Source organism: Lactuca serriola, chromosome 1 (genome assembly GCF_051521515.1).
Source record: "Lactuca serriola cultivar US96UC23 chromosome 1, Lser_US96UC23_V15, whole genome shotgun sequence".
Classification (NCBI taxonomy): domain Eukaryota; kingdom Viridiplantae; phylum Streptophyta; class Magnoliopsida; order Asterales; family Asteraceae; genus Lactuca; species Lactuca serriola.
The window spans coordinates 14,953,802-15,025,890 of record NC_136408.1 but is presented as its reverse complement, the minus strand read 5'-3'; the positions used below and the strand labels follow the sequence as shown (position 1 = coordinate 15,025,890).

Here is a 72,089-nt window from a genome sequence, read left to right as displayed (position 1 = left end):
TTTTAGATCGATTGATTATTATAATCTAAACGAGAATTAAATACCTCGTTAATAGGAGCTCAACGATATAAAGACAGTCAAAAACGGACGTCGGACAACAAAGTTATGAATTTTTAACGGACTTTAACTGTCTAAGCCTTTTAAAATATAACTTTAAAAATAAAGTCAAAATTAGAGTAACACCCCAACTCTCAGGTATAAATTTTACAAATTTATTTTTCATATTGAAAGGTCTACTCGACGAGTTGGATGCCCTGACTCGTTGAGTAGGAACCTTTTAGGCCACGTGTTTAAGTGACCAACTCGCCGAGTCGAAGGCGTGACTTGACGAGTTGGAGTTGGAGTTGGAGAATGAAACCCTAAATTTCGGGGTTTTGCACCCTATTTAAAGGGTCATTAGCCTCACTTAGCCTCCCTTACAGCCCCTTGTGAGTCCAGAAACCCTAAATCGTTGTTTTTCTCTCTTGTTGTGTGATATTAAGCCTTGTGGTGGATTATGGAAGGAAGATCTTGAAGTACTCAAGCTTGGAACAAGAGGAAGGTTGTAGATCTGAGTCCTACTTCATCTTAGCATCGTTTTTGAGGTAACAAGTTGTTACCTTGACCTTCTTCTATCTAGATTTATGCATGTATGAGATTAGGGCCACTTTATCCATGTTGATATATTATTTTGGGTATGAGGCGTGAACTGAAGTTGCAACTTCAAATCTAGGCTTATCTTGGTCTGCAAGATCATAAAGTATCAGCCTTTAGTGAGTTAATACCTTCTTCATCCCTTAGAACCTTTCTTTAGCTTGATTTGGGCCATTATCACCTTGCATCTACGTAAAGTTTGCAACTTTACGTAAGAAGTATGCCTTAGGAGCTTGGATCTGCATTATGGAACTTTAAAGTGGCTTAAAAATCATCTGGATGGAGAAAGGACTGAAGGGACTCGACGAGTTTCATGGCCAACTCGGCGAGTCCGATGAAGATTGTCGTGCAAGGATTTCTGCATGGACTCGAGGAGTCAGTAGGATGACTCGGCGAGTCAACTAGGGTTTTCCCGACATTTGGACATGCATGAACTCGACGAGTTGCAGGGAAACTCGACGAGTCAACGGGGGATTTCACGACTTCTCGAGTTCAGGAAGGACTCAACGAGTCGGTGAACTGCACTCAACGATTCGGGTCAACATGGACTGTTGACCTTGACCATTGACTGGGACTTTGACCAAGGGTTGACTAGTTGACTTCTGGGGTATTTTGGTAAATTGGAAATTTATGGAAATGGTCCTATGGTAAATATAGGTGATGGAGTTCGTGGTCGTGCTTCGAGAGTTTGAGATTATCACTTTGATTCTACAGTTAAGAGGTGAGTTTCCTCACTATACTCAAGGGTTTAAGGCACCAAGGTCGGCCCTTTTGCATTGTTCTCGAGTATTGTATGATCCGTTAGATCAGTATCCTAGTAGATAGGATGTTATATGTTGTTATGGTCTGTTAGATCAGTATCCTGGTAGATATGATGTTATATGCTGTTATGATCTATTAGATCAGTATACTGGTAAACAGGATGTTATATGTTGTTATGATCTGTTAGATCGGTTTGTCTGTCTATAGATTGTTATGTGATTAGTTGATATATATATATATATATATATATATATATATATATGCACATGTTTGATTGGTGGTTGAGGCTTATATGCTTTTTGCGAAAGCCAATAGACGTGGGCATTCAAACCTGATGGTTGTGGGTCATGAGTATTTCATCCCAAGGATGATTGGACTTGTAGTATGTGGGCATTTCAACCTATTCGTTGTGGGCCTTGGGTATTCCATCCCGAGGATGATTGGACCCATAGTATGTTGGCATTCTAACCGGATGGTTGAGGGCCTGGGGTATTTCAACCCGATGGTTGACTGGACCCATAGCGTGTTGTTCGTGATTATATGTATATTGTTGTGTGTATGGGTATTTTGGGGGAACTCACTAAGCTTTGGGCTTACAACTTCAGTTTTGGTTTCAGGTACCTCATATGCTCGCGGGAAGGCAAAGGTGTGATCGTACAGCTCTTCATGTTTATGACCTTGTTTCTGCGATACTCTGATATTATACTATTTTGAAAACAAATTTGTAATGCTTAATGGTTTTGAAATGTTTTAAAAAGTTTTAAATTGGTTTGAATGTTATGGTTGTTACAAGTAGCCTACGGAGTATAAACGAAAGTTGTAGATCCCGTCAATAGCTACATGTGGATATAAATAACGTCAAAAACGAATCTCATATGCAAAAGTTATGAATTTTACAAGATAATTAAATTTTGGATTAACCAGAAGGCGACGTGTGACTCAATCTAGCACCACACCTTATTCCCCATGGCTTGCCTCCAGATTGTGACACGTGGCATGAGTACGCCCTGCATACCCTTTGAGTACGCCCCGCGTACTCGGTTGGTGGTAGCTATAAATAGAGCTCGAAAATCACTCTTTTCTTCACACCTTTCTACCCAACTCTCTCCCAACACCCCAAGGTCTCAATTCCTTTCTCTAGCAATTTGTAGGTGTTAGTAGTGAAGCCCCGAAGTGCCAGAAAGCCCTGAGAAGTAGAGCATTTGGCTTAGAAGTTCTGCCCGCGTAGGGTCCGGTTTCTCGCTAAACCACCTGTAAGTTGAGTTATGCTTACCTTACTTTAAGTATAACTTATGTTAAGTTCATTATCGTTATTATGAAGCTATAAACAAGATTTATCAGTGATTCCAAGTCGTTATATTGATTGATCTACTTACGGGGATTATGTCTAGGTTGGATTTAGTGAGGTGTTTAAGTGGGATTTCCAAACAATATACTTTGTATATCAAACAGGCCCTACCTCCGATATGATCCTACCTGGTTGTTCCTTACTTTATAGATCTTGAAGTAGACTTTGAATTAATGATGAATCTAGGCTAATAATTAGTCGCAATAAATATTAGACTAAAAATTAGTGATAATGATATTGGGTTGCGCCAAAGGAAAAGACAGTTTCTAGAAGCGAAACGTTGTCCAAATTTTGAGTCGTCACTTTAACAAGTTAGTGCCACTACTAGAAAAACAGCCTTTTACGACGTGCAATTTATGATACGCTTCGATTTACGATACGCAAAAGTATGTGACCTAAAAATATTGTCATCTCTCTATAAATTTTAAGAATTTAGGGCGCGCATTTTTGCGAGCCATTAAATTAGTGTCTAAAAAAACACGAAGGGAGCCTATAATAAAATGTGTGTCGTCTGAAGATGTCGCTTTATGAATTTTAATGGAAACGCGCGTTCCATCATTTAATAGCTGGGGGGAATGAAATATTAAAAAATTAAAAAGCCCGCCTCCCTTTTTCTTCCTTTCCCTCTTGCCCTAATTACCAACACTCCTTCCTTCCCTCCTCCTTTTCTCTGTAAACCCTAATCCGCCTCCACCACTACCGAATCTACCTCAACTCACCTCTGACATCGGCTCATCTCTTTCCGATCGCTGCTAATGAACGTATTTTGTGTTTAATTAGGGAGCAAATCGCGATTTTTGTACACCGAAAGCCTAGATGATAGGTCTGACGTGGCGGCGTCGCTTGTCTCGCTTGCGAGAGACAACGATCGATCGCTTCTAATCTCTTTGATCCAAGGTTTATTTAGGCTCCATCTGGAGGAAGTATCTCTTTCATCTTTTTTTACATCTCAACGTGTTTCTCGGAAGCATCATAACTGGAACCGCGCTTTAGCAACAAAAAGAGTTCTTGGATCAGTCGCCATCCCGGAGAAAAACTTTCAGCAGATATGCCCAATCAAAATTCTTCTTCATTTTGATTGAATCAGATAACGTATTCGTCGCTTGACTTCAATTTGAGTTTATCAGAAAGGGTGTTCGCCGCCGCTGGAGCCGGTTTTCTATCTGTAGTTATAGTAAATCCTCTTGATGTCGCAAAGGTACTCTTCTTCCTCGATTATTTTCCTTACACATGTTAGTTCCAATTTCATTCTCGACCTCTATAATACTCTGGTCGTGGATCTCGATGCCAACTGTATTGGTTTCCCTGATTTGATTGGGAGAATCGATTGGCTTCATGTATTGCCTGATTATGCGGACTAGATTGCAAGCTCAGGCTGCTGGTGTTCCATATCAGAATCTCCACTCCAAATGTCGCTTTGAACCAAACACAGGTTCAATTTTCGAAGTCGCCGTCTTTCCAAATCGAATCCAAGGGTTCAATTTCCTGAACTCATCGTCACTCTTGTTCTATTGCTACACGAAATTACAGATTTTGTTCTAAAATGTTGTGATGTTGGGGAGGACATTAAAAAATTTAAGTGGTTGTTCTAATGCTACCTTCCTTTCTATCATTAGACAAAACTCTAGATTTTACTTTTACCACAACATTTTCACTGACATATGTGATGATGGTTGGCAGTAAACCAAGGAAATCTGGAAGTGGATCCTCATTAGATGCAATTAAATTTGGAGAGGTTTGGCTTTATTGTATTTCTGAATTAACCTAGAATTTATGCTATAAAATCATGGAGAATACCCTTGTGTGTGCAAAACACGTGATATGGCTTAATGTGTGATTTTGGAAAAAGATAACAATGGTCAAAAAACAACAAAAAATTGTTTTTGGATAATATTGAAAACAAAAAGTACAACACAAGGAAAAACTTTGTAATTTACTCAAGATGTTATGCAATTACTTATATACCCTTGTGATGGATGCAGTAAAAGGAAGAGCAGTTACTATCAGCGGCAATGACAGGCGGCTGTACAACTCACTGCAAGGAAGCTTGGAGGGAAAACAAACCCAAAGTACTCTGTGAATCAAGCAAACAGAAATTGAAACTTGTAGATGAAATTTTAGTATAATACCCTTTTAGTCTTGTAATATCAGTAGTAGCTTTTCACTAAATTTTACAAATCTTGTGCTTTTTTTTATAGACATTTGAGTTTGCCCAGAGAACATATGCAGACTTTTTTAGAAGATTGGTGGAAGAACTTATTAGGATTTCAGAATTTGTTTTTATACGGATATGGTGCTGTTTTCAACTTCCTAGGCATGCTTGGAACTGTCATTATTAAAGGTACTTACTCCCTTGGATTTTACTCTGACCATTTTACCCTTTTACTTTTTTTTAATTATGTTAATCAGTCACAGAAAACCCTTATTTCCATGTGATTATTTTTTCCAGGTCCTGAAAGCTTTGATATTTTACAAGGACATTCAAAAGCTACCATTCTTTTAATTGTGAACAATGCAGCTCAAGGAATTGTATCCTCTTTTTTCTTCAAATATGCTGGTAACATTATTATAAGCATTTGTTTTTTTTACACAATAAAAAGATTATAAATAGTGGAAGACTAACTTTAATATCTATTATTTATAACATGCAAACACAATTTTGAAAAAGTATTCATCAACAGTTGCTACGATCTTCACTGGCTTTACATCTGCAGCTTTATTTGGTTACACTCACACTATAAATGTTATGTTTTCATCTCAATGCATCAGGTATATGGATTCAACAGTTTTTGTCCACTAATAATTACATTACATATAACTTGTAATTGTCCTATTATTATACATCCAAAATACATGTAAATAAGAAGCAAGACAATGATTTAATTTTTTTTTCAGCTTTCAAAACTTCATCAGTTAATGGTACATGCAGCAGAAGCACTGGAAATTGAAGCTCCTGATTTATATAGCCATATACACTAGCCCTTAATGGTGTACGGATAGCAGTTGCAAATATTTTTTTACCCTTGGAGCCTACACGGTACCTGGTATGTTACCTATTATTATTCTTTATAACCTTTTAATGTAAATCTCACAAAATCCTGAGTTTCATTTAATTAAGTGTTATCTTAAATGGGGAATCTAAAAAGTAATGACCAGTATTATATGCATCTTTGCAATGGCTGGTGTGAAAGAGCTGAGAAAAATTGCCCCTTTGAGAAGGTAATTGGCGTTTTTGACTTTTTTTTATTACCCTCTGACTTTGACTTTATTGTAGTTCTTTCATAATACAAACAGATTTTGAATGCAGATGGAATCTAGTAGAAATAGATGCAGAATTGTCGAAATTGACCATGGAGACAAAAAGTGTCTTGTCACTTATTTATCCTTCAAATACATACATGGTACATTGATCTGTTAATTGCACATTTTCTTTTTAAATTTTAATGTTATTATAAGGTTTCATGAAAGTCTTTTAACTTATTTTTGGTGTTACAGGACCTTAATATTGGGATTGCCTTTTGGTTGGCAGCTGGTGGTGATGGGTGTGTGAGTGAAGAAATAAATGGAAATAATAATTTAAAGGTTAAATACAAGTCTGATTCCAGGATCCTATTGGTTGGTTCTGGTGCAGATGAGCAGTGTGGTGGGTATGGGCGCCATAGAACTAAGTTCAGAGAAAGCAGGTTACTTCTTATTAATCAGTATTATCTCATACTGTAAAAGAAGCAAGATAAAATACTGAAGTAAGTTTTGATGATTATTTGTTGATATGTTTAGTTGGGGTGGTCTAAATAAGGAAATGAAGTTAGATATGCAGAGAATATGGAAGAGAAACCTAGGTAGAGATGATAGATGCATCGCTGATAATGGCAAAGAGGTACCACTTGCTTGTTTGTTAAGTCGTTCAGTTCTTTATGTGTTAAGTCCAGAAAGAAACACATTACATTACACATTTAGTTGGATTGAATTTGAATGGACATGTGTGGTTTGGTCACTTCAGGCTAGGTTTCCTTTTCTGGATGAAAATGTAATAAGGATACTGCTTGATATTCCACTATGGGAGATTGCAGACCTTGGCCAACCAAGTGGAGTTGGTGATAAGATCTTGAGAAAGGTAAGTTTGTCTATTCCAGTTTTATCCTTACTAAACTTCCATGTGTACATGTGCACATTTTGATTACTTCATTTTCTCTGATATTGGTTCAGATCTTGGTCAATTTTCTGCAATATATGAATCCTGTTTTCCAGTTGTTAAAAAAGAGTGGGAAAAGTTAGAGATAATTGGGGTTGGAGTTACTACATATGAGGTATCTTTGAAGAGATTTAGATTTTTTATGAGCATTTCATGATTTACAGCTTTTGTATTAACTTTTACACTTAATTCTTACATTGTTACAAAAGAGTGGCATGTTGTTGTTCGTGTTGACTATATTCCTTCTCGTGTTGACTTACCTTCTTTAGGCCATGGGAAATATGTTGAACTTGTTAATCCATTTCAATGGAAGGTAACTTTCTTCATTTATTTACTTGTTTGCTACCAATTTGTATGCATAGTCATAGTTTGACTTAATTAGTTGCTTATTTTGTTTATTGGTTGCTTGTTTTCTAGCTTATTATAGACACTGATTGGTTTCTTGTTATGATTAAATCTTAACATCTATCAACAGTAGTTTTGGACCGGCACCTTCTTGCAGAAGATATCGTGTATGTGTTCTTGTGCTGCTATTGTGGATTCGGGAACATCCTTGCTTACTGGTCCAACTGTATGTATCTCACGTGAAGCTTCTGTTAGAACTATTAATCTTAGGGATTTCAAGTTTTTCATATTTCTTGTATCTAATTCGTTTGTAAATTTCGTTACAACTTTTATTGATTTGTTTTATATTTCCATGAAATGATTATTTGTATGATATATATTAAATTTTATGTAATGGATTGTATTTTCGTATATGATATTTTATTTATTATGAGACATTAAATGCAAATTTAATTTGAAAATTAGTAAATCTATAAATAATATTTTTTTTAAACATATAAAATTACGATACGCAAAAATGTGTGTCATCTTCATTTATGACATGGCCTTTCTTGACAGTGACTTCCTTGATACGCATTGCGTGTCATTAACACGCGCGTCGTAAGGTTACGACACGCGAATGCGTGTCGTCTTCCTTTATGACATGGCCTTCCTTGATACGCATTGCGTGTCGTAAACGCGCGTCGTAATTGCGCGTCGTAAATGCGCGTCGTCTCTCTTTATGACAGGGCCTTCCTTGACGCGCATTTGCGCGTCGTCTGAGCCTTTTACGACGCGCAATGAGCGTCGTAAAAGGCTGTTTTTCTAGTAGTGTGCATAGTTACTTTCATCTTACACATAGGTATGAAGTATTTAATATTAATACATGCTATATGTTCTTATTATCCGTGTTCCTGATATGTATGCTAGACGAACGATTTATACATATTTTACTTGATTTAAACTGTATATGTATTTTTATACATATAAATATAGTGGGTAAATATGGGTAGATGAAAGATTATATGGATGATGAGATATGAAAGATGATATAGATGTTGAGGGGTGAAGGATGATGAGAAGCCTTGACTTTAAAGTTGATCCAGTCATCTAGCAGAGTATAGATGACAACCACGGACGATTCTAGACAATCCAGTGGAACGCTAGCAGGCTTGCAACATGTATGTGTTTTTGAACTACGTGTTCACCAGATGTACTCTAAAAACCTAGAATCTATGGACTTAGTGCCATATAAATGAACATTGACATCTATGGACTTAGTGCCTAATAAATAACATCGGCAGTTATGGACTTAGTTCATATTAGATAAATCTTGGCAGCGATGGACTTTGTGTCTATTCCTTAGGAATAAATAAATGAAGTATAGATGATTCTTAAGGTAGATCCTTAAGAATAAAGAAGATAATGAGGATGGAAATTTGGTTAATTATTTGATGATTAAACATAATAATTATATTATTGTGGGTTGAAAACCCTATGTACTCATCAGGTTTCCCAACCTAACCCACTCAGTTTATTGTATCACAGGTAGCGATATTAAAGATACATTCAGCTGAAAGATTCTAAAAGTATTAAAGCCACTAGTTTAATTACTGTAAGGCTTGTAATATTTCGTTATGTTTATGTTTCTATATTGACGATGACATCCAATATTCTAATATAAATAAAATACATTTCTTCGGAAATGCTTTGATAATATCATTATCATGTTTTCTGGGAACAAGTTCCGCAATATTATTCTTCAAAAAGGATACTCCGATTTTTAAATAAGCATAAACAAATCAGTCTTTTCTGGCCGTTAAAATGGGGATGTCACAGTTGCTATCAGAGCATTAGTTTAAGTGAACTAGGAATCTATAGGATTTCTAGACTTAAACTTAGAAATTCTAAGTGGTGATTGTGAGATGAGTGTCTGCTATATTTAGGAAATATAGCTGAATAGACACGAGCACTGGTTTATTTTAGGAAAGATTTATAAATTGATTTTATGTGCTAAATGACTTATGATACCTTATATGCATTATGATGCTTTTATTTGGTTGGATCTATGGTCTATTGCCGACCGGATCTGGAAACCTTATGTGTTCAGATTTCTAAACGTTTAATTATGTTATACAAACATATAATTATTAGTGGTGACGACCATGGTGGTATTGAGTCTTTGAATCATGATCTAGCTCATCGATTTGCTATGAAGGATTTGGGCTTGCTATGTTATTTCTTGGGTATTGAGGTAGCTCAGTCTAAGAAAGGGTATATTCTTTCTCAGACTATATATATATATATATATATATATATATATATATATATATATATATATATATATATATAACTTGTTTACACGGGGTGGCCTCTCAGACAATCAGACTGTTGGAACTCCTCTTCAAACCAATGTACGATAATCTCTTACTGATGGTGTTCCTTTGTCCGATCTGAATCTTTATCGCACTGTTGTGGGAAGTTTGGTTTATCTCACAATTACTCGTCCGGATATTGCTCATGTTGTTAGTCAATTTTGTACTGCTCCTACTCTGTTCATTGGGGAAATGTACTCCGTATTCTGAGATATCTTCGTGACACTTAGTTTTAGACCCTCTTGTTTCCCTCGACATCTTCTCTTGAGTTGCATGCCTATAGTGATGCTGATTGGGATGGTTATCGTCATGATCGTAAATCCACCACCGGATTTTCCGTATTTCTTGGAGAGTCTCTCATTTCATGGAAGAGCAAGAAACATGACGTTGTATCTAGATATTCAACGTAGGCTGAGTGTCATGTTATGGTTGTGACTACATGTGAGGTTATCTGGTTACGTTAGCTTCTTGCGGATATGGGGGTTCACATTTCTTCACTTACTCCCCTGCATTGTGATAACAAAAGTGTGATACAAATTACGAAGAATTTTGTTTTCCATGACCGGACGAAGCACATTGAGATTGATTGTCACTTCACCCATCATCACTTATAGCTCGGAACCATATCACTTTCGTTTGTTTCATCAACCTTGCAGCTTGTGAATATTTTTACGAAGGCTCTATCGGAATCTCGGTTTTGTTTCTTGTGTAACAAAATCTAAATGTTTATTTCTAAGGCATTATGAGTTTGAGGGGGGATGTTAGCATATATGTTGTTATCCCACATGTTTATGGGCCCTTTATGGTTTATCCCATTAGGGTTTTGTCTTAACTAGTATTTATTCTCCCCTTTCTTCTTTGTAGCCTTTATGATTTTCATTGAGAACCTTGAAATTTCTCTCTATCAATAATCATGTGACAATATTATCAGTCGGCACAAAGATCTTGAAAGTTACAGCCTCTGTGACAGGTTTCTTGTCAGCTGAAATAACTCTTTGGTGTTCGTCCTCTACGACAACTCGACAATGTAATAGGCGTTCCTGAGACATGCTATGGGGTTCATGGAGAGAATTTGGGTTATGATAATGGAGAAGGAGTTATCGAGACCCGTGAAAAACTCATAAATTTTCTCTTTATCTTTTACCATAATCAACTTTTCCCCCAGATCACATGTGCAACCATCACAAGAACATCGAGGCATTGGAAGCACATATGTAATTTCATCCCAGAGGCTGCACAACTTTATGTAATAGACCAGTGGACATAATGGCTCCATTCAGATGTGTGATTTAGAGTGTTTGTTTTAATTCGTATGCCCTAGGCACACTTTCTTTCCCAAAACGCTCATTCGGATCGTTCTAGATTTCAGAAGCTGTGAGAGCATACTTCACATTGATTTTCCTCCTTCTCCATAGTTATTGTCAACCACCCTTTTACCATAACATCACAGTGCATCCATGACATTCATTCAGCCGACTCTTTTTCAAGTTTCGCGATGGACCCATCAACGAAGCCAACCTATTTTTTGACAAAGAGAAAGTTCATCATCTCTTGAGACCAATATGTGTAGTTGTTGTCATTAAGAGTTTCGTTAACATGCATCTTTTTGGGGTAATCAAATGCATGGATGTAGAATGGAGAGTTCGTATCTGGAACGCCATCATTCTTCTTCTGGTTCGAGCTCTCTACATGTCCTGTCATTTCCATCGATTGATAAGGGTTTGATGAGTTTGGTTAAAACCCGCTCTGATACCATCTAGAAATTGACAGCAAAAAGATTCATTCTTTTAATTAACGATCGATGGTTTTAAATAGAAAGGAAAAGATATAAACATAATGCCCTAAACTTAAGGCACAAGACAATATCTAATAAAAAAATAAATTAAATTTCAATAGATTCCACATATATTTACATGTATGATAAATGAATCTCCCATACAACGGCTGATGAGTTGCATCAAATATATAGGAATAAAAGTTACACATACATCTCTTGAATAAATAAAGAATTACAAAGTTATACAATAATATTATACTAGTCTAATAATATTAATTAAGCTACTGTTCGAAATTAAAAATAAATAATAATAATAAAATGTCCATACTATATACAAGCTTTTTAAAAAGTTTTTTAAAGAAAAAAAAACTCTCATGATTTTAAAAAGTTATTAGAGAGTTTTTTTTATCAAATGTTTTTCAAGTAATTTTTTTATTAACAAGCTTTATGGTTAGAGTTTTTTCATAAAATAAAGTTATTTTGTTTACTTTTATTATGTATCGACCGATATTGTTGGACCATAAAAAAACTATATTAAAAATTAATGGACTTTTATTAGAGCCGGTATTAAGGATTCAAATGTTGGGACGAGCCGAAAAAAAAAGGCTCTTAAGCTCTAATATTTAACGAATTAAATTATATAAATTGAAGTTTTTTTTAAAACGATGATAAACTTTATAACAATAAACATAACAAAATCACAATATTTTACTAAAAAATTATAGAAAAAGCCTCCACTTTTATGTTAAGAATATTCAATTAATGAGCATCAATCAAGAAAAGTTGAATGGCTTATCTGATTCCGTCATATCCATATTAAGTCATTAAGTCAAAAAAAAAAAAAAAAAAAAAAACCCACACATTTAACACAAAGATATGAAGTGAACTGTGTATGGATTATTTAAAACTAAAAACTTATAAAACAAGTCTAGTATTGGACTTCTTAAAGATTATATTTCTAGAGATTTAACAATATTTATTTGTGTACAAGTTAACATTCACCATTTGACAAGGTAACTTTTTTTTTTCTTTTTTAAATTTGATATATCTTTCATGGTGAACTTAATTAGATATAACATCAAAAAGTTTGTGTAGAGTTGGCTTTCTATCATACAGATTTCTAGTTTTATATTACATGAAATAAAATATTATATATTATGGTGTTTCAATCACTTTGAGATACAAAATCGATCATAACTGTGAAGGCATTTATGCTTTATCCTAATTATCAAATGGTGCCTTAATAATTTAAGATTGAAATCATCAATGGATAAATCCTTCTTGGATGGATAAAATCCAATTAATCAAAAGGAAGAAGAAACTTACAATGTTGCCACATATCTTCAGCATATTCTTATCCCTTTTTTGTTGTGTCAGCAGCCTTCTTTGCCCATCTCTTAAACATAACCCTCACCGATTCCATTGTATCTACCGTTCCGCCAACACAAATGCAAGTTTATGAACATCAAAAGACAATAAGAGATCATCACAAAGATATTATCAGAAAAAATTGTGAGCAAACGCCATGGATTTGTACGCAATTTTTGGAGTTTCTGTATCGCAATGAAGATTTGAAATTAATGAAGATTACAAGGGTTTTGATTGTGGCCGGATGTTCTCGTTTACATGATATTTGGGCATGATTCAACTTTCCCCAATACAAAATACAGTATATAAAATTAAAAAAAAAAAAAAAAAAGGCCATATGCACATGCCCAGTTTGCCCTCCCTCACCACCGACATGACTTTTGTAAAGTTTTTTGGGGTGGTGATTTGGATATAACATAACACCAAAAATACTTTGTAAAAAAAAATTATCATGTTATAAATGCTCTTAGTCTCCCGTCGACAAAAAATGCCAAGCGTGATTATGGAACAAACAAATGTAAATTTTACTATATAATCGAACAAAAGTGAAAGTTAAATAATTAAAACAATGGAAGAAAATGATGGTGTATATATTTCATATGCGGTTTGAAATAATTTATAGATATTTTGATTATTCATCATATAAATTTCCCACCTTGTATAACTAAGTAATCTCAATCTATGTAAGTGTTAATATCATAAAATGACAACTAATAGATTTTTTTGTTTTGCATTGCAGTATTCCACCGCCGCAATGGATTTCAGGATAATCTTGTCATATCGGATGTTGGATTGGACATCATGTCAGTTTCAGTAAATGTAAGTTGGTAGATTTTTGTTACTTTAGATATCAAAGTGGACGTCATGTGAAGTGCCAGTAAATGTAAGTTTGTAGACTTTGTCATATTGGATGTCACAGTAGATATGATGAAGGATTGAATACTAGTTTACCATGATAAAATTCATCTCAATGGTGTAATGTGACCCAAAATAATGTTTATTGTTCTATTGAGTGTAATTAAAAAAATAATGATCCAACACTACTAGAAAAACAGCTTTTTACGACGCTCATTGCGCGTCGTAAAACGCTCAGACGAACGACGCGCAAATGCGCGTCAAGGAACGCCCTGTCATAAAGAGAGACGACGCGCATTTACGACGCGCAATGTGTATCAAGGAAGGCCCTGTCATTAAGGAAGACGACACACATTTGCATGTCGTAACCTTACGACGCGTGATTAGGACACGCATTGCGTATCATTAAAGCCCCTGTCATAAATGAAAATGACACGTATTTGCGTGTCATAATTTTAAATGTTTTAAAAATATATATATATATTTTTGATAGAATTACCAATTTTCAAATTAAACAACAAATTGAAATTATCATAATACAAAATAAAATACCATACATAAGAACGATAATTCATTCAAAAAAGATATCACATGTCAAACAAGTTACCTAACATTACATAACAAACAACACTACATGTCAACACTAATAACACTAAAAACATGCTTTTTCTTGCATTTGGAGCACCCACTATTCTTATATCAGCAACCAACTTTAGGTCCAATTCCAGCCACCTGTAATATTGACCTTAATCAGTTCAATTGTACATGACTAAATGACAATACTTATATATAACTATTGTAGTGCAAAGAAAAAAACATACGAGAGACTCTCCAATATGCAATGTGGGCATTGTACGACCAAGCTCTAGCAAAAGATCACCTAAATGTTGAATTGCAAGCCCAGAGTGCATGGCTTCTGATTGGATTTGGATTCTCACTGTGACATCATCAGTACAACCTTCCTCAGTGCAAAATCGGAACACTTGAATTTCTTTCTTCTGCCCAATTCTATGATCACGATCCTGAGCTTACAAATCCACTTGTGGATTCCTGCAAAATTAAATTTATATTCGAAACATCAAGTAATCTTCTAGAATGTCCAGCAGCCTTGTCATCTATTATAGTACACCACAAATTCTTTTAATGTAATAAGAAATAGACTTGATTAAACCAATACTTTCATGCTGCATAACAAATATAATTATAAATGTTAAAAGTATGAACATGTGAGAATATCAGCACCCTTGAATCACGTTCGTTCAATTTTGGAAGCAACTTATCTAGAAGCACCATTTTTCCTGTGATTATAGAAGAATGGGCATCATGTATAATAAGACACTTCAATTTTACCAAAAGGGTTATATGCAAGGGCATTTTAAGGTTTTCCCTTTTATTTTTTCTCTTATTTTGTACATTTGGTGTGTTTCCAAGTGCCTTTTTTGTCTTACTTCTAGAAGCAGTCACATTCTCTATTTGTTGCTCGGGACCTAAAATTCCAAGATAAAAGTGTGAACATGTATCTCAAGTTATATATGCCTTATAAACTAATACCTGGATTTTGAGGTTATGTTTGAGTGATAAGTATGTTGACTCCAGAAGAAACTTCCATGCTCTTGTAAATGTTCACTAGAGTATCCATGTGAGGTGCACGACAAATCTCTGGAACAGTTAAGATTAGGTTCGTTACTAATTAGGAAACTTCAAAGGCTTTTTGTAATGCTTTCTGTAGCTAATATCATTCCAGCTTTTGTCCTTATTGTAAAATATACTACTTTTAGTGTATCTCAAGTAATTAAAGTGTCACATAAACAACCAAAAACAATAAATATGTGTTTTTTTTTGTTAATGAACTATTAATGGTGTACCTGAATGTAGCAAGTTTAGCAGTTGTGTATGTAGCTTGTCTAAGTAATCCATCAGAAAGACCTTGTTCAAAACAATTTTCTTCACAGATCAGTAGAAGAAGAATGATGAATGTAGTACTAAGGTATGATAAAAGAAATGAGAATTAGGGAAGGGGTTATGAAGAATCAGAGTAAGATCAACCTTACAAATCTATAGAGATGCAAACGGGGGCAGATTTTGGCGGGGATTGGAATCTCTGTCCCCGCCCGACGGATACCCATTTAGTAAAACATGTAATCAAACCAAGCCAATCACGATCTAACCAAGCTCAGCTAATTTATACTTAAAATGCTTGAGAATTAAAGCGTTGTTTTCTAATAGTGGTTATATGTAATTTTGTTTCCCAAATTACTTTAGACCCACTTTGCAATGTACATTAATGAGAATTATGTAAATGTTTGCGGATCAGTTGCACACAACAACAAACAGAGCATATTCATGTGATGTATGTGTGATTAGCCTAAAGCAAGAGCAAATTCGGCTTTTCCCATTCCATTGTGTTAGACAAAAACAAATTACTTTTTTTTAATTCCAATGTGATATTATAAAGCATTCTTTCCCAGATTCCAACATACCAAACACTGCCTTAATCCTTACTTCAAAAGAATAGGTTAACTTGGACTTACTTACGGGGTCAGGGAAACTAACTTTTAACTTTAAATTAATATTATCTATTAGTTTGAAAACATACAATGAATTCTATTAGTTTCATACGATAAAACACGAAAATTGGTGCAATTATGGTTTTAATGAAAGCCATATTAATATTTACAAACTTTAGACCTAGAATGTAACATCCCAAATTTCGAGGCCAAAAATTTCATTTTTAGAATTTAGCATGTAATAAAGCGTGTTACTAAAACATTGTCAAAGTTACATTAATTATAAAACATAAGGTCATGTCTCATAATGATATCATCGGAAAAAAGAAAACCAAGAGTACGATCCCAGAAAATCCAGTGTGGAAATCATGTGTGTGATGCGCAGCAACGCTGCCGGCTCTTTCCCCTTTGACGAAGAGGTACTTGAAACCACAATTAAAATTGTAAGCACGAAGCTTAGTGAGTTCCCCCATCATACCACATACCATACAATGCCATCAGTATCTTTCAACCGGTAATCATCATCGGTATCTTACAAATGGTATTCATCATCGGTATATTTCAACCGGTAACCATCATCAGTATCTTTCAACCGGTAACTGAGGTCTATTCCACCCCTTACTACTACTAGCATACAACAACAAGGTATAAGCATACAATCAGGCATATCCGAGTACGGACCTACTCTTCGGTCCTAAAGACCACTGTCAGGGGAAAACTATCCCTATCATACACATAACATATCATACCGATACATCTCATAACCAAACACGCATCCATACCAAGATAACTATCACAAAGACAATCATCTTATAAATACTCCTACTTGGTGGGTCGGCATTGTGGCCTTAGACCCACCCTTACTGGAAGGTAACTCACCTCAAAAGGCTGACTGCTGAAAAGCTGATCCGCAAATGTCCGACAGGTGCTCCGGTGATCCCCCAGCTATATTCCCATAAAACACTTGATCAGACATTGATACTAACCCCAGGGTAAAATGACTATTTTACCCCTGACCAATTCCAAACCATAGTCAAGTCAAAGTCAACTTCCAGTTGATCCGACTCGCTGAGTTGGCTTGCCAACTCGTCGAGTCCATATCCAGTCAATTGACCTTACTCCCGTCTCTACTCGTCGAGTTAGGCATTAACTCGAAGAGTTCCCTTCCTAACTGAATACTCAATGGTCCTTCATCCAACTCGCCGAGTTTTATGAACAACTCGTCGAGTTAATCTTATCCGATGAACACGTTCTGTCCTCGACTCGCCGAGTTGATGAAAAACTCGCTGATTTCTATGAAGATTTCCTTGGACCCGCCGAGTCAGGGCACTGACTCGCCGAGTCCCTCCATTGATGAGTCTCGCTTCTGACTCACTAAGTCCACATATGGCTCACTGCTCTACTCGCCTACTCGAAAGGGGAAAAATCGAGGACTCGTGATTCAACTCGTCGAGTTCGAAGAACAACTCGCGCGAGTCGCATTCATGCAATCTCTCTACACTCGATTATGCTTGAATCCAGTGCATACCTTTCATAGATCTAGGTTCCTAGGACTCGGTTAACACGTAAAGTTTCCAAGTTTACGTGTATGTAATCATCCATGGGGATTCTAAGGCTCAAAACACACTAAAAGGGGTAGATCTAGGGCTTTCATGCAATATGGCCCCATAAAGGTATTAGATGTAGGCTTCTGGAACTCAAACATAGCCAGATCTAGCATCTATTCAGCCCATTATGATCCCTATACTACTAACAAGCTTGGAAATGGATCAAAGATAGCTTAATGGTGTTCTAATGGGTATTTGAGCATAAAACAGAATAGATCCGAATTGTACCTCAATGAACTCTGGATTAAGTCCTAGATTCTTGCTCTTCACCTTCTCTTTTGGTCTTTCCTTCCTTCTCTTCATCAAACTTCAAGGAACAAGCACAAGAACACTTCAAATCACAAGGAGAGGGTTAGGGTTCGGTATATGATGCTCTGAGGGTGAAGGAGGCTAACTTGGGGCGCATAAAAGGGGTTTAAATAGGGTGCAATCCCCTTAAATTAGGGTTTCTTTCAGACTGATGGACTTGTCGAGTCCAGAATATGGACTCGCCGAGTCGCCAACTTAAACGTGCTCAAAATCTCGTCCGTACTTGGCGAGTCTAGCCTACGACTCGCCGAGTCCAAGGCTAAAAAAATGTAAAATACTCAGATAAATCATCTCCCCCACTTATTTTAGACTTCGTCCTCGAAGTCTGTTGCTCGATCCTGAAACAGCTCGGGGTAATGCTCCATCATTTCCTTCACCGGCTCCCAAGTCCACTCTGAACCCTTCCGGTGCTGCCATTACACCTTCACAAGTTCCACCCTCTTGTTCCTCAGATCCCTCGACTTCTGGTCGAGGATTGCCACTGGTCGCACAATGTAATTCAGGCTGCCATCGACCTGAATATCCTCCAGGGTTACCACCGCTGAGTCGTCCACCAGGCACTTTCGCAACTGAGAAACATGGAAAGTGTTGTGTATCTGACTGAGTTCGGCTGGCAAATCCAGCCTATACGCCACCTTGCCCACCCGGGCCAGAACCCTGAAAGGTCCAATGTATCTGGGGCCCAACTTGCCCTGTTTCCTGAATCGGATGACGCCCTTCCATGGCGACACCTTCAGGAGAACCATATCCCCGACCTGGAATTCCAGGTCTGACCGACGCTTGTCGGCGTAACTCTTCTGCTGACTCTGAGCAGTCTGAAGCCTGCTCCAAACCTATTGAATCCTCTCAGTCGTCTTGAGCACCACTTCGGTGCTCCCCATGACCCTCTGGTCTACCTCACCCCAACATATTGGGGTCCTGCACTTCCTTCCGTATAACATCTCAAAAGGAGGACGGTCAATACTCGCGTGGTAGCTGTTGTTTTATGAGAACTCAGCCAAGGGAAGATAGGTATCCCAGCTACCACCGAAGTCTAACACACATGCCCGCAACATATCCTCCAGAGTCTGGATGGTCCTCTCACTCTGACCATATGTCTGCGGGTGAAAAGCAGTGCTAAAATGCAGACGAGTACCCAGCTCGTCATGGAACTTCTTCCAGAACCTAGAAGTAAACTGTACGTCTCTGTCCGAAATCACCGAAACTGGCACTCCGTGCCGCGCCACCACCTCCATGATATAGATATCGGACAATTTCTCGGCCGAGATGCTCTCCTGAATCGGTATAAAGTGGGCGCTCTTGGTCAATCGATCAACGATGACCCAGATCGAATCCACTCCCCTCATGGTCCTAGGAAGCTTGGTGATAAAATCCATCGTGATGTCTTCCCATTTCCACAACGGAATCTCCAACGGCTGCATCTTTCCGTGGGGCCTCTGGTGCTCGGCCATGACCTTCCTGCAGGTCAAGCATCGATCCACGTATCAAGCTATATCCCGCTTCATGCAGGGCCACCAATATTCCAGACGAAGATCCCTATACATCTTCGTCGCCCTGGGATGAATGGGGAACCGGGATTTGTGCGCCTCCTCCATCAAAACCTGGAGCACGCCTCCATGATAAGGGACCCACACCCTACGGTGAAGAGTCAACAACCCTCGGCTATCATAGTTGAAGGAGGAAACCTGCCCCACAATCCGCTCACTCTTCCGATGTTCCTCCTTCATAGCCTCCTACTGGGCCTCCCGAATCTGCTCCAAAAGCGGAGTCACCACTGTCATCCTCAGGCAGATATCTCGGATCGGAGCTGCCTTGCGGCTAAGCACATCAGCCACCACATTGGCTTTCCCCGGATGGTAAAGGATCTCACAATCATAATCCTTTACCACGTCAAGCCACCGACGCTGCCTCATGTTCAGATTCGGCTGGTCCATGAGATACCTCAGGCTCTTGTGGTCCATGTAAATGGTACAACGAACCCCATAGAGGTAATGATACCAAATCTTGAGGGTGAACACAACAGCCCGCAGCTCCATATCATGCGCTGGGTAGTTCGCCTCGTGAGGCTTCAGCTGCCTCGAAGCGTAAGCAATAACATGCCCTCTCTGCATCAACACTGTGCCCAAACCCGAGATGGATGCATCATAGTACACAACGAAATCGTCCATGCCCTCTGGCAGGGCTAAGATTGGTGCCTCGCACAATCTCTGTCTCAACGTCTCGAATGCGGCCTGCTGCTCGGGCCCCCAACGAAAAACCACGGCTTTCCTCGTCAGCCTGGTCAGAGGTACGGCTATCTTGGAGAAGTCCTGAATAAATCTCCGATAGTAGCCCGCCAATCCTAGGAAGCTCCGAATCTCGGATGGAGACCTCGGGACCTCCCATCTCATCATGGCCTCCACCTTGGCCGGATCCACTAATATCCCATCCTGGTTGACAAGGTACCCCAGAAACTGCACCTCGCGCAACCAGAACTCACACTTGGAGAACTTAGCATATAAGCTCTCCCTCCTCAAGGTACTCAGAACCTCACACAAGTGCTCCTCATGCTACTCTCGCGTCTTGGAATAAACCAAGATATCGTCAATGAAAACAATCACGGACCGATCCAACATCAGCCGACACACGCGATTCATGAGATCCATGAACGCGGCAGGAGCATTGGTGAGCCCGAAAGACATCACCACAAACTCATAATGACCATAGCGTGTACGAAAAGCAGTCTTCTGCACATCCTCCTCTCTGACCCATATTTGATGATACCCTGATTGCAAATCAATCTTGGAGAACCAAGATGCTCCCTGAAGCTGGTCGAAGAGGTCATCGATCCTCGGGAGTGGGTAACGGTTCTTCAATGTTACCTTGTTCAGCTCCCGGTAGTCTATACACATCCGATGCGACCCGTCTTTCTTCTTTACAAACAGAATCGGGGCTCCCCTGGGTGAACTGCTCGGTCTAATGAATCCCTTGTCTAACAGCTCCTGCAGCTGTGTAGACAACTTCTGCATCTCAGGAGGAGCCAACCGATATGGCGCCTTGGCTATCAGAGCCGCGCCAGGGACCAGGTCGATCCTAAACCCCACCTGCCTCTCCGGAGGTATCCCAGGCAACTCCTCGAGGAATACATCCATAAACTCCCACACCACAGGTACATCACCCACTGTCGCCTTACCCGCCTCCTGGGTGTCCATAACATAAGCCATATACCCTGCGCAACCCTGCTGAAGGTAGCGCCTGACTCTTGCTGCTGAACATACAGCTGGTCCTCGCTGTGGCCTCTTGCCCTGAACTACCAACTCTCCCCCACTTAGGGTCTTGATCTGTACCAACTGATGTGCACAGTCTATCACTGCCCCATTGGGGCTCAACCAATCCATGCCTATAATAACCTTGTTCCCCCGCAACAGTATGGGAACCAGGTCTACCAGGTAACGTTCCTCGAACAGCCTCAAAACACAATCTCGGTAGACCTCCAATGCTTGCACTGATCAGTCGTCTACAATCTCGACCTCTAGAGGGCAGTCCAACATGCCCGAAGACTCATGAAACTTCTTACTCAGCGCAAAAGAGAAAAATGATCGGGTAGCACCCGAATCAAACAATACCTGAACTGGGATACCGTTCACATGGAACGATCCTAAACACATATACACAGGGCACATATCAATATCATAACATCATACAAATAAATCAGAGGGGAAGAATCATACCCGTCACCACATCGGGTGCAGCGCGTGCCTCCTCGGTTGTCAGCTGAAATGCTCGACTCCGAACCACTGGAGCCTCCGACTTGACCTTCCGGCCATCCATAACCCGAGCTGTCGCTGACGCTGGCGCCACTGTCGGCGCTGCTGCTGCTGATGGTGCTGTCAACCTTGGACAATTGGCCTTTTTATGGCCCCTCTGATTGCAATGGAAGCAAATCAGGTCTGATGTCTAAATCGCAAAAACAGGGGCAGTACAATCTCTGCCAAAAGGCCCAACCTTGCCGCACTTATAGCACCCTGAACCCGTCCCAGTGCGACAAACTCCCTCATGTGCCCGACCGCATTTCCCACAACGGTCCCTCCCCGTCTGGCCTTTCGGCCTACCATCGGGTCCCTTTGGCTTCTTCCTCAAAGCCCCCATCGTCTGCCCCTCAGCGGCCTTCCTCTTTCTTATGTGCTTGAAATCAATCTCTCTCTCCCTAGCCCTGGCAATCATGGACTCCAGGGCAGGGCAAGCAGAGAAACTAACATGCTACCGAATATCAGCCCGTAGCATGTCATGGTATCGGGTGCTCCTCATATCCTCATCCCCCGCATACTTGGGTACCAACAAGGCCCTCTCCCGGAACTTGGCGGTGATCTCCGCCACAGTCTCCGTAGTCTGTCTCATATCCAAAAACTCTCTAGCCAGCTGCTGAAGCTCCACAGTTGGTGCAAACTCAGCCCTAAATCGGGTCACCTGACCATGTCATAGCCTCAATGGCTGGGGCTCCCAACGTATCGCCAATCAACTCCCACCAATTCCTGGCTCTATCCCTCAAACAACCTGCAGCAAAACGGACCTTCGACCCTTCCGGGCAGAAACTCGTCAGTTGCGCAGACTCGATGTCTGCGATCCATCTCCTAGCAGCAATGGGGTCCTTCACCCCATGAAAATCCGGTGCACCACTCTCGCGGAAGTCCTTAAAGGATAGCGTACGGGTACCCACCTGGCTAGACGCCATATCACTCTGAATGCCTGAAGGCGATCCTCCATCAGCTCGATAATCCCTTCCTTGATCGACCCGAAAATGACCGGGGTCGCCTCAAGGATACCTCTCGTAATCTCAGACACGATGAACTCACGTAACTCATCATCAACATGCTCGGGTCCCGGTCCCGAATCAGGTCCTGATCCCCCTGCTCCATCACGTATGACCACCATTCTGAAAAATAATAATACAATTTTCAGGATCACATATAACCCCGAAGGGTCTCACACACTCTCCAAGTTTCCAGGTTCCATCTCAGCCCTCCTTGAATAGAGTACGGATCCTCTGCTTTCAGTAGTACGGGCCCATACTACCTTCCACATCTATCCGTACTTTCCCAAAGGATTGCCTCGACTTCACCAGGTCCCTTTCACCGATGCTCTTCCCACTAATCACATCCTAGGCTTCCCAAGGGCGCTCTCAGACCTACTCCGTTCACTAGTTAGTCGAAGTTGGCCAGAACTCCCTATAGCGCAAAGCAAGCAGCATTCGTGCGTTGAGTAACCAAACCAGGCATAACCTACACAAGCCATTCTACTGACTAAACATTCCTAGCATACAGCTCATACAACAGGCATATAAGGCATCTTTCCTAGATCCTTAGCCCTAGCTAGCATGCAATTCTCAAAATCATATATCAGGCACACAAGGCATCCTCCTAGATCCTTTGTCCTATTCTAGCATGCAATTTTCTGAATCAAAACCATACAACATAACATAACAAGTATGGGTATCTTGGGGAAAACTTACTTGAGCCCCGCCAGTCGCACGCATCACACACTTCGTCTTTCTTAAAACTTCCCATTTTAGATTTTAGAAAACCATTTTCCTTAAAAAAAATCTTTTTGTCCCTCGGTTTGAGTTCAGACACCCCCGAGGGCGTGTCCGAATCCCTCAAACCAGGGCTCTGATACCAACTTGTAAAATCCCAAATTTCGAGGCCAAAAATTTCATTTTTAGAATTTAGCATGTAATAAAGCGTGTTACTAAAACATTGTCAAAGTTACATTAATTATAAAACATAAGGTCATATCTCAAAACGATATCATCGGAAACAAGAAAATCAGAGTACGATCCTAGAAAATCCAGTGCGGAAATCATGGGTGTGATGCGCTGCTACGCCGCCGGCTCTTTCCCCTTTGACGAAGAGGTACCTGAAACCACAATTAAAACTGTAAGCATGAAGCTTAGTGAGTTCCCCCATCATACCACATACCATACAATGCCATCAGTATCTTTCAACCGGTAATCATCATCGGTATCTTTCATCCGGTAATCATCATCGGTATCTTACAACCGGTATTCATCATCGGTATCTTTCAACCGGTAACCATCATCGGTATGTTTCAACCGGTAACTGGGGTCTACTCCACCCCCTACTACTACTAGCATACAACAACAAGGTATAAGCATACAATCAGGCATATCTGAGAACGGACCTACTCTTTGGTCCTAATGACCACTGTCAGGGGAAAACTATCCCTATTGTAACATCCCAAAATTTAAGACCGAAAATTTCTTTTTAATAAAACATTACTTTAAGCAAAGACATCATTCCAAAACATAATCTGAGTATAAGTTTTCAAAACACATGTTTATTATCAGAGTAAACATTCCCAGGCTGACAAATCTATGGTGTGTGCCATGCGATCACCCCGAGCTCCTCCCTCCGCTACCGGAAGTACCTGAAAACAAAACTGAAAACCGTAAGCACGAAGCTTAGTAAGTTCCCCACCTTAACACATACCATGCAAAACCACATACTGCACGTACTGGGCCACACCCGCTATCCTGGGCCTCGCCCCTACCTCGGGCCTCGCCCGATACAACGGCCCCGGCGCTCCAGGCCCCGCCTAGCTTCGAGCCCCGCTCGGATACAGATCTGTTTCACTTAGGCCTCGCCTGTCACAAGGCCTCGCCCACTAACATATAATAGCACATAAACATATCACATAACATCACATAAGCTAAACATATACTAACAGCTCTTGCTCTAAGGCCTCACCTATCTTTGGGCCCCGCCCGTGTCCTGCTACTGATGAGTCATGGAACCTCGTCCATACTCCTGCTGATAGTGAGATACGGGCCCAACCCATCCTCACTCCTTTTCTAACTTGGGCCTCGCCCCTGGACTGCTGCTACTGAGATGTGGAACACCATCCACACTCTACTATTGGTGAGATACGGGACCTCGCCCACCCTCACCTCCCTACCAGGCACATACAAGTATCACACAGACAACAAGTATAAACTATCGCATAAACCATTCCTTGGGCACCCGCCCTCTATCATTGGACCTCGTCCGAATATCATACTAGCATACTGTGCCTAGGACTAACCCCCGGGTCTTCTACTCATAACTACATGGGCCGACATTGTGGCCATAGACCCATTCATACAAAGGGAAACTCACTTGCACTGGCTGAACTTGCTAATGATTCCACTAGCTGCTGCCCGACTACTCACTGAACTCCTGCTCTACTGGCTCCCCAAGCTATCAATAACAATGCAATACTTAGTCTAACTGACCACCGACAGCTAACCAAGTCAAAGTCCTGGTCAAAGTCAACCTTCCAGGTCAACCCTACTTGTCGAGTCCACCTACCGACTCGCCGAGTTCTTATGCTCAAAGTCCTTCTAATCGCGACTTGACTCGCCGAGTCAGCCCCTGACTCGCCGAGTCTATTGATTCCCGAATCCTGACCTGATCAACTCACTGAGTCCTGGCTCGACTCGCTGACTCGAGACTTAACTCGAAGAGTTTGGGACCACGCGACCTGACTCGTCGAGTCCAATAACAGACTCGCCGAGCACAAGGCAATCTCCAACCAACTCACTGAGTTGTTCATCCAACTTGCCGAGTTCATGCCCATCTTCATCCGACTCGACGAGCGGTTCATCCCACTCGTCGAGTTCTTCCTCATCTTCAAGCTACTCGCCGAGTCCACTCGAAGGACTCGCCGAGTCCATTCGGTACCACAACATGCAGAGGACTTCCGAGTCATGCAGGGACTCCAAATCGTAGAACTACTCTTCCCAAGCCTACTCCTCACGTAAAGTTGCAAACTTTACGTGTAGAGAGGGAGATCAAGACAAAATGCACCAAAAACTAGGGTTTAAGACCAAGAGGCTCCATAATCCACTCAATGATTGATACTTTACGGGATTCTCAACCAAAACAAGCATGGATCTGAGGTAGCAACCTCAGATCTAGACCTCAAGCTCGAGATTGATCTTAAACATGGCCTAAAAGCCCCAAAACTCATAACCAAGGAAAATCTGGAGGATAGAAACGACTTAATACCTTCAAATGCTCTGAAATGATCCCCAAACTTTGGATCCAATGCCACTCCTTGATGCTTCAAAGATTCCCCCTTCTTCTTCTTCCTTAAAACCACCCAAAAATGGCTAAAAGCTTGAATGAACATAATGGAGGCTTAGGGTGCAGCGTTCTGGGTGTGAGAGACAACAAAGGAGCCCTAGGAAGAAGAATGAGGCGATTAAATAGGCTCCAAGCCCCGGATTTAGGGTTTTCCTCGCACAGACCAGACTCGCCGAGTCGGTCACTTACTCCTCGACTCGGATCCCGCTCGGACTCGCCGAGTTCCTCCTTAGATTCGCCGAGTCTCCCTTAAATCTAGGGTTTCCTTTACTTTCTGGACTTTCAATACTTTGGGTGTTACAACTCTCCCCCCACTTAAACTAAACTTCGTCCTCGAAGTTTGCTATGGCCCACCGCCTGCGATCTGCTTTCAATATCCCACCAATTATTCCAATACCCGCTGCCCACCTTCGATGGGCTTTAGCTAGGTCATTCCGACTAACATTAATCCTTGCAGATAATAATCATGGGTCTACCCTGACCCCGAACCTTCTGGAAGCACAACTTACTCAACCGACAATCCTTATGGTACTTTCCGAGTACCGCAACTGAACCTATAGGGGTTCACCCTTTCTTTCCTCACATAATTCCTTTGCCTTCCCAAGGCGATGCTCCAAAAACAACTATCTCCTCAGTCACTATGAAGATCCTATCTTCACCAATCCCTTATTCCCGCTAAATCCAGTACGGGTCATTACCGCCAGTAGCCACTGACGCTCCTATCTTGTCATAACTTGGTGTCGAGCACCCCTCGACTCAACTAACTGAATTCCACCATAGCCCGCCTTCCCGCACTACTACTGACTGGATATTCCTGCCATTCCTCATCTGCCTTCCGGATGAACTGAGACCACTCTGGTCCCTACCAACCTATTAATATCTGGATTACCGGCTCCCACCGGTAGCTAGTCCCAACACCATCACTGGTCGCTCTTAGCGACTTCCAAAGAAACCTCGACCACCTATAACTGCTCAATTTATTCTGCCAATCAGGCACTACAACCTGGGATCCCCGATCCCCTAACTTGACACTAAGGTCCCCACCAGGTCCCACCCGTGCTGCTAAACTCACGGGCCTCACCCACGGGTCTCACCCAACCATACTACTGAGCAACCCTGCTCCCAGGTCTCACCTACACTGCTAATCTCATACGGGCCTCGCCCACGGGTCTCACCCGACTGAATCCTAGAGCGGCCTCTCCCAAGGTCTCACCTTTCTAGGGCTATACAGGCAAGCTCCCTATCAATCTCATCCACTACCCATTCCTGATGCCTACCAGATGACTAGGGGATAAGGGTCTCGCCCCAACTCCGCTGACGAATCTACTAAGGAATGCTACGGCTTACCCATAGCCTTACGTCACCATCCATTGCTGACCGCTAGTGAATGCTACGGTTGCCCCGTAGTCTTACGACACTTCCACCACTGACTGCTAATACGAAGGCACCCATGTGCCTTTAGCTCTCAAGATCCTCATTCTGACTCCCTCGAGTCCTACGGGCGATCCACAACCTGAATTCACAAGCACGCATTAACCTTTACCAACGCACGCCTTAGCTGGTGGGGAGTCCCCAAACTCCCAACCCTGAATCCTCGAACCCTCAAACGCTGAACTACTTCTTCTCCATCACGGAGGTCACGCACTCAATCTGGGTCTGCGTGCTCCTCCCCTGGCTTGCTCGAAGGATTCTCCCCCACTTCGATCCTGCTTACCCCTTGCTGCTCAGAACTCAAAAGGGACCTCGATCTTTGCTACCATTCCATAACCCATCTACTGAGGAATCCAAGCCAGCCATAGCTAGGTATTTCACCAATCCATCTCTATCACTGAACCACTCCGAACTAACAAGACGCACCAAAACCCTTCCATGCATGCTACATCTACTGCTTCCTTTGAAACCTTCTTCAACAGAGCACATCCCCTACTACCATACAAATATCCAAGGTTTGCAGATGGCATATAACTCGATCACAATCAACCACTCAAAACAAAATACTCATACCAAAATGATGCGGAACCATAACAATATAATCATGCACAAATAAAAGAACTGAAAATGGAAATTGCATACCTGCAACGTCCGACGATGCTCGCGTCTCCAAGGTCGTCATCTGAAAAGCCCTGCTCCCTGCTGCATGTGCCTCTACCCGGCCCTGACGGCCATCCGCGATCCTCAAGGTTGCAGGGGCGGGTGCCATCACCCGTCCTGCCGAAGACAAACTGGGGCACTGGGCCTTCTTGTGGCCCCGCTGGTTGCAATGAAAACATATCAAGTCTGCTCCCTGCGCGGCGGTAACAGTACAATCACTGCTGAAATGACCAGTCCGACCGCACTTGAAACAGCCAGACTCACCACCGCTACCACTCCTGCACGCGCCCCCATGCGCCCTGCCACACTTTCCGCACCGACTGCGGCCCTAATGATCCCTCGATCTCGAATCTGATCCCTTGGGCCTTTTTCCAGAACCCGCAGCTACCTGAACCTCATCTGGCTTCCTCTTCCGGATTTGCTCCAAATCAATTTCCCTTTCTCTAGCCCGAGCAATCATATCTTCCAGCGTCTTACAGCTGGATCTGCTCACGAACTCCCTGATGTCATCCCTCAACATCTCATGGTACCGAGCCTTCTTCATTTCCTCATCCGCGACATACTGCGGTACAAGAAGAGCCCTCTCCTTGAACTTGGCGGTGATCTCCGCCACAGTCTCAGTAGTCTGCGTCAAATCCTGAAACTCTTGTGCCAGCTGCTGCACCTCAATCATTGGCGAAAACTCCGCCCTGAACCTGGCCGAGAAATCGCTCCAAGTCATCGCGTCCAACGCGACATCATCCCCCAAAGAATGACTAATCTCCTCCCACCAATCCCTCGCTCTGTCCTTCAGAAGACAGGAAGCGAGTCTGACCTTGTCCCCCCTCGGGACACTTGCTTGAACGAAAAGCGTTGGCTACATTAGCCAACCATCTGCTGCTAGCAATGGGGTCCCTAGCCCCATGATAATCTGGTGCCCCGTAGGCTCTGAACTCTCGAAATGTCAAAGTACGCGCTCCCATCAATGCCATCATCTCAGCACGGAAGGCTCCCAGCCTCTCATCCAAAATCTCCAGTATACCCTCCTTGACTGTGACAAATATCACAGGAGTCTGAGCTAGAATATTGCGTGTAACCTCAGCTGATATCAACTCTCTCATCCGCTCCTCGAGCTGCTCGGTCCCTGAACCCGAGCCTGATCCCTCTCCGGCACCTGATCCGCCCGCTGGTCTCTCTCGCAATGTCACCATGCTGAAAATATACCACAACCACTATCAGAATACTCATCACTGATGCGAGACCAAACATGCCCTACCAGGTTCCCGGTCTTGTCTCGGCCTTTCCCGAATCGAGTACGGATCCTCTGCTTTCAGTAGTACGGGCCCATACTGCCTTCCACATCTATCCGTACTTTCCTCAAGAATTGCTTTGACTCCACCAGGTCCCTTATCCACTAATACTGCTCCCAACACTATCTCATCCTAGGCTTACCCTAGGGAAACCTCTGACTCAACTCAAACCAGTCCTCAGCTGCTGAAGGTCTCCTTGTGATGCCAATTAGCCATCACATGGATACCATCACATGTGACGAGGCTCAGATAATCCTTCAAGTAAAAGACTCGTCCCTACAACGGTTGGACTTAAACAAGAGTTGCGCAATAGGACCAAATCCAGCACTCTGAGATTATTCAACCCTGATCGCATGTGACACGTCGTATCCACCTAATGGCTAACTCCCATCACGTAGAATCCCACAATGCACAAAGCAAGCAGCATTCGAACAAGGGAAAAATCTAACCATAACATACTCAAGCAATCATATTCACATAGCAAGAATCTGAACTAGCATGCAACACAAACTCACAACTCAGGCATAACCTAAACAGGCTATCCTACTACTGTCTACTCAGCACTACTATACAGCTCAAAAGCACAAATAACAGGCACATAAGGCATCATCCCTAGATCCTTAGTCCTATTCTAGCATGCTGTTCTATCAACTGATAATCATAACATAAACTTGTATGGGTATTTTGGGGTACTTACTTGAGCTCGGTTGATTGCATGCACCACACCTCTTTTCTCTTTTCAAAGTTCTTTTCTTTCTGAATTCTTTTTGCTTTTCTAAAACTGTTTTCTTTCTCAAAACTCTCTTTTTACAAAACTATCTTTCCATTTTGAAAACTTTTATACCAATTCCTCAGTTTGAGTTCAGACACACCCGAGAGCATGTCTGAATCCCTCAAACCAAGGCTCTGATACCAACTTGTAACATCCCAAAATTTAAGACCGAAAATTTCTTTTTAATAAAACATTACTTTAAGCAAAGACATCATTCCAAAACATAATCTGAGTATAAGTTTTCAAAACACATGTTTATTATCGGAGTAAACATTCCCAGGCTGACAAATCTATGGTGTGTGTCATGCGATCACCCCGAGCTCCTCCCTCCGCTACCGGAAGTACCTGAAAACAAAACTGAAAACCGTAAGCACGAAGCTTAGTGAGTTCCCCACCTTACCACATACCATGCAAAACCAAATACTGCACATACTGGGCCACGCCCGCTATCTTGGGCCTCGCCCCCTACCTCGGGCCTCGCCCGATACAACGGCCCCGGCACTCCAGGCCCCGCCTGGCTTTGAGCCCCGCTCGGATACAGATCTGTTTCACTTAGGCCTCGCCTGTCACAGGGCCTCGCCCACTAACATATAATAGCACATAAACATATCACATAACATCACATAAGCTAAACATATACTAACAACTCTTGCTCTAAGGCCTCGCCTATCTCTGGGCCCCGCCCGTGTCCTGCTACTGATGAGTCATGGAACCTCGTCCATACTCCTGCTGATAGTGAGATACGAGCCCAACACATCCTCACTCTTTTCCTAACTTGGGCCTCGCCCCTGGACTGCTGCTACTGAGATGTGGAACACCATCCACACTCTGCTATTGGTGAGATACGGGACCTCGCCCACCCTCACCTCCCTACCAGGCACATATAAGTATCACACAGACAACAAGTATAAACTATCGCATAAACCATTCCTTGGGCACTCGCCCTATATCATTGGACCTCGTCCGAATATCATACTAGCATATTGTGCCTAGGGCTAACCCCCGGGTCTTCTACTCATAACTACATGGGCCGGCATTGTGGCCGTAGACCCATTCATACAAATGGAAACTCACCTGCACTGGCTGAACTTGCTAATGATTCCACTAGCTGCTGCCTGACTACTCACTGAACTCCTGCTCTACTGGCTCCCCAAGCTATCAATAACAATGCAATACTTAGTCTAACTGACCACCGACAGCTAACCAAGTCAAAGTCCTAGTCAAAGTCAACCTTCCAGGTCAACCCTACTCGCCGAGTTCTTATGCTCAAAGTCCTTCTAATCGCGACTTGACTCGCCGAGTCAACCCCTGACTCGCCGAGTCTACTGATTCCCGAATCCTGACCTGATCAACTCACTGAGTCCTGGCTCGACTCGCTGACTCGAGACTTAACTCGAAGGTTTTGGGACCACACGACCTGACTCATCGAGTCCAATAACAGACTCTCCGAGCACAAGGCAATCTCCAACCAACTCGCCGAGTTGTTCATCCAACTTGCCGAGTTCATGCCCATCTTCATCCGACTCGACGAGCTGTTCATCCCACTCGTCGAGTTCTTCCTCATCTTCAAGCTACTCGCCGAGTCCACTCGAAGGACTCGCCGAGTCCATTCGGATCCACAACATGCAGAGGACTTCCGAGTCATGCAGGGACTCCAAATCGTAGATCTACTCTTCCCAAGCCTACTCCTCACGTAAAGTTGCAAACTTTACGTGTAGAGAGGGAGATCAAGGCAAAATGCACCAAAAACTAGGGTTTAAGACCAAGAGGCTCCATAATCCACTCAATGACTGATACTTTACGGGATTCTCAACCAAAACAAGCATGGATCTGAGGTAGCAACCTCAGATCTAGACCTCAAGCTCGAGATTGATCTTAAACATGGCCTAAAAGCCCCAAAACTCATAACCAAGGAAAATCTGGAGGAGAGAAACGACTTAATACCTTCAAATGCTCTGAAATGATCCCCAAACTTCGGATCCAAGGCCACTCCTTAATGCTTCAAAGATTCCCCTTTCTTCTTCTTCCTTAAAACCACCCAAAAATGGCTAAAAGCTTGAATGAACACAATGGAGGCTTAGGGTGCGGCGTTCTGGGTGTGAGAGATAGCAAAGGAGCCCTAGGAAGAAGAATGAGGCGATTAAATAGGCTCCAAGCCCCGGATTTAGGGTTTTCCTCGCACAGACCAGACTCGCCGAGTCACCTTGGCCGACTTGCCGAGTCGGTCACTTACTCCTCGACTCGGATCCCGCTCGGACTCGCCGAGTTCCTCCTTAGACTCGCCGAGTCCCCCTTAAATCTAGGGTTTCCTTTACTTTCTGGACTTTCAAGACTTTGGGTTTCCCTTAAATCTAATCTTCATCCGATGAACATGTTCTGTCCTCGACTCGCCGAGTTCTATAAAGATTGCCTTGGACCCGCCGAGTCAGGGCATTGAATCGCCGAGTCCCTCCATTGATGATTCTGGCTTCCGACTCACTGAGTCCACCTATGGCTCACTGCTCTACTCGCCTACTCGAAAGGGGGAAAATCGAGGACTCACGACTCGACTCGCCGAGTTCGAAGAACAACTCGCGCGAGTCGCATTCATGCAATCTCTCTACACTCGATCCTGCTTGAATCCAGTGCATATCATTCATAGATCTGGGTTCCTAGGACTCGGTTAACACGTAAAGTTTCCAACTTTACGTGTATGTAATCATCCATGGGGATTCTAAGGCTCAAAACACACTAAAAGGGGTAGATCTAGGGCTTTCATGCAATATGGCCCCATAAAGGTATTAGATGTAGGCTTCTGGAACTCGAACATAGCCAGATCTAGCAGCTATTCAGCCCATTATGATCCCTATACTACTAACAAGCTTGGAAATGGATCAAAGATAGCTTAATGGTGTTCTAATGGGTATTTGAGCATAAAACAGAATAGATCCGAATTGTACCTCAATGAACTCTGGATTAAGTCCTAGATTCTTGCTCTTCACCTTCTCTTTTGGTCTTTCCTTCCTTCTCTTTTTTAAAGTTCAAGGAACAAGCACAAGAACACTTCAAATCACAAGGAGACGGTTAGGGTTCGGTATATGATGCTCTGAGGGTGAAGGAGGCTAACTTGGGGCGCATAAAGGGGGTTTAAATAGGGTGCAATCCCCGAAAATTAGGGTTTCTTTCAGACTGATGGACTCATCGAGTCCAGAATATGGACTCGCCGAGTCGCCAACTTAAACGTGCTCAAAATCCCATCTCTACTCCGCGAATCTAGCCTACGACTCACCGAGTCCAAGGCTAAAAAATGTAAAATACTCATATAAATCATACATACCAGGAACCAGGTGCTACATAAAAAGTCAAAAGGCAGAATGCAATTTCCCAAGGAGTTTCAGATATGCTAGTAAGACCGGAAAAGATAGAACATTAGTGCATTTAGCATGAGTGTATTCAACAGGGCTAACTATCTCATCCAAAAAGGGACAAAGATGTTGATGCCCTTATCCTTATCTTTAAAAAAAAAGTGGGTCTGACCTTGCATTCTCTTTGCTATGATCCAACATCTTCTGGTGGAGCTATCCCAACGTAGGCACCATTTGATGTGATACCTGCAGCTGAAGGTGGACCCGCCATCGGTGGTGGCACAAGACTGACATGAGTTGCCACCACATGTGCCACCTGGACTGCTTGCGTGCCCATTGGCGATTCTAAAATCCCAGATTTTAGCCCCTGTGAAGTAAAAATGATTGTGAATGATATTTTATTAGTGTGTTTGGTTAGATGTTTAGTTTTAACTTTTAACTCTAATTTATAGATTATTTGATTATAATTAATAATTTTTTTCTTTGCAAAATGAATAAAAGCTCATTAAAACACGAATAAATTATAATAATAAAGAAATTTGTGACTTTTAGAAGGTAACATTATAATTTATTTACATTACACAAATAAAAATAGGTCATATTATAATTTATAATTCCATTCCATGAGAACAAAAAACACCCTTTGGCTAAGGAATGAAATTTTAAGCATTTTTATGTAGTCATGTCTCAATTTGTCACCATGACCTTATATGATTTGGTAAAAACATGTAAGTTGGTTGCATAAATTTTATTACTAAAGTTGTTAAAATATCATATAGATAACTCATTATCAAATACAAAATTTTACCGCTTCCAGCAGAGGAGAAAGCAAATTCGTTGGTATTGTATTGTTTTGGAGGATGAGAGACAGAGTCTCCATTTCCCTGTAAAAATGTCACAAAAAAGTTTAAAATTTCAGCTTCTTTTATGAACACTTTACCATTGATCTGCTGACTGCCATCATGCGTTTTAGCTATCCAAAGGGTATACAGATCAATATGTGTAATATAGAACACAACGCTTAAACATGTTTTTCTTCAATCATGTCTTTTGACATATTGATAATAAAAAACAATATTTAAATTATGATTTATAATCACAGAATTCTGTGTAATATGAAGAGAGCTTCATCTGCTGACTTCCATCATGCTTTTAAGCTATCCAAAGGGTTATATAGATCAATTTGCTACTTGTTGATAGTTAAGGTTTATAAGACATAGCAACACGTTAACCACATCAAAATTAAATTACCGATAACTTATCAACACGATTTTGATCTTGAGTTTCATGATGATCCAACATTTTCTGTTGGAGCTAACCCAATGTACGTCATCATTGTGAATGTATCTTAAATGGAAATACATATGTTATATATCTAAAATCAAAATAGAAACAGAAAGAATTAAAAGAAATAGGTCATGTACCTGTCTCAAACAAGTAATCCACCTCTAATATTTCAGCGGTCATGTGATTTTAGGAAATCCCATGATGTTGGAAATCTATACAACCAAATAATCATACAAATCTAATTATTGTAGCTTTAAATAATCAGAATCGTAATTAGGTAATCATTTTATTAAAGCTAAGAATATAAATCAATATAAGAGATAATACATAAAATACAGTTAATTTTCTTTTACCTTTACACGCAGAGTAATGGCCACCACCACAGATGGTGGTGGTTTTTTATTGACTCCAAGAAAGGAATAACAGAAAAGCACCTAAAAGAAGGAAAACCGACAACAAGAAAAAAAGATGAATGAAACCAGGAAAAAATGGAAGAAAAATAAACCTGTAGCTAATAAATTGAAGGTCTCCAGTGTAGCTGTGGGGTGCGACGGTCTCCGGCCGCTAGTGGTTTCACAAGGAGGCGATGAGTAACGGCGGTGAGCAAAGATGAGTCGTTGCTTGAGGAGCTAATGATAGAGATAAGAAGATGAAGGGTCTGTGAAAGGTGTCATTGTACAATATGGGGTGTGATATGTTGGATTAGGGTTTTAAGAGAGAAAGAATGCAAGTAATTCAAGGTGACTGTGATTATCGTGTGTAGAAAGGGTTTGTAGAGAGAAGGAGGGAGAGAATTAAGGTCGATCCGGTGGGAGGAGAGAGTGTAGAGGTAGAGGAAGGCAAATTGTGATTTTAAGGTTCAATAGCGGTGGAGATGGCTTAGAGTTTGCAGAGAGAATAGAGAGAAGGAATGCAAGTAACAATTGGAGAAGGAGTTGTGGTTAGAGGTGGGCAGTGTGAGGGTCTACCAAGTGGTGGATGGCCTTGCTCGGTCCACCAACAGTGTCTCAATCTCCAGTCGTCGAACAAGAACCGGATGTACAGAGAAAGTTTAGTAGAAGTTGGAGAGCAGATGTGGAGAAATTATGGGAACAAACGACGAAGATGCGAAGCGGTGGAGGTTTGAGAATCGAGAGAGAAGAAAGAAAGAAAGGAGGTTTTCGGTGGGGATGAGCTAGGGTTTCAACTGGTGGAAACAAAGCGGGGCTTTTTAATTTTTGGGATTTCATTTCCCCCTTGGATGAAACGCGCGTTTCATTAAAATTTATAAAACGACATAGTTAGACGACATACATTTTATTTAAGGTACCCTCCGTGTTTTTTTTATTAGACACTAATTTTAGGGCACGCAAAAATGCGTGTCCTCTATTCTTCATATTTTGGAAAACTGACATAAATTTTTAGGGCACACACAAATGCGTGTCCTCTATCAGCGCGTGTCATTGATTGCGCGTCGTAAAAGGCTGTTTTTCTAGTAGTGCAAATAGCAAATTAAGTAATGTTTCTTGTCATTTTATGACATTAACCCCACAAATAAATGAGAACAAAGAGTTAATTTTTTCATTCAAATAGACGTGGAAGAGGGATCAAAGCATAGTATTTGTCACTTTATATTATCCTTGGTGGACTAGTACTTAAACCACAAGTTTAAACGTTAATCTAATTTCCAACAGAAATAAAAAAAAACAAAAAAAAAAATCGGTGCTGGTACTATTGACCATACCAAACCTTGGAGTTCGGAATGCTAGAAGCAATATGTGTTCATTTGCTTGGTGTTGGTAGAGAAGCCGCCAACAAGCTCGTGGATTATACAAGGAATGCCCTTTATATATTTTTCCTTTTGTGATTCCTCCAACAATTTCATCCCATATTTCGACTTCGGTTATGGAGTGGATAGTAGTATCATCTCTGTAATCCCCGCTATAGGTTGGTGATGGGCAACATATTATATCATATTCACATCAATATATCTTCAAAACAAAACTAACATCTAAGGGCTAAACAAAGTGAACATAACATCCACAAGGGGCAGTTTTAAGGTGTTTCCGGTGTGGCAACAACAACACCTGCTTTTTTTTTGTCCGCAGTGGAAAAAAATTCGATTTTTTTACCTATTTTTCATGTATCGGCAACACCTACTATATATATTTCTGCATCCGCCCCTAAACATTCAAATCAAAATAGTCGTATGTTAAATTAAGGTGTAGAGTTTTCGGATGGAAAACATTATTTAAAACAAAGTATATTATCAAATTTAGCAACAGAATGAAGATAATAACCGAAATAAGTAAACGTAGAAAATTAATGAAAAAAAAATTGTTTCGATGAAACGAGAGTAATTAGAGAGAACTTGAATGAAAACTTAACCAACTACACCCTCTTATTTATATATAAACATCATGTGTGCCTATACTCGCACGTAGAGCCGTTCCAAATATATTTTGAGACAGTGACAAAAGGAAGAAAAAACCTTTTAAAGATATAAATATAGCAAAAAAAAATAGAATAGTAGAAGTTTACAAAGTTAATATAAAGATACAACCAACAAGAAACTAGCAAAAGTGCGATTGATACAAAGAGGAAAATAAAACAATAACACTATACAACTTGATAAATGATGATGTTATGATCAACAAGCACTCAACAAGAAAAACGAATAACCAAGGAAAAATGTAATTGAAGAACATATTTTAGTAATCGACTTTGCAATTTGACTAAACGAGTAAAAAGAGCACCAACCAAAATTTATAAACCAAGCAAGGGGAGCTTTTGAGTTTTAAAGAAAATCTTTGTGAGTTTATGAATTCACATTGGCCCTCCACAAATATATTCAAATCATTCACAAAAATACAATAAATATATATATATATATATATATATATGTTCAAGTTCATTTGAGATCATTTTAATTTTGTGAGACCGTGAAACTAAATCTAAAAACAATTTTAAAATGCAAAATAAATGGAAAAATCCAAAAATTCATTTTTTAAATATTATTTTTGGAACTTGAATTAACTAAAAAAATAAAAAAAAATTCCGTTTTTTTTAAATATGTGAAATATTCTAATAGAATATTACACTGACATATTCTAAAAAATAATTTTAAAATGTAGAATAAATGGAAAAATCTAAAAATTCTTTTTTTAAATATTATTTTTGGAACTCGAACTAACTAAAAAAATAAAAAATAAATTCCATTTTTTTTGAAAAATACGTGAAATATTCTAATAGAATATTACACTGTACATATTCTAAAAAATAATTTTAAAATGCAAAATAAATGGAAAAATCTAAAAATTCTTTTTTTAAATATTATTTTCAGAAATTGAATTAACTAAAAAAAATAAAATAAATAAAAAAATGCGTCTCACGGTCTCACAAAATTAGGTCGTCTCACATAAACCTAACCATATATATATATATATATAGAGAGAGAGAGAGAGAGAGAAATTAAGTATCCTCCTACCATTATAAAACTTTACATATTTTGAAACCAATATTTGTTTGCCGACTAATTGTAATTTATAGTTGCACATATTTAATACTATGAGTCTATGACTTTATTCGCCTCAATTCATTGGGTTTTGGGGTGAAAACACTAAAATAGTGTTGGTGGATAACGTTCTCCTTTTTCCTTTTTATAAGGATTTTTACTTTATTCTTTTCAAACACTCATCCAAAATCGGATGTGTGAAAAATTCAAGTTTAAAAAACAATTCATACCATATCACCTAATGGAAAAAAGTCAAAAACAAACCAAATAGCTCTTCTTTATGCATTGAAGGGGAACCTCGTATACATACAAAAGTATAATATCTTGGTTTTCTTCCTAATATTAAATTAAAAATTAGTTCATAATTTTAAACTACCTAACAACAATTGCTACCAAAAAAATAACTAACATTCATAAAATCATGATAAATTTAAACTTTTAAAAATTCATCAATTTCACAAATTGTTTACAAACATAGTTTTCAAAAGCATGTCAACATCAAGGTTCTCAAAAATCAAAGGTCAAAAATATAAGGATGTGTATGGTCACGCCTTCGTCTTCCCGCGATCATCTGAAGTACCTAAAACATAACCCAAAACTATAAGTCAACACTTAGTGAGTTCCTCCAAAATACCAACACATAACCAAATAGCATAAATATATAATAACAACATGCAATGGGTCCACAACTAAAAGTCTGGATTACCCATCAGCCCACAACTTATGTCTGGCTTGCTCCCCAACCAGATCAGTCCTTGAACTGAATACCATCAAGCCCTCAGTGCGAGTCTGGCATGCCCTACCCAGCCCTCAGCTCGTATCTTGAATGCTCGTGAGCACTCAGTATGAGTCTGGCATGCCCTACCCGTCCCTCATCTCATATACGAAATGCTTTAGGGTTTGTTGGCTATCGCACGGAGCAGTACAACCTCAACCCAACATAATATGTCAACATATACCAGCTAATATACATATACAAATAATCATGCAACAGAATCACAGGTAGTCCTACAGATCTACCAGACTAGTATATCGATAACTAGCATAAACATGCATATTTATCCCATACTCAACATATTAGTGAATATCAACCAATGGGCCGAACATGGTGCCTTCGACCCGTAAGTACAGTGAGGAAAACTCACCTCACAAACTGAATAGAAGCTGATGAGATCTCGACTTCGAATCTCTGTTGTCTAACCGACACCTATTCCCACCAAATGACCAACTTCCATCAAAATCCCAAAATACCCTTAAGGTCAAACTTGGTCAAACTCAAAGTCAACTATCCTCACGTCATGGCTAGGCATTGTTCACGTCGTGACAACGAACCCGATCCGTTCCCCCACTCGACTCGACCCAAATTGGTCAACTCAGCCAAAGAAACCACCCGAGCTGGCATCACGACGTAAGCACCCATTCTCACGTCGTGAGCCTCAAGGGTTCCAACAGAAACGAGACCGTTCCGATTACAATGTTGTGGGATCTTACTCCTCACGTCGTAAGCATTGTCTGTGGCTAAGGGTCACTATTTTAAGTCCTTATTCCATTAAGTCTTCGATTCCACTTCATCCAGAAGCTAAAGGGGACCCCTATGATCCATAAAAATGCTTCCTTTATGGCCATGCATGCATCAAACACGATCATCCATTTTCTATGTCAAAAAAGGAAGAAATGAGCTTCAAACTTGTATACATGCCTCAAATCTATACCAACTCCTATATTTGAACACTATAATGCTCTTGGGACTCTTAGAATCCATAAAGTTGCCAAGTTTATGGATCTACACCACTCAATCATGCAATAATATCAACAAAATGGACAAAACTCAAGATCTAACCATGATAAGCAATAAAGTTGGAGCCTTTGATACTTACAAGGGTCCAAAAGCAGGAAAAAATGATGATGATGTTGATTCTTTGTCCACACCAACACTAGAGCATTTCCTTATTCTTTTCTTCTTCCCACAAGCTAGAAATGCACCCAAATGACAAAGGATCTTAAGGAGAGGTAAGATTAAGGTTTCTGGAGGCTTAGAGAGTGATAGAGGCTGGGGGTGAGAAACTCTAGCCCTTTCATTCCCTTAAATACTGAAAACTTAGGGTTTTTGGTCGCCAGCCGCCTTCACGTCGTGAGCACTATACTGCTCACGTCGTGGACCTTTAAATGGTGCATACGTCTGGATCAATCCTCACGATGTGAAAAGGCAATCTTTACGTCATGAGCAGGGCAATTACTGAAACTTTTAACTTTCCACTATTAAAGATAATACATACCTGATCCAGGTGTTACATAATAATTAGTACAAAGAACTTTTGTGATTAAGCCTATGTGCCAAACATCAAATCAACAAATTATATAACCCTTTTTCAAGTTTGTAAAAGTCGTTAGGTGGTACTAAGTCGGTCAACTAATAATTAGGGATTAGTCATCGATTAATCGAAGACCCTAGATACAATAGTTGTCGTTTAAATTTAAAAAAATTAAATACGACTAATATCATGAAAAAATTGGTAAATATCACTGATATCATAACAAAATAGGTTGATATGAATAATACAACATTAATTATTTTTCAAATAGTTTTTATTGAGATATATATTCTTCAAAAAGTTAAAAAAATTACCGGCTTCTACAACTTCTCTCATTGTCTAGACGGGGATTAATCGTTAGGCGTCATCTAAAAGTGCGGATAGTGCCTAGGAACAAATCGGAGATTAATAATTTTTTTTACAAGAAAGCTTTTTTTATTGGAATGGCTAGTGGCTACTGTTAGGGACCAAAATAATAGAACATCAGTAATTTAGATCAAATGTGCAAAAATATGTGATAAATTAGATCTGCAGGTTAGCCAATAGTTGAGGGACGATTTTTGAGTAAAAAGGTTATTCTGTTGACAAAGTCCCGATCCATGGTTTGGTTTTGGAGACTGGAGTAGTTTTAGATTCCATTGTTTTGTTTCTGGGAATTCTTCAAAGATGTCATCCGTCTTCTTCATACTATCACTTTCCATCGTCTCGCTTCTTCTCCCTTCGATCTCTTCCCACGAATTTAAGCTAGATGGGAAGGTGTTGGTTCTTGATGAGTCCAACTTCGATGCCGCAATTTCATCCTTCGACTTCATCTTCGTTGATTTTTATGCCCCATGGTGTGGCCACTGCAAACGTCTTAGTCCAGAGGTAGGTCTTATTTTCTTATTGCGTTTCTATATATTATGTGTGTTCAGATTTCAGCATCTTTTCTTATTTACTTAAAAGGGATTTGTAATTCGATAGTAAATTACTGATCATAGGTTATCGTGTTTATGTGCTAATCCCCAGGCGACCTTACTCCTCACTTAGCAAGAGGTCCCTGGGATGAAAGGTCTTATCGATACTATGCTTATTGTTAAAACTAATGAATCATTTGAAGGTTGATGATGATCATGATGAACACTGATACATGAAGCCAAAAACTTGGGAGAATCGTATGCACAATAAGTTTCATTAATAAACTCAATGGAAACTATATAGTGTACACATAAAGCGTTATTTACTCTTAAGCGTTTTTGAGATGCTTGAAATTGATTTGAACATAGACACAGTTAGTAACTTCAACTTTATAAAACAGACAAACGTGAGACAAGAAGTCAAGAACCATCTTTAATGGAACTTAAAGACTTCTAAACCAAAATCTTTTCAAGGCTGTAGGCTACAATGAACAAAATGCAGAATCTTGAAAGTTTACTTTAATCATGTGCAGACAACCAATCAGTTATCTATGTTTGATTGTTCCTTAATCAGTCTATATGGGTGCTTCTTTTTTACTTAACTCAAAAAGAACAACTTGATAGAGAAAGTGACTTATTGTATACCATGTGATGAAAGCTGAGAAACTGTTATTGTTTCATTTCAGTTAGATAAAGCTGCTCCTATGCTTTCTGGATTGAAGAAGCCCATTGCGATTGCAAAAATAGATGCTGAAAAGTATTCACGTCTTGCTACAAAATATGAAATAGAGTATGCTCCATGTCTTCATTTTTTTCCAATAAACAACAAATATTCAATCTGTTTCTTTATGAGCTCCAAAATTACCAGAAGATATATCTAAAACACTCATTTCATTTGTTGTAATGTAATTATAATACAGTGGGTACCCCACCTTAAAGATTTTTATGAATGGAGTTCCCACTGACTACTATGGCCCAAGAAAAGCAGACAAATTAGTTCGATACTTGAAGAAATTTGTTGCTCCTGATGTTACTCTTCTTGAATCCGATACTGGTGTTGCTGAGTTTGTTGAAGCAGCTGGAACATTTTTCCCTATATTCATAGGGTTTGATGTTGATGAGTCAGCATTATCAAAAGTGGCGATTAAATTCAAGAAAAAGGCATGGTTTTCTGTAGCAAAAGATTTCTCAGAGAACGCCATGGACTTATATGATTTTGATAAAGCACCTGCTTTGGTAGCTCTTCATCCGAGCTTCAATGAGCAAAACGTCTTTTATGGTCCATTTGAAGGTTAGTTAAGTTTCAAATTGCATTGTGTATTTTAATCATTGATAAAAATTATAATCGAACATAACATGCAACAGATAAGTTTGTGGAAGAGTTTATTCAACAGAGTCTTTTGCCATTAACCCTGCCAATCAGTCCAGACAGTTTAAAGCTGTTGAAAGATGATAAGAGGAAAATAGTTTTGACAATTTTTGAGGATGAAACACATTACGAAGCAAAGCAGTTTATAAAGTTACTGAGAGGTGCTGCATCTGCAAATCGTGAATTTGTATTTGCATATGTGAGTTTTAACCAATGGCAAGAGTTTGCTGAGGCTTTTGAAGTTGATAGGAAAACTTCATTGCCTAAAATGGTGGTTTGGGATGGAAATGAAATATATTTCTCAGTACGTTTCCAACATTTTAATGAATTAGGATTCCATATTTTAAAATTTTTGATGTTGTGTTGATTGGTATGAATATGAATCAGGTTATTGGGTCAGAAAAGATTGAGAGTGAGGATCTAGGATCACAAATCACGCTGTTTCTTGAAAGATATAAAGATGGGAAAACTATCGAGAAGACATTTGGGCCTTCTTTTTTTGGGTATATAACTTCACTTCTTGGAATGAGGACTGTGTACATCCTTGTGTTTTTGGTTGCTGTCATATTTCTTATTGCAACCATTGGAAAAGAAGAACCGCTGGTGGTTGGTGGTCGGGACCGCTCTGAACTTGCTGCTGCAGCCGCTGTTGCTGATAGCAGAGATGAACGTGCATCTGATGACAAGGAAGATTAGATGATAGGAGCAACAGGATTTGTTTTTGGAAGTGTTTATGAGAACTTTTCTGTATTTGTTTTGACTTTTCATTTTCAACTATTGGTTGGTTGGTAGATTTTATGTTGCTACAGGTTTAACTTATCCAAAATAGAAGCAATTCGTATCATTAAAGAGAGGTTTTAAAAAGATGTAAGGTAACCAACATGGGTTGAAGTCTTAAGTAGGTAACAAATTATTTGTTTTTCCACAAAAGTTGTTGTTTTAGAAAGATGCAAGGTAACCAAGTGGAACTTTGAGTTTACAAAATATCCTTATTTTAATTGTCTTTAGGAGCTGTTTGAAGTCCTTTTATTGGGTTTTGCTCTGATATTCTTTTTATGTTTTTTATTGAGCATATAAAAGATTGACGTCCTAATTGATAGACATTTTTTCAGGTCCAAATAGATCTTTCTGGTTGAATGGATCGGAAAGACTGTTTGATTTGCAAAAAAAAGGTCTTTTCTGGTAAGATATATATTTTTTAGAAAGCTTCAAAATCATGTTTTGAATTAAACTTCGAACAACTGTGCCCTAACAAAAAATAAATAAATAAATAAATAAAATAAAATACATGCTTTTCATCCGTTTTTTTCCTTTCTACTCCATTGATGTCCTTTCTCTCTGTTAATTTGTAACAAAAAAAAAAAAGTCGATATCTTTATGTTTTATTTTAGTTGTATAACTTTTTTTTTTTTATCAATAATCTGGATTTGCATAAAAAAGAAGATACATGTTGAATTATTATTATTATTGTGTAATTTGATTTTGTATAACAATTTGTATGTTTTGATAATTATTCAATAATCCATCACAATATAAAACAATAGGGTAATATGGTCATTTTCATCATTCAGCACATTCAGGGCGTGTTCAGCAAAACTAACTAGTAGCGGGTAGCTTATAGTGTTTTGTTAAATGCTACATGAAGTAGCATTTGGATTTGTAGCGTTTTGATTAAACTAAATGCTAGAAGCTTGTAATGTCAAACGAGACTTTTTTTTAAAACGGAGCGTTTTGTCAAATGTTAGAAGCTAGAAGCTCTCAAACGCTCCAAAATGCTTCGTGCCGAACACGCCCTCAACCAGATATATAATCAAACATTGTTTTTTCCTAGTCAAAAAAATTTCCTAGACAGCACTTTCCCAAACAGCAACTATTAAACAATACCTAAATCTTATAAACAGCCTTTTAACAGTATAGTGTGAACAAAAATAAGTAGTTTGTTACCTATTTGAACAATGTTTTATTGAAAAAAAGAAAATAGTTGGTTATCTATTTCTATGACAGTAAACGATTAAACCTATTAAAATCTAGGCCTACATAATAACATTCAATCTTTTTTTTTTTTTTTGATTATGTTCTTTTTGGATTTTTCGTCTTTAGCTTGCTGTTTGCATAAACCAGTAAAAATAACAAAGCAACTAGCTTGAGTTCATTGGAATCAAGAAAGAGCCTAAAGATTATCTTAAGTTAGAATATTATGTAAAGTAGATTGTCTTATGAATATTATACTGTTTGGTTTTGCGGCTATTATCTTTTGTTATTTGATTGGTCTCAGTTTTTCAGCACACTTCTAAATAGTGCAAACTTATTCGGAAGATGAGTAATATGTTTTAAATGTGTAGTAGATGATTCATACTAACTGAAAGATTGTTACCTTTTTACTTTTTCGTATTTTTTTTTTATTTAAATATATTTTGTATTTACTTATATTAAGTGACACATATAGTCATATACGGCTTATAACAACCATTTAAAAAGACCTCAAAATACCATCCAAAACGTGAGCAACTGAAAAATTAAATCAAATAACTTAGTTTTTCAGTTTAAATAATAAAAAGGAGATGGATAAACCAAAATCCAGAAGATGATTAACCTATTTCATCAAAAGTTCCTCAACAAATACCATAACCTAAAATATGAATTTCAAAAGGAGACAAATTTCATTCCCAGCCAGATGCAGCAACACTTTCAACCGGAGCTACTACAGGTGCCGCCACAGATTCCCATCCCTCACCACCAGCAACCGGAGCTGGAACCAACAACACAAAAATCAAAATTAGAATATCAATCACAAGGGCATCTATGTCTTTTACACATGACAACAAGACTCAACCAAGCCAAAAAAAATATTGAAATTTTTGGCAAAGAAAAAGAAAAGATGCTGCTCTCTTACCATCAGCAGTCCACCCGTTTCCAGCTACAGGGGCAGCGGCAATGGGTGGTGGCATGTCGGGAGCCCATTGAGCATCAGGGATTTGAGCAGACCATTGATCACCAAAACCGCCAAGTGCACCACCAGCACCACCACCATAGTCTGGGTAGTCAGTGGTTAAAGCTACTTCATCATCTTCCTTTTCCTTTGCCTCCTCTGGTTCCCTGTAGAAAAACAGATCCACCTGCAATAACAAATTTCACCATTCATTTACATTTAGTTGGTCTTAAATTAACAAATGAAAAAAAAAAACAAAAAAACTGTTAATTGTTATTACAAATAGTTACATACCATGACATCCCATTTATGCCCCTGGTTGATAACCCCACGCATTTGAAGAACCATTCTTGCTAAAAGCCAGAAGAGACAACCAATGCTATGCTTTCCTTTGTTGTTAGCAGGGATACCAATATCCACATATCTCATTGGAGAATCAGTATCACAAAAGGCTATTGTTGGTATGTTTCCAAGTGCTGCTTCCTTGATGGGCTGTAAAATCACATGAATTTATCAAATCAAAAGTTGAAAGGAACTTTTCAATATGATAAAAACAGGCTGTAAACATTGTAGAAACCTGGTGATCAGTGCGTGGATCAGTAAGGATTAGGAGACGGGGTTCACTGAAGGAGGTCTGGAGCTGATTGGTGAAGGTACCAGGAGTATGGCGTCCAGCAATGGCATGTGCTCCAGTGTATTGGGCAAACTTCAACACAGCCCTTTGACCATATGGTCTAGCAGATTGTACAATGATATCCTGGGGATTCTCTATTCCAACGATAACCCTCGCTGCCATTTGAAGCTTTTCCCATGTTTTCCCAAGATTAATGATGTATATTCCTGAAAGAATCATACAATATGGTAAATGACAACTGAGATCTGTTCAGTTCTTCGTAAAATTGAGATTACTATTACGATTATAGGTTGTTAATGAAGGCTGAAACCTTCAATGAATAATGAACCTAATAGAAATGTGAGATGATAACCTAAATTACATGAAAAACGTCATCCATGTAGGTTTTGATCGAAAAAAACAAAATGTTGATAGAAATTGAGTATGGGTCAGATTAAAACGAATGTTGCAACCTTGAGGAGCAAAGTTCAAAACCGAAAACAATAATGCTTACAGGTGCAGAGTAATAAAAGCGAATGAAATTGAAAATAAGAACGAAATGGCGTATACCGTCGTTGCGGCGCTTAAAAACGTATCTTTCCATCTGGAAATCACAGTTCTTGGTACCGAGATGAACTTCAGCAGACAACATCATCTGTATGTCAAGCTCCTTCATCGTCAGATCGTTCTGGCCCTTTGCCGCCGCCATGTTCGCTTGTGGGTTCTGCAGTTAGGGTTTCTTGGGGGCAGGGTTTATAGTATAGAAGACGACCCAGATGGAAAGAAAGCGAAACCCATGCGAGTGACCTAATATCATAAAATTTTAAGTTATCTTGTAATTACATAAATAGTCCTTGTGTGCAACTCTTTTTTTTCTAACTATATGATCCTTAAGTTTGTGTTCTGTTACAACTTTAGTCCCTTGCTCCCATTCCTACCATTTGTATCCACTATCGAGTGGTTAAGGCACACACCTACAACACACACATGATGATACATTGGTTCGGTGACAGAGCCATGAATTTAGATATGAGATAGAAAGATTATCAATATATATTCTATGTAGTTATCATATCCTGACATTAAAAAATATGATACAATATCTTTAACTGGGATACAATAATATAGAACATGTTTACAAATAATATTTTTTATATACATAAAACAATTTTTTGGGGATGCTGTAGAACTCCTAACGTCCCATCTAGCTCCGCCACTGTATTGGTCTTTTGTCTCATTTATTTGATCATTGATCGTGTCGTATTTGTTTATAGTAAATGATTATAATTCGTTTAAATTCTATGAATTATGGGCATGGACTAGAAACTGAAAGAAGCATACGAAAATTGTGTATCATGTGGATAATAAGAAGCTAAAAAGAGCTCTTGCATTCTAGGAAACGTATTAAACAGCCTCTAGGATGTCAGGGTCAAATTAGTCAAAAGCAAGGGAGGAAGTTAGAGCTGGAAAATGAACCAGACCTTGTGGGAGTCCTACCATATGTCTGAGATGCCACCTATGACACCCATTGTGTCTTAGATTCGTCTCGATGTACGATGCTCATTTGACGTAAAATAGAGGAAAAGGTTTAGAGACATCCTACTCGGCATTTGAGACTCCCTCAAAGACGCCTTATTGTCTTTGGAGATTTTCAATGCAATCATTGGTAGGTAAAAGAAAGCTAAAATTCAGCCTAAGACGACACGTTCTAGATTGGCATTTGAGACGCATCCTATAATGTCCTTATGGTGGGACTTACAACACATTTCCCTGAAGGCGGTCACTAGGCAAGCGACAATGGCGGCAATTTTCTAAAGGGAATTTTTTGGCAACAAAAAAAAGTTTTTAATTTGCTTTTGGAGATTTATTGTCTACATAGGCTTGACCAATTAATTCATGATCGCTCATAAATTAATTTTAGAATTACGTTCCGGCAATGCATTAATTATTTTTGTTAGTATTATAACTTTGTGTTGTTTTATGCAAGTTTTCAATATTTTTGTTTATGATACGAATCAAAACATACAATTAAGTTTTTGAAGACTATCCTCAAACACACACACACAAAAAAAAAAGGTTGCATATCATTGAAAACCTCACACCACCTAATGCACTTCTTGAGAATGCATCGGTACTATTTGAAAAACCTAGACAAAAAGTTCCATGAGTAATCAAGGTAACATGCCTTATGCTTACAAGCATGACCTCGAACCTTAATACGATTCCATAGGAGCTTGATGTATATGAAATGAACAAGTTGAAAAACATTTTTCAACGACATGTTGATACTAAATTGGGTTATTTTGACAAATCAATCAAAACATGCACACTAGAGGACACTCAATAGGTCGACCCTTTAATTTTTGAAATGATGGATAATATTAATAGGTTGGACATTTTTGGATCTCCTGTTGCTATTGAATTGGTAGTGTGACTACAATTCTTAATGATTTATAACCTTGAACATTATGGGTGTGTTCGGCACGGAGTGTTTGAGAGCTTCTAGTTTTTAGCATTTGACAAAACGATCCATTTTGAACAAAAAGTCTCGTTCGGCTCTACAAACTTCTAGCGTTTAGTTTAAACAAAACGCTTCAAATTTAAATGTTACTTCATGTAACGTTTAACAAAACGCTACAAGCTACAAGCTACCCGCTACCAGTCAATTTTGCCGAACACACCCTATATGACATCCATATCATAGTTGCAATATATATTAGAGTTGCAATATATATTGCACACTGCTGAAAATGTATTTTCAATAATTAATTTATTGAAGGACATGTGAATAAGAAGCCACGTGAAAAACGAAGCGGCAAAGGACCAAAGGTTTCCACTTGGCCCAAGAAGAATGAACATCTTTATTAGTTTTTGAAGAGACTAAAGTTTTTCTATTAAGGATGTAATCTGTCTCAAGGTGGAGATTGTTGAAATTTGAGTCAAATTCTCTCTCACTGATTTGGTTGCTTGGTTTACAAGTCTATGCGATTATGAAACATTACTATTTGTTTGGTACTTAGGCTGAAAGGAGTGGGCATGCTATGACCCTCGCCAAGGAAGTGCTAAAGGTGCTAAACACCACCCCCTTCAAAATGCTATCAGCCTCACTAAGAAAGGCTCGCTATGGGCTTAACGACATGAGAGAGGAGAGAGAAACATGAATATTGTGTTCTTATTGGCTGATTCAAGTTTATACTTTTTTTTCTAAAATAAAACACATTAAACTAACAAACTACCACTCCCTACTTTTTACATTTTAGATGCTAACACACTCTCAACCTATGTGGCTTCAAAAAAATATGATGTGGTAAGCATGTTATCACTCCTTATAGCCTTAGAAGTTTTTGGATTATTTTAGAATTCTAATACATTATCTTATAAATAGACGTTTAGTTTAATCATTCTAATCATCCTAAATTGTCTTCCATCTCCATTGAAATTGTACCCTTCTTCCCTTTAATGATTGTATTAATAGTACAGGTCGAGTGTCTTATGTTTTTCTCCGCAAAGGTCTCCACTCTAATTCTTGGATACTTGGTTGTACTAGTTGCTTCTATTTATCATCATATTTACAACATACTCCATATATCATATACTCTAATTCTTGGATACTTAGTTGTACCAGTTGCTTCTATTTATCATCATATTTACAACATATTCCATATATCATATTCTGATGCTAAAACATGAGTTTACCAATCTTAACATGATATTGTAGCTCCACACATCATATGTCACTCTATATATGTATAAGAGTCGGTATCTAACACCTCAAGGACTCAACACATCTAATATATTCCTATCGAGCCTCTTTTTCATGGGGCATATTTTTTCACTGACATAGGTAAACTCATACTAGCCAACTTTGTTAAGCTAAGGAAAATTCGGGCCCATGCAATACCTTGCAAACCACATGGAACAAACAACCAGTGGCGGACCTTAGTGGAGCATTGGGGATCCCGGGCCACTGCTCAATTTCCGGCACGTAGTGTAATTTTTTTTTCTATTAGGTGCACCGGCTTGAAGTATGGTGGACACTCGTACTAAAACAACAGTTTGCATCCGCCACTGCAAACAACCATCCCTAAATGATGCATGTGGCACTTGAGAATAATAAAACATGCAAGAAGTCCTTTGAAGTGTTGCATCTCAAGTCCTTCACCATTAAGCCACCAAATAGATTGTCAGGAGGTGCATTAGGTGTTGTTTGTTTTGGAAGTGGTTAAATGTCTTTTGTCTTTTTCCAAGTTTGCGGAAGAAGACGTGCACTTGCGAAACGTCTACCCGCCAGAAGGGAAAAGTGCTCAAAAAATATTTTTGTAGAAAAACAAACGAGGCCTTAGTGTCGTAGACCGTCTAGACATTGTCTTAACCAATTCTATATATGTTGGCCCTCTCTCATTAAGGTCTCTTTTTAATAGAAATCTAGAACTAGATATATCCTATCCCAAGCTTCCTACAAGAACCCCAAATAGATAAATTGTACAAAACTATTGAACATATTATCTATTCAATAACAATACAAACGAAGCCTTAAAGATTGTTTGTAATAGTGGAACTTTTTTTGACCTCCCCACCCTAAAGTTGTGGGTCCATCCATGTTTCTTAGGAACATGATACACGTATCCGACTCCTATAACTTCATGAATGCATCCTTAATATGGTGTGGCTTGTACAACCATACTATTGCTTTTTTTCGCTACAAAATCTATATACTTACGAGTAGGGAATTTATGTTTATCCTATAGAAATACATGATACTTTCTTTATGGCACTTAGATGTTCCTTAGCAATGTTGAAACTTAACCAAGAGTGAAAAGAGTATGTCCAAGAATAATGAAGCAGTTGCATGGATTGGGCTTTGGATTGACTTCAAACTAGTTAAATGGCTATAAATATTTGTTATCCAGTAATCGAAACTCATATATCCAGTTGTGATTCTTATTCAACAAACAAAAAGCTGGAATGAATTTTGCTTCCAAATCCCTCAGAACAAACACCCCCATAGAGAGTTCCGTATGGATTTATACAAGAATGTTGGGTTTACAATTTATGAATATGTATAAATTAGTGAAAAGTCGAACATAGTTGCATAATTAAAAACACATTGTTACATAATTTGGTAAAAATTCAAAGAAAATAAAAAGATTGCAAAAGATTGCAATATTGCATAGATATGTCTTTTAACCCATTTGGACAACAAAAGATGAGAGTTTTGAACCAATTTTGTTGAACCCCAAAGGCAAAAGACGTAAATGCCCTTAACAAAAATAGCCTAGAAAGTCGATTGAGTCCAACCCCATGTAACAAACACAGCCTAACGAAAATCTAATTGGCAGTAAAGTCTTCATAAACAAATAGAAATCTCATAACACCTTTGCAAATTTGAAGATAAATAATAAGAGCACCATCACATTGTCATGTTTTTTATTATAAGAAGCAATAAGACAAGACATATCAAAGGGTAATGTACACATAACAAAACACTCAAATTCACCTAAACAAGACACAACTCAGAAGAAGAATTCAAGCAACTTTCTTTTTTTTTTTCTTAATAATAATCGGAGATTACTCACCTCACCTTTTTTTTTTTACCTTTTTCAGCAAGTCCATGAAGAAGATCTCTTAATGATGGGTTTCAACTGTCGATCATCTTCAAGAGAAATCATCCCCAAATGTGATGGATCTTCCAACATCATCTTTGCTACCAAATATCCAGCAATTGACCATGTCTGATACTTCCTCGCCTGCTTCCCGATGTATCTTCCATTTTTTCCGTCATAGTATTCCGGCCACCCGTCCTTCAGCAGGCGGCTCTCCGCCAGTTCAATCGCCTTTCTTGCTATCTGTGGCCTCCCCGTTTTGATGCATGCCGCCGTTAACAACCACAGAAGCACTGCATATGTATATATATTACACAAATAACAAAAAAAGCAATTAAAAAAAATGTTCTTATGGATTCGGAAATTATAAAATAATAAAATGAGAAAGAAAAGTAACCTGGCCAAGATCCTCCATTGTGGTAACTCCATCTAGTGTTCTTAGGATCACAACCAGTAACAATTCTCCATTCATGACTTTCAATTGCAGGATAACAAATCTTTATAGGCATTTCTCCTACAAGCTCCTCCCAACGTGCTTCAAAAAGATCCATAATTGCAGAAGCTTGTTCAGGGGTAGCAAGAGAAGATAAAATAGCAACACAGTTGCCTAAAGCAAACCACCTAAAGTCCATCCTTGCTGGACTCACATTACCAACAAAGTAACCACCACGTGTTGGCATAAAATCAAATACCCAATCTGGGATTGAATCAGGAATAACATTAAACTTATTTACAGCAGTGTGAGAATACTCCTCTGTTTTATAGCGATAGATATCATTCAGTTGTTGAAAGTCAATCCAGAAATAACTTCTCATGTGAAAGCTCAATGCATGCAGCCTCTTCATTATTCTTTCCACAAATTCCTTTCCCTCCGAATCAAGTTTCAGCATCGCCAATGAACATCTCAATGCCATAAAGAAAAGAGCTTGTATTTCTATAGGATAACCATAAATCCCCTTGAAAAAGAAAAAAAATAAACAATCCCATTAAACATATGATAGAGTTAGTGAATATAGAAACATAAAGAAAAGCACAAACATTTCTTACCATCCTTCTATCAATCATTGAGCACCCATCTGCACAGAGCAAAGTTGGAAACGTATCAAAACCTTCTGATAAACACAGAGTTAATATAAGCCTCATTCCCTTTTGGCAATCTGGTGTTTCAGCTAGGGTTAAATCTCCAGTAGACTTTGTATATGCACGAAGCAATATAATCCACCAGAATCCAGAATCAACAGGTGCAACTCTTCCAATAGCACTCTCACCAAAATCTGCAACAATTGTATCTGTTTTTCTTTCTGGATCATGAAGAACTTTAAAACTAGCAGGCATTGCCCCTTCCCCGAGTTTGAATCTATCAATTCTTTTTTCCCACCCTTGAAGTTGAAGTGTCTTCAATAGAAAATTCTTCACTATATCAGGCTCTCCATTCATTAGAAACGCCAGTGCACTAGGTACAAAATCCCTTACAAACACCTGCACATCATTCATAAAGAAAACAAGATATTGAATAGTGAATTCCAATCTGAAAAGAAAAAAAAAAGTTATGATCAAACTTTTACCTGATCATAGTTTAGAACTTCTTCAGATGCATGATCATATGCAGCAATTGTGCCAACTGGTTGTCCCCTGAAATGTACCAATGATCTACGAAGAGAATCCCAGGCTTCAGCAATCATTGGATGGGGTTCAAAAGAGTTTCGTGTGGATGAAGCAGGTGTATCAAATCCTGAGCGTCCACCTGGCGAATATGCAACATCCAAATTCTCAAGACCTCTTGATAAAGACATCTCACTAAGTGACCTTTCATCAAATGATCTCTCTCTTTTGATGGTGAGTCTTGGTCTATCAAGAAGCTTTGTGAGATCAAAATCATCCATTTCTGGAATGGAGCAAACCGAGCTAACATTACGAAGTCCAGACTCTTTAGGGGCATCCATGATACTCAAGTCTTCCACCTAACGAATAATCTGCACATACATGAACATTAAAGTATTGGATTTTAAACATTCAAGTGTGAATACAAGATATAAAATTAGTAGTTTTCCCTTTTTGTATCCATCTACAGAGAGTAAACAAATAAACAAAAGTGATAAGGACACTTCAGCTGCTTATTCATTAATCTTATCCACATGTAATCAGACATGTTAAGAGACCAACCAACATGCATAATAACAGTTAACTAGGGTTAAATTTACTTCCTTGGTCCAGAAAGGAGTAACCTCTTTGCTTAGTTTCAAATGTTAGGAGGATCTTTTTGATTCATACACCACCACAAAGTTGCTATTGGTATCCTATTGGTAAAATCAAATTCGTATATTCAGTAAACATCTAAGAAATTACGTTCTTATATCCTACATATTAAAAAAAAATCAAGCTTTTGCATGAAATTTATTTGATAGGAGAGGGCCCTCAGGTAGATGAATGTGAGATGAATTTATGAAAGGAAAAAAGAAGCGTAGAAATGTAGTTCATTTTACATTAAAACATTTAAGATAAGAAACCACAAAAACATTAAATGTTACTTTCAATGTTAAACAATCCACATCGTAGCTTACCTAATTAGAATTTCAATCACCCTAAGAAGAGCAAATATAAAACACTTGATAACAAAAGCACCAAATCTGAAATTGCATAGAAATTCTAAAATATTATTGAATCTGCATTAGTATTCCTAGACCATTCAACGATATTTCCAAGATCCAGAATACATGTGAAACAGCAAACAATAGGAACAAATCTTAACAAAAATAGCACGGAAAAGAGACCAGTGGCGGGAGTCTTGGGAAATATGTAAGAGATCTGAAGCTAGTTTATATAAAAGGTAAGAGAATATATATAACGAAAGGTAAAAGATAGAGAGAGAAAGTGAAGACCTGGAAGATATTAAATGTCGGTAAATAAAAATTTCCGGTGGTCGGAGGTGGACGGTCAAAAGCCGGCCGGGAGAATACCGGGAACGGGTTGGTAGTCGTAGAGAAGACAAAGCAGAGAAAAAAAAGGGGGAAGAAGGAAAAAGAGAGCATTTTAACGTAAGGTCGTATTTATAGATAGAGATGGAGAGAGAGGAATAAGAATGCTCCTCCGTCTCTTCGATTTTTTCTCTTAATCTAAACGTCAATGTAAGGCAGCTCCTTTACCCACGCTATTTTCATTGCATTTCTTTATTTTTTTAAAATGATATATTTTTATGTATCTAATTGCAAAATACTACTAATATTCTTTTATCATCTTTGATTTGTTTAATACAATTAATTTAATTTAGTGTAACATATTTATTGTTTTATCCAAGACATATATATATATATATATATATATATATATATATATATATATATATATATATATATATATATATATAGAGAGAGAGAGAGAGAGAGAGACAAACTTTATAAAATTCCAACATATTTTCACCTAATTTTTTAAAAAAACTACTATATTATTTTAATGTATTAAAACTATTATATTTTTAGGAAAATCTAATTTAAAGCTTTGGACATGAGACAACCCAATATATTTCCATTCAATCATAAAAAAAATCACTATATTATTTTTTAGTGTCTTAAACTTCTTATATTTTTCGAAATCTTCTAATTTAAAATATTGCAACAAGCAAACCTTTAATAATCGATTACATGCTATTTATAGTTGTTTATGGTTTATTGATATCAAAGCATTAAGTTATATGATTTTATAAAATATAGGAGTTTTAAAACACTAAAAATAATATTTTATTTTTTTAAATTTAGATGAACGTATGTTAGGCTTTTTAAAAACAATAACACAAAACCTATAAAAATAATAAAAAGGCATAAGTTTATTATATTAAATAGTCATAAATATTGTGTGCAGAACGGTGAATAATAAAAGTTTGTTATACAATATTACTAAATGATTTTCAGTCAATAATTATATGTAATTAAATCTATAAGGCAACCAAATCAACACAAAGTACCAATGATGTTGATGAACCTTAACTATCCCTATCAGGCCTTTTGATCGTGACTCGAACCTCCAAGTCTCAATCAAACAAGAACATACAAGGAGATCCTTATCACAACCCTCAACCTGAGCTTCCTAATGTCCTAAAACTAAAACCAAAACCACCCGAAAGGAAACACAACAATTGATAATGAACCCGACACAGGACTTTGAAGATTGCGCAACCGAATGGATGTCCTTGACTTGAGCAGTATGGTCGAAGACTGAAACCTGGTCCAAAATTCCCTCGCTACAAAATCTCCACTCTCCCTACTTGGACTATATGAATCATCAGAACGCAATCGACACATAATAAAAAGCTTCGTGTCGACCTAACTGGAAACAACCGTGCGTGCTTCTAGGAAATTAACAAATATGAAGTGAGATACTCCTTCAAACCGTCCAACTCAACGCTAAAACCTTCATCAAACAAGAACGGGTAGGAAGGCCAAGTGAAAATTTTTGAGCATCTGCCCCTTCATAACTGTTGTCTACCAAAACCTAATAACAACGCACTCACAAGACAACAATCACCACGAAGGAAAATTTTCCAAAAGCAAATGCGATACAAAATTACAAGATAAAATAAATGGAAAACATACCCACAATCATCATAGTCGCACTTCCAAATCTTTTTGCGACAAGATGTTAGGCTTTCCCCTCAATCTTAGGGATCTCAGCTCTCCCTTGGCGTCCATCTGACATATGTCATGCTAAAGACATAGGGTTCTACACTACGCCTGTAATGAGAAGGGGACAGTTGGCCTTTGATGTGGCCCACCTGATCTCAATGAAAACAAGCTCGTGCACTTTGCCTATAGTCCCTGCCATAGTGTCCCTCATTGCCATATTCGTGGCACGCAAATGATCGACATGCCCGATTATGAAACTACCCACATCTATTACACCCGAGGCCTTTTAGATCTGTTACTCCGGATCTCGATTCAATGGACTTAAACTGTTTGGTCGCCACTTGCAATTAAACTGGTACTAGCCTCTCATCTTTCCTTTGGGCCTCTATCTCAATCTCTCTCATTCAGACATCTGACTACAACTTAGCCAAAGTCTTGTATTAGGTGTTCGTTATGAACTCTTTAATCTCAGTCTTGAGTATACTCAAGTAATAGGTCATCAACACCTTCTCCAAGGATGCGTACTCAAAGCAAAATAGGGCCCTCTCATGAAACATTTTGGTGATCTCGTGTAACATCCGTGACTTGAGGTAATGTTAATTATTTAATCTTTGTAATTAATTGTTGGACTATGAGATTAATGTTGGATTATTGAGATTGGCCTTTATTGAGTGGGCCGTTATATGTTTTGGGCTGACTGAAGACGTATGTTGGGCGTAAGCTTGGCGTACGCGGGGCGTAGTGGTAGCATTGGATGCGGGGGGTTGAAGAACGTACACATAGTGTACCAAGAGGTACGTGTAGCGTACACGAGCTGACTCAAAACCCTAAGTTTCAGGGTTTAGGCCATATAAATACATCTTTATGTCCCAAACCCCAGCCTCTTACCAACCCACTTGACTCATAAACCTTGGAAACCTAACCTTCTTCGTTTTTGTGTGATCTTGATCATGTGAACTCCAATTTTAGAGATCATCAAGGAAGCACATTCGGAGGCCATAAAAGAGGAAAACCGTAAGAGCGAGCAGGTGATCGGTAAGATTTCAACATTTGATATGAATAGTAGAGGGATTTTGACTCTTCACGGGCGGGTATGGGTACCATATGCAGGTGGGGCAAGGCAGATTTTGATGGAGGAGGCCCATAAATCAAGATTTTCTATCCACCCAGTAGCCACAAAGATGTATCTTGACCTGAAGCATAATTATTGGTGGCCACGTATGAAAAGAGACGTGGCATGGTTTGTGGAGCGATGTTTGACCTGTCGGAAGGTCAAGGCGGAGCACCAACGTCCTCATGGTAAGTTGCAGCCACTGGAGGCTCCCCTATGGAAATGAGAGCAAATTACTATGGACTTCATTACGAAGCTACCAAGGATTGCGAGGGGTGTTGACACTATCTGGTTGATAGTGGATCGTTTGACGAAGAACACTCACTCATTAGCCATTAGTGAGAAGTTGGCCTAGATTTATGTTCGTGAGGTGGTGGCTTGGCATGGGGTGCCGACATCTATTGTGTTTGACCGTGATGTGCGCTTTACTTCCAAATTCTGGAAGAGATTTCATGAGGAGTTGGGAACCCGACAACATTTTAGTATCGCGTACCATCCGCAGACAGACAGGCAGAGCGAGCGGACGATTTAGATGCTCGAGGATATGTTGCACATTTGCGTTATTGATTTTGGTGGGAGTTGAGACTCATATCTTCCTTTGGATGATTTCTCGTACAATAAAAGCCATCATGCCAGTATCGGTATGCCCCCGTTCGAGCTCTTTTATTGTCGGAGGTGCCGAACTCCCATTTGTTGGGGCGAAGTGGGCCAGAGGGTCATGGGGAGCACGAAAGTCGTGCTCAAGACAACTGAGCTTATACAACAAGTTCGGCAAAGATTTTTGACCGTGTAGAGCCGCCAGAAGAGTTATGCGGATCAGAGATGCTCTGAGTTAGAGTTTCAGGTGGGGGATTTTGTGCTCCTGAAGGTGTCAACCTAGAAGGGTGTTATCCGCTTCAGGAAGCAGGGCAAGTTTGCCCCCAAATTCATTGGTCCTTTTTTAGTGTTGTCCCATGTGAGCAAGGTGGCTTACCGGTTGGAGCTATCGGAAGAGTTGAGTCAGATCCATGATACCTTCCATGTATCCCATCTGAGGAAGTGTATAGCCGATGAGGCGGCCGTGGTTCCCTTGGAAGACATTCAAGTCGATGATCGGCTGAATTATGTGGAAATGCCTGTAGCCATTTTAGATCGGAAAGTGAAGGGATTGAGGAACAAGGTCATGAACTTGGTCAAAGTTTAATGGCAACATCGTAGAGGATCAGAATGGACATGGGAATCGGAGTCTGAGATGCGTGAGCAGTATCCAGAACTGTTTTCGGGGATGACTTTGAGGGCGAAGTTTGATTTTAGTGTGTGTGGGGGGGGGGGGGGGGGGGAATTGTAACATTCCAAATTAAGGTACATTTATCATTCTTGAATCTTTTCTTAAAGTATCAAATTAGTCCCTAAAAGTGAAAATTTGGCAAGTTAGTATATGGGGCGTACACATGAGTATGCACAGGGTACTCATGCACCATGCAGAATCGCGGAGGCCATCTAGTACATTGGGCGTACTAGGCTCAGATACAAAACCCTGATATTTCATTTGACCCTATATAAAGAGCATCATGGTCTCATTTCTAGCCACCCTTATCAACCTCCAACCCTCTCTAAAACCCTAATCTCGTGTGTGTGGCTTATATGTGTGATTTTGCAAGTTTTGAGTGATTCTTGGCTCTTGTATTTGAAGAAGAAGATTAGAGAAGAAGAAGAATGTGCCATCTGGCTAGAGATCCAAAAACTTCCCACCTTAATTTGTGCATCATTTTAGGTATAAAGCTTATACCTTTGCTAGTATTCTTCTAGATCTCTTTAGCTGTTATGTTATGTTATGTTATGTGATTATATGATAATTGCTGGTGACTAGGGTTGCTAATAGCCAATTGGGGTTTGCGGATAACTCTACGAGTGTTGGCTCACCAAATTAATTTTATAGTATTTTAAATAAGAATGGGAATGCAACCATAATTGAGAAAATCTAAAAAACCTGAGATATAATCGTTTATTTTTTTCTTAAATTTTCGACTAATTTGTAACCCTGCACAACTATATTCGTTTAAGATTAAATGTTTTAGTAAAAAAAATGATCAATATGTTAGTAAACTTAATTTTGTAAAAATTATAGGCCATTGATTATTTCAATCAAAGCCTCCATAACCATTGTCGAGTTCTTATTCAATAACTGTAATTCTGATGCAAATAGTATTCTTTTATGATAATTTAATTAAATCAGCGACATGGTGATGAGAGTTCAAGCTTCAAACTTTACATACTCAAAACATGAATAGTGTTTCGTGACCACTTGATAAGCTTTGAGTGTGGCTTACCCTACTTTTTTTTTAAAAAATAAAATCAGGCTGTACATTGATATTTTATTGTTATTGTGTGAATACTAGGTAAACTCTGATATAAATATCATATATGCTTGTATATTAAGATTTGAAGACAATGATGGATTTTTTAAAATGATAATGAAAATTTAGAAATAGATGACGTTTTTTTAACCAAGATTTTTGGTTTAAGCGTACGGTGAAATGTCTTTTTTCTATAAAATCGAGAGTGATAGATTGAAGAGTAGTAAAGGATTATAGTATTGCAAGGTCTAATATATTAGTATATGTTATTTTATTTTATTTTTATGAATTTTGAGATATGAAGTTATGAAAGAGATGAAAAAGTGATAGGAATCTTACTATGAATATTCCTTATCCAGAAAAACAAAACATAAATACAGGAAAAAGAAAAGATCAAAGGAAAGATGGAGTGAAGACTGGAGAAGACCCAGAGCATTGGAAACGTCACAAATGTGACCGGCTACCGGGTATTGCCGGTAACATGGGTAGGTGGAGTGAGGTGCGCACGAGGAAATTACTTGGCTTGTGCATATATGAAGATTGAAGATAGAGTTATACTACTCAGATCTGACGCGGATGTCTTGCGTGTTCCCTATTATCGATTATCAGTTTATCACCGACGTATCATGTTTCACGCTTCTCTTATTTCTTTACTATTTACCCAATTGAATTTGCTTTTATATATAATTATATATTTCCAAAATAAATGTTTGTTGCATATTATATATTTATTTCCGAAAAAACATGTTTCTTGCATATAGGATGCTTCTAAAAATGTATAGTAGTTCGACATAATAAATATATTTTTATATTATTAATATATAAATTAAATGTAATAGATGGTTATTCATAATTTTTTTAGGTTATATAAAAACAAAGTGACTAAATATCTATTTTGTTCGTGAATTTTATCAAAGAAAATATATATTGGATAGAAATGAAATAAAGACTAAACATTTTTTTTTTGTTTCCAGATCATTTCAAATTTAAAGAAAAGTTACCAAGGAAAATTATCATTTTATTTTCTCTCATTAAAAAATTTAGAACATCATTTTTTTTCACTTTTAGCTATTTCTTTTATTTTTTCTCGTTAAATTGAATTCGAAAATATTATGTAATGATCCTTATTTTAAGTGTTTATAAATTTCACCAATTTTTGTCCATTCTCAAATTCATGTGTAAAGCTATCTATTATGTGTCTTTGCTATTTATATAGTTTTAAATATCAAATAGTTAGTTTGTGTATTTTAAACACTATTTCCATTTGACTTTCTAGATTTTATTGATCTCGCTTTAGTTGATCGTTTATATAATGACGAGTAAAAGTTATATAAACTAGGTGTGAGACCCATGTATTACATGGGTTTATTTAAAAAAAATTAAATATAAAATTTTAACAATTTGAAAAGTTTAAATTTATAAGAAAAATGAGAAATTTTTTGAATTATTGAAATTAATGAAACTTTAATGCATTTGAATACATTACATATATAAACCATTTTCTAATAAATACCTTACATATATATTACCTTATATATTAAATGTGGAATTTTAATTTAATAAAATCAAAAATACAATAAAATGACAAGTGGAAAATAAAAAATTTAAAATTTCTAGAAAATGCCATGTGTCCAAATGAATGAGAAGAGGACATATGGTAAAAAAAACCTTCATTTATTATAGTAGATGATGTAAGAGCATCTCAAATACAAATTTTGAAAAAAAAAAATTCCTTTTTGAATAGGTTTAACTTCCTAACAAAAGTCTTTCTAAGTAGAATATCAAGAGTTAAAAAGAAATCTTTATACAAATTTACATGTATTATAGTAAAATCTTTTTTTTTTAAACTTTTCTATCAATTTATTAGTAGAAAACAATAATTCTTTACAAAAACTTATGTATTAGAAATGATCTAAGAAAAAAAAAAGTCATATAAATTTCACTTCATAAAATAATTATAAAATTGAAATTCTATTTAACTTAACCAACAACTTACTGAACCCTTTTCAAATTCATTTAACTTATTTAATTGATCCTCGAATAATCAATACATTCTTTAGACTCTCCTTTTTATATTGCGTGTTTTTTTCCGGGAAAAATAGCCTCTCAAAAACGTTACTTTTATTCTAACTCTTGGAAAAATTATTTTTCATGATATAATTTGTTAAAACACTAGGCCAGTGCCTGCACGTTACGTTGAATAGAAAAAATATATTTTATATTAAAAATAAGGGATAATGTCACTATAGCACAATGAAGTTAAGTTTGTCCGATTTGACCATTTATGTTTGTTTTTTGTGCAATAGACCATCTAACTTTTATTGTGCATGTCAATTAAGTCATTATCGTTAGTTTTTAATCATTTCTCCGTTAACTATTTATTCTAAACTACACGAATGGCCCTTATAGTTAAAATTTTATTCGTAGTTGGTCCCTTACCAGCTATGATTTAAATTACACGACCAAAACTGCCACATTTCTAAAACTCTAGGGACCAAAGTGTAGATTTATTATCTTTTTCCACGTTAAATCGCCTTTTGATTGCCCAAATCAAATTCCATTTTCTTGATCTGCGTTTGAAACCAAAATCCCCATGGGAATAACTTTGTTGGAACTGATCGAGATTACTCTTCTTTGAACATGGCCATTGCACTGATCGACAAACAGAAACTCTCAAATCCCATATTTTTTGAGATTATATGAAAGGCAAAGCACAATAGCGACTGCAAGACAAGCATGTAAAGAAACAATGAAAAGCTCAAAGACTTTAACTTGGTTGATATCATATCTCAAACAATTGGTGTTTATCAAAGGTACAGTAACAATAAGAGGAAGCACAACCCCAGTTGTCAAAACCGTTACCCATGAAATCCCACATCTTAACATTGATGTTTGATTGATACCTAATAATAACAAATAAAAATCCTATTCTTGAAGGTCTTTATCTGGATGACTACTTGATTCATCGTCTTCTTCTTATTCTTTGTGTAAAACCTGGATTTGGTCTGGTTTTAGGAGAAGTGGAGTTCTAATTTGGGTTTGTTGTTCTTTCGATTATTGTTGTGTCGGAGTTGTGGGGTGATCTGACATTTGCAAACGTCGGATTGACAGAATCATCTTCTTCTTCGTATAAAACTTGGATTGGGTCTGGTTTTGGGAGGAATGGAGTTATGATTTGGGTTTGTTGCTCTTCAAATTCTTGTTATATTGAAGTTGTGGGGTGATATGATATTTGCATATGACGAATTGATAGAGCAAATATGAATAGTGTGTCAAAATGGTAGGTGGTTTGTAGGAGTTCAGGAGATGCAGTTGGAACCATGGGAAACTTAAAAGGATTGAAAATAGTCGAAGCAGGGAGGAAACACAAAGTAACCATTTCTTTGGGGTAGTTTAATAATTTAGATTCTATTTGGGAAAGTGGCAATTGTCTTGATCTTGTAGATGCAATTTTTTTAATAGATCTTTGATCTTTTATGACACCGACTAAAAGGGGGTAACATAAAATTTAATGGGGCTTTGGCCTTCGAGAAGGGTAATCTCGATAAGTTCAAATGAAGTTATTCCCATAGGGGTTTTGGTTTCAAACGCAGATCAAGAAAAGGAAATTTGATTTGGGCAATCAGAAGGCGATTTAATGGGGAAGAAGATAAGAAATTTACGCTTTAGTCCCCAGAGTTTTAGATATGTGGTAGTTTTGGTCGTATAATTTAAACTATAGCTGGTGAGGGACCAACTACAAACAAACTTTTAACCATAAGGGCCATTCGTGTAGTTTAGAATAACTAGTTTACGAAAGAATGGTTAAAAACTAACGATAGTGAATTAATTGACACGCACAGTAAAAATTATATGGCCTATTACACAAACAATAAACATGAATGGTCAAATTGGACCAAACTCATAACTTCATTGTGCTACAGTGACATTATCCCTAAAAACAACTAAATCATATTAACAATTAAATAATTATTTCATAACAAATATAAAAAAATGATTTTTAATATTATCATTATGTTGAACTATATCATAAGAGATGATGTTCAAACTTGAAGTTGTTGTGCATTACAAAGTTATATGGTTAAAATATAAAAAAGTTATAAAATTTTAAAAATAAATAAATCATTACTGTTATCTATTAAATAATAATTTCATATTAAATTAAAACGTTTATATTAAATATTATCATCACGTAGAACATACGATAATAGAGACATTTTTTTTATCTATCTTAAATATTATCATTATGTACAACATATGAAAATAGATACATCTTTTTATTTTAAATAGTAATTTTTTTTTTGTGTCATAAATATAACTATAATTATGTAGAACATATGATAATGGTGATGTTTTATATAAGGTTCGAACTTAAAATTGTATTACATATAGGGTTGTAAAATTTAGTTAACACAACCAAATACTCGACAGGTAAAACTAAACTCGGCCTCTAATGAAAGCGAGTTTGCCTAACTCAGACAAAAGACACTTGGATATTAATCAAAGTCGATCCAAATCTAAAAAATCCTTTTCCACACCATCATTTTCATGAATTGGAGAGAAACCTTATGACACTTAGATTTTATGGTTTATGTGTTCCTATCCATGTGAATTTGTCATAACCATAATCACAAGACAAGCTTAGTGACAAATCCAAACTCATATGGACTGAACTTGTGCAATCTTAACTTCTTGCCACTTGGCAGCACAAGGGCCTACCATTGCTTCCAGGTAGTTATGCAGACAACTGAGAAGTCATAGAACTCACATGCATATTTAACTGTAATGGGCATAGAAACAAGAATATGTCAACACGATAGGTTACAAACCTCAAGTCGTGTGCTAGTGATAAACAACAGGTTTTATTCTTGATTAGTTATTGAACCTTTTTCAAGATCTTTAAGACTCCCGCTGACCTCTTGACATATAAGATTATGTTGTCAAGAACCATTCCTTGACAAAACAAATATTCAAGAGTTAGTGCGGATTCTTATCAAGATAACACTTCACACAATTGATCTCAGTTGGTCTTTGTCTTATCCAAAAACATCACAACTTACCAATTTCAAATGTACAAGAGTAGAAAATATTTTACTCTACATTTGATAAGTGTTTTAAACCTTCTTAAGATTATGTCACTCAAGTTACAATCTTGGACTATTACTCTAAGACTCAATCTTGGAACGAAGTATGACTTATCTTTTTTATTTAACCAATTCAACAATTCACGATTCCTCTTCTTAGTCAAACAAATGCACTAAGATGTACTTAGAGGATTAATTGTGATATGGTTTCTTAATTACTAAGATAATCACAAAACAAGATACTCAAGTACTCTCCCATCTTTTCAGATTGGAGAAACTTTTATCTTTCTGCCTAATTTAATTCTTCTTCTTCATTCTGCCTTACATTGAAAATTTTCCAAAGTTTTCAGAATTACACTTAAACTTGTAAGTATAACCGTATTCACTAAACTTTAGTAAATCATGAAGAATAGCCTTATCGGTCTTTGTGGTGGACCTGACCAACATACAACCAAGTGTACCCGATCCTATAGTCCTTCACTTGGCTCACACGAACATGTGAACAAGGAATTAGTCTTAATTTTCCAAAGATGAAAAATTGTTATTCATCATACCATGCAAGTTGCATGATTCCAAGTTTCTATCCAACTGAACTTGGGTGATGATAATATTTCCTTATTTGGTAAATTATGACACTACCACAAATGAAAGAATCAAATCCATTTTCCAGTATTGCTATCAATGCAATCATATAAACAACAATTTTCACAATTCCCATTGTAAGGATACTTAAAATAAATAAAATCAAAAGTTTCCTTTTATTTTAAAATTGCGGAAAAACTTATCCTTACAATGCAAATACATATGAAAATTATGTTATTATGCATTCCTAAGCAATCTGTCATGACTCTTAAGTAGCAGCTCAAAATTCTGATCATCGAACCATGCGATCGAAATTCATCTATTCACGGTCAGAATCAACTTACTCTTCTTTTTAAGTTCCCTTTCATATCTTCGATTCTACAAAACATCAAAATGTGACCTAGTCACATCAAGTAATAAGAATCTCCAAATAGGAAGTTAATAGAGTTAGATAATGGATAGGAATGGCAACGAGGCGGGTTCGGGGCGGGGCGGCATATCCCATACCCGAACCCGATATTTATATTTGTCCCCGAACCCGACCCGAAACCCGACGGGTTTCTTAACGGGGCGCCCCGTCGGGGCTAAAAATATCCCCGAACCCGACCCGAAACCCGATATAGACCCGAAACCCGACCCGAAAATGGTGGCAGAAAAAATTAGGAAAACTACAATGAAACAATTGAGAAATTAAAACCTTACAAATGCTTAAAATACAAATAAGTTCTTAACATAAGTGAACCAAATAGAAATTACTAAAGTCTAATATCGTAACTAAATTCATCACAATAGTGAGAAATTGGGAATACGTGATGGGATTGAAGGTTAGAGTCTTCGGGTGGCTGAAATGGGTAAGAGGGATGAAATCTCATTATATATATATATATATATATATATATATATATATATATATATATATAATTTTTCGGGTCGGGGCGAGTCGGGGCATGCATACCCCACTCCCTTACTCGAACCCGAACTAAAAACCCGATAATGACCCAAAACCCGACCCGAAACCCGATAAGAGTGACCCGACCCGCCCCAAAATCTTCGGGGTTCGGGTTTTCTCGTCGGGTTCGGGTTTTTTTTGCCATCCCTAATAATGGACTTACTGGGAATGGTATACGAGACTATCTCAGACTTAGCCTTTCTCTTTACCATTTGGTCAACCGAGTTGACTATGGCCGATCCCTTTCCATTGGGAAGAGAAAGCTTTTCCGGATTTCCAGTGTTACCATTGTCAGTGTCCATGAAAGTTTGGGAAGTAGATCTTCCAATCAAAATTTCTTTACCAGTGCCCTAAATCATTGATGATTCAGCAGCAACAAGCAAATAGGTAAGATCAATAAGGGTAATGGCATGATCTGTCATCAGGGAGTGACTGAAGAACCAAGTCAATAACCAACTACCTCGAGACTTCGACACCCAACTCTCCCAGCCTGTCAATATGTAACTTCATCTCCATGATGTAAGCACATATAGACTTTGATTGCCAATAAGGATTGAGTAACTTTGAACTTTTCAAGAACTTGTGGGTTAGGGAGAATAATTGGAGGAGGTGGAGGAAGAGAAGTATGATTTCCATGATCCAATCGTGGGACATCATCTTCATTAGAAAAGCTAGTTCCAAGAGATTTGGGAAGATCATACCAGACATCTACAATGGGAGAAATTCAAGTTAGTTTATTTAAGTCCTTAATATAACACCCAATATGAAATATCAAGGCTAGGACCCAGCACAATATTTTATAACTTGGAAGAGGGATGTCGTAATCCAAGCTATAAAATATTTAAAGGTAGGAGAATGACGATTCACCAATTTCCACCATGAAAACCTAATAGGGTATTGGGTTTTAATTGGACTGAAACTCCTATATCCTTTGAGATTCATTGAACTATTCAATGACATGGTTAAATCTCGATTGTGCCCTCTCAAGTTTGTGATTGGGATGCCGAGGACCACAAACAAGGTGTGAATAACCATGTAAATTAACTTGGTACCCTTAATTTTTATCAACTAATCGATGTGTTGGTTAACCACACGCGCTCCACCAATCTATGATAAACATTAAGTTACCATTTTCCACTCTTACTAGTCCATGTTAGTGTGTCGGTCAACCACACACGCTCCACCAACGACTTGGTAAGTTACAAAGTGTAATTTCATGGGTTAGCACCAAATTCACATTTTCCTAAAGTAACTAAGATTGAGAATTTAATAAAGTTTAGTTACTTTATATTTATCATTATACTTTTAATGAAAGGAGAATTAATGTCCTGTCCTACCCGTTCGGATAACGACCCTCCACCAGTTAAGGAAGCGGTGGGTGAGAGTGGACACCCATTAAACTGCCATTTTATAGGTAGTAACCTTATACCCCCTTATAGACCGGCTTCGTGAATGAGGCCTACTAATAGTAAGATTGACCTGCTCTTATATATATATATATATATATATATATATATATATATATATATATATATATATATATTAAACCTATAATATTATAATAGTATAAGGGTTGAATTTTAAACTTTTAGAATTCTAAGGGTTTAACTTGGAGTTAAAGTATTCATGGGGGGGACTTTACAAATTCCAAAACTTGAGGGAAAGTTTTGAACAATTCAAAAAACTTTTCAATTCCATAAAATATGAGTTTAATGTAGGATTTAAAACCTTTAATGAAGAGACTCTTGAACATCCATAACTTGAGGACAAGTTATGGAGTTTATAAAACTATTTATGAGGAAAAAGACTCTTCAATTGTGTAACCTATGGCTTTAATGAAGATTTAACACAAAAACTTTTGGTTTTCCATAACTTGAGGATAAGTTATGGAATCCATTAAAAAAAACACCAAGATCATAGATTTAACTAACAAGCATGTCAAGAAAAACTATGATCTATATTAAACTCATATGAATAAGACAATTCAAATCAACCAATTTTAATGTAATTAGCCTAACCATTAAACCAATACAAAACATGAAACATTTGACAATTATCTTTTGAATTGGATTAGCATGAACATTACCACATCAAAAACAGGTTTATAAGTTCAAAAACAGCTTAGGGTAATGTTCCTAGTAGGGATGAGATTTAGAACCGGAAAACCGGACCGGAACCAGAACCGAACCGGAACCGGACCCGTTAGAACCGGAATATATAGAACCGGGTCCGGTTCCGGGTTTAAAAATTGGCTTTATCCGGGTTCCGGGTAATCCGGGTTTGGGTCCATTGGGTCCGGGTAAACCGGGTCTAAAACCCGGAACCGGTTTTTGGAACCGGAACCACTTTTAGGGCCGGAACCACTTTTTGTGAAACGTTTACAAGATGCATATCTTATTCGTTTCAACTCCAATTGACATACGGTTTTTTCCAACATGTAGTTTAGAGTTTGTACATGATTCTAGACTATAAATTTTTCATTTTTAGTTTTATATTCATTGACTTACAGTCCTCAAAAGTTGAGATACCAAAGCTGAAAGTTTTTAGTTTTTTAGTTTTTTTGTATTCGGTGAAAGTTTTAAAGCATGCATATCTAATTCGTTTGAAGTCGGATTGACATGTGGTTTTTTCCAACTTCTAGTTTACAGTTTGTACATGAGTTTAGACTATAATTTTGTCATTTTTGGTTTAACATTAAATGATTTACAGTCCTCCGAAGTCGGGATATCGAAACTAAAAATTTTCAACTTTTCAGCTATTTGTTTTTGTACTTTGTATTATGTGAAAATATTAACACAATTATATCTCATTCGTTTAAATTCGGATTGACATGCGGGTTTTTTCAGAGTATATTTTAGAGTTTGTACATGATTTTAGACTCTAATTTTGTTAATTGTGGTTTCGTATTCAATAAGTTACAGCCCCCCAAAGTGGGGATATCAATATGAAAATTTTCAAAGTTCAACCCACTAAGTTGTAAGTAATTACCAAAAAATTCCGGTTTTTTCGGATTTTCCGGGTCTAAACCCACTTTATCCGGTTCCAACCTACCCACTTTGATGTTTCCGGGTTTTCCGGTTCTAGACCCACTTTACCCGGAACCATACCCGGAACCGAACCGGAACCGGTTCCTATATACCGGTCCGGTTTCCGGTTCTATAAAATCCCGTTAACCGGTTCCGGGTTTTTCGGGTCCGGGTTTGGACCCACTTTCATCCCTAGTTCCTAGTCCCATTCCAGTCTCAAAAGTCGAAAATCTGCACTCTGGGCCTCCTACTCGTTGAGTGTATGAACCTACTCGATGCGTAGAATAAATTTGTTCATGGACTCAGTGAGTCCATCACTGGACTCGACGAGTGCACATACCAGACACCCAGAAAATTGATTTTTTTCAGCAATTTGCATCAAGTATAATTGAAAACAAGTCTTGGCTCTGATACCACTGATGGGTTTTATATACTACAAAATCCTATGGTGCACATACAACCCTAAATACCTTGGATCTATCTTTTCACTAATTATACATGCAAATGGTTTCCAATGCATTAAACGTATAACTAATATGCATTTGATATAAACCATACAAGATACTAGTTAGGGTAACATACCTTTATGTAGCTTGAAGTCTTCATGTATTTGGCCTTAAGAGCTTAGCCCCAATAGTTTGGAGGCCTCAAATGAAGTCACAACACATCATGGACAAAGGTAGAACTTGAGAGAGAATTCCTTCCACACCAAAATCAACTCCATGAGCTCCAAGAACTAGAAGTGGCGATTTTGGCTGTGGAGTGACCTATTTATATGTGGGATTCCAAGGGTCATGGGTATAACCCAAATCCATACCCATGGGTGTTATGATCCATGGTTCATGTGGCCCAACTCTTTATGTGTCCATACAGAAACTTGGTCCAACATGGATCATAAGCCCAACACCTATAAATATAACTAATTACCATAATTAGTCCCCATAGATTTAATTAGTCTCTTTTGATCACTAAATTAATTCCAAATTAATTATTGATCAATACTAATTAAAACATATGATTTCATATTAATATATTATAACTTATAATTGTTGGATTAGTGTCTAAGTCCATAACTATTTTGGTATGTACTTGACCCGATGGTGCATGGTCCTTTTGGGTTGCCTTCACCAAAGCAACTTGATAGGATGAATTATGGAGAAAAAGGATTAAATATGATTTATTAATATATTATGAGAATAATATATTAAAGGAGAAATCATATTGTTTAATTAATATTAGTCAAGAATTAATAAGAATTAAGTTTGTGGCTAAAAGAGATTAATTAAACTTAAGGGACTGGAATTGTAATTATAAGATAATTGCAATTGGGCTATGGATTACCTTATAATATAAGGTTGGACGAATTCTATGGGGAAGCCCATTAGAAATCGTCCAAGGCTTGTTAAGGAAGGAGTCTATGGGTTGCTTAGGGCTTAAGCATCCAAATTAGGGTTTTCTTGTTAGATAACCCTAATAGCCTCACTATTTAAAGGACCCTTATGGCTCAAAAACGTGGTGAACTTGTGGATTAGGGTTTTTCACACGTTTTGGGCAGCCTCCTTCTCTTCTCTTCTTCATCCTCTTGCTCTTGGTGTTTGTGAACCATTAGAGGAGTGACATTTGTGACTCTAAGCTTTCTAAAGTCATTACAAGGAGGATTTGAGATTGTTATTGCTACATAACAATCAAGGTATGATCTAAACCCTAATTTATATGGTATCTTGATTATCATATACTAGATCGAGGGTTTATAGTCTTGGATGAATTGCATGTACAATAAAGAAATCTAGATCCAAGCATTAGGGTTTGTATGAGCACATAGGATGTTCTTATGGCTACAACCCATCAGTGGTATCAAAGCCTTGATTGGTTTCTATTGTATTGATGCCTTGTTAACTTGTTCATGCTTGAAAAATTCGATTTTGGTGAGTCTTCCTGATGAACTCGGCGAGTCCCATTGTGGACTCGGCAAGTAGGCCCCTACTCGGCGAGTCCATAGGGGTACTCGGCGAGTTCGAGCGTCAGAAAGAGGGGATTTCGGGATTTCTTGCTGTTTTTCTCATGGATACTTGCCTTATCTGTTTTAGGTCATTAAAATCCGATTTTATACATATTTATGAGTATATCCTTGATTAAACAAAAGATAATTACCAATTGATTAGATAATAACTTCCTTATATGATTATAGTTGATTATTTGTATTAATTGGG

General features: G+C 38.1%; 3 protein-coding genes across 4 annotated transcripts; 1 reads left to right on the top strand and 2 right to left on the bottom strand.

Annotated features, from left to right (window-relative positions):
* The first annotated feature begins 41,350 nt into the window (after nucleotides 1–41,350).
* PDIL5-2 (PDI-like 5-2) lies at nucleotides 41,351–43,879 on the top strand. Its single transcript, XM_079003141.1, has 5 exons — nucleotides 41,351–41,632; nucleotides 42,348–42,451; nucleotides 42,582–42,952; nucleotides 43,027–43,334; nucleotides 43,418–43,879. The coding sequence occupies exons 1-5, from the start codon at nucleotides 41,432–41,434 to the stop codon at nucleotides 43,724–43,726; spliced, it is 1,293 nt and encodes a 430-aa protein (XP_078859267.1). The 5' UTR covers nucleotides 41,351–41,431; the 3' UTR covers nucleotides 43,727–43,879.
* Nucleotides 43,880–45,531: 1,652 nt separating this feature from the next.
* Nucleotides 45,532–47,375, bottom strand: LOC145054765 (small ribosomal subunit protein uS2-like). The gene is made up of 5 exons (XM_079003047.1): nucleotides 47,143–47,375; nucleotides 46,537–46,799; nucleotides 46,254–46,451; nucleotides 45,924–46,146; nucleotides 45,532–45,779 (listed from the first exon to the last, which is right to left on the bottom strand). The coding sequence occupies exons 1-5, from the start codon at nucleotides 47,279–47,281 to the stop codon at nucleotides 45,691–45,693; spliced, it is 912 nt and encodes a 303-aa protein (XP_078859173.1). The 5' UTR covers nucleotides 47,282–47,375; the 3' UTR covers nucleotides 45,532–45,690.
* Nucleotides 47,376–51,964: 4,589 nt separating this feature from the next.
* LOC145054633 (putative alkaline/neutral invertase D) lies at nucleotides 51,965–55,216 on the bottom strand. Of its 2 annotated transcripts, none has more exons than XM_079002893.1 (5): nucleotides 55,055–55,216; nucleotides 53,741–54,148; nucleotides 53,223–53,654; nucleotides 52,573–53,131; nucleotides 51,965–52,468 (listed from the first exon to the last, which is right to left on the bottom strand). In XM_079002893.1, exons 2-5 carry the CDS (start codon nucleotides 54,116–54,118, stop codon nucleotides 52,173–52,175), a joined length of 1,665 nt encoding a protein of 554 aa, XP_078859019.1. In that variant the 5' UTR covers nucleotides 54,119–54,148; nucleotides 55,055–55,216; the 3' UTR covers nucleotides 51,965–52,172. The 2 variants fall into 2 exon arrangements, with proteins under 2 accessions (XP_078859019.1, XP_078859092.1); XM_079002966.1 differs by lacking the exon at nucleotides 55,055–55,216 and adding an exon at nucleotides 54,737–54,871.
* Between the last annotated feature and the right edge of the window lie 16,873 nt (nucleotides 55,217–72,089).

Bases quoted from the DNA above. Each gene is read 5' to 3' on its own strand.
- PDIL5-2 (XM_079003141.1), top strand. From the start codon at position 41,432: ATGTCATCCGTCTTCTTCATACTATCACTTTCCATCGTCTCGCTTCTT. The intron at 41,633-42,347 runs GTAGGTCTTATT...GTTTCATTTCAG, and splicing joins GCAAACGTCTTAGTCCAGAG to TTAGATAAAGCTGCTCCTAT. The intron at 42,953-43,026 runs GTTAGTTAAGTT...AACATGCAACAG, and splicing joins CTTTTATGGTCCATTTGAAG to ATAAGTTTGTGGAAGAGTTT.
- LOC145054633 (XM_079002893.1), bottom strand. From the start codon at position 54,118: ATGGATGCCCCTAAAGAGTCTGGACTTCGTAATGTTAGCTCGGTTTGC. The intron at 53,655-53,740 runs GTAAAAGTTTGA...AATGATGTGCAG, and splicing joins AAGTTCTAAACTATGATCAG to GTGTTTGTAAGGGATTTTGT. The intron at 53,132-53,222 runs GTAAGAAATGTT...TTCTTTTTCAAG, and splicing joins CAATGATTGATAGAAGGATG to GGGATTTATGGTTATCCTAT.
- LOC145054765 (XM_079003047.1), bottom strand. From the start codon at position 47,281: ATGGCGGCGGCAAAGGGCCAGAACGATCTGACGATGAAGGAGCTTGAC. The intron at 46,800-47,142 runs GTATACGCCATT...TGATTCTTTCAG, and splicing joins TTTTAAGCGCCGCAACGACG to GAATATACATCATTAATCTT. The intron at 45,780-45,923 runs GTAAGAGAGCAG...TGTTGGTTCCAG, and splicing joins AAACGGGTGGACTGCTGATG to CTCCGGTTGCTGGTGGTGAG.